Consider the following 72,089-nt stretch of genomic DNA (forward strand, 5'->3'; position numbering starts at 1 on the left):
CTAAAAACCAAGTAGCTGAGAAGAAAAAGAAAGGGAAGGAAAAGAAGAATAAGCCAGCTAAACAAGGAAACAACCATGCATCATCCAGTGAAAATCCACACACTAAACTTTCCAAAATAAATTTCCATGCATAATTTGCAAGGGAAACCATTACCATCAAGATTGCCCTTGCATTCCATGGATCTTGAGAGAATGGTCTCCCCGTTTGCACCTTTCGGTGTCATCAACCTCTAGCAGTCAGGTTGACAGCATACCATCAGCTAGTGAAAACAAAGTTAATGGACATGTCAATTTCCCTGTGGGTTATGCGAAGGTAATCATACTCTTCCCCGTTGTCCTTTTCTGGACGAAGCCAAAATCATTTTGGATAACCGTCATGCTTCACCGCAGCGACTTCCACCTGGATACAGGAAACTCTTGCCAATTCCTTCGCTAGTTGAGAACCCGATTGACATAACTCAATTGTCGATTGAATCGCCTATCATTGAAAGTAAAGCTTCTGAGTCCATACCAGACCAAAGTCAACTGGTTGAGATGGCAGTCGACTCAATCTTTCCTTAAGAAGGCCCACCTTCGGATGATACAATTTCCAAAGAGAATGAGAACGACATTGTTCAAATTCTTTTTGTCAAAACAGAATCTAATGAACTTAGGGGCAATCCACCCGTTCCTTTACAATAGGAAGAAACCCCCCCAGTTCATGAGATTTATCCGGCCGTTTATCCGGTACCTCCTCCGAGCAGTCTAGTCGTTTTCTTTGATTGGAATCAACTAGCAAAACCTCGCCTTCCATCTAGCATACCATTCCGGATCATAGTACAAGTTTACAAAATTATCGTGTTTGGCACCATCATAGATGAAGGGGCTTCAGTGAGTATCCTTTCCTCAACTACTTAGAAAGCGCTTGGTTCACCATCGCTTCTGCCTGAAACACAAAATTTGTCAGGCTTCAACAAAGGAATCAATCAACCGTTAGGGATCCTTCCAAAGTTGCTGATAACTTTGAGAAAGAAAACCGTTAATTTGAACGTGATGGTAGCTCAAGGGCCTTTAGATTACAATCTACTCCTTGGACATGACTATATATATAGCATGGAAGCTATTGTTTCCACACTCTTTCGAGTGATGTGTTTTCCACATGAAGGCAAACTAGTGCAATTTGTCGACCAGCTTTCATTTCCTGGTTCAAACACAGCTACACGTCAACCATCATCCCTAAATGGTCTCTTTGCGTCAACAATGTCTCTTCAACCTTCATTCCACCCACCTAATTACTGCGGGTAGTTCGGTGAATGTTCTGAAGTTTAGGGGGCATGCACCCTGGTCTGCTTCGGCAAGCGAACCCAGAGGAAAAGAGAGATTTTCTTGAAGGTCATATATTGGATTGAAAAATCATTTCCTTGATTGGATATGTGATCAATCTGAAGCAGATATTTCCTTATATGTTATGTGATTGGAAGCTCACACCATTCACCTTCGTCTATTTCGATGGACAAAGCTAAGGAAGAGTTTTTGTCTGCCGACAGGAACAATCCTGCCTAACCACAAGAACTTCCATTTGGTAACCTGGAAACTCTCCTTTTCTGAAAGACCTGGGGGCATGCAAACCTTTGTATGCAAGTGAAAAACAACCTTTGATTTTTTTAGTTTTTTAGGTTCTCAACCCTTTAGCCTCTTAGCTTGGTCGTTTCTAACCTACATAAAAAGGCAATGAGCACATGTTATAGTAGTGTTCAAGCTCATTAAAAAATAAATCTACCAAGAGACATCTTCAAATGACTGGTAAGAGCAATGTTCCCACAAGTTTCAATCTCATTAAAAAATAAACCTGCCGCTAAGCATAGTTTCTCCTGGTTCAAGCTCGTTAAAAAACGAAACCACCTTTGGTAAATAACCTTTGTGATCGCCTTGCTATCAGCCTTTTTGAACCTTGGTTGCGTTCCTACCGTCACCTCCATTCATTTGGTCAACCATACGCTCCCACTTGATTGTTTACCCTTTTGAGGAACAACTGCGACGAGTGATTCTAATTGCCACCCTCTTCACACTGCCATGTTTTGAGAAGTTCCAAACTTACCTGGAACCAGTTTCTACCCAAAAATACCACTCGTTCCTCAAAAACAAGTCCCTTTTAAACTCTTTTTAGACTCGTTAAATATAAAAATATTGTCAAGCCATTGGCCTTTCCAGCTCGTTAAAGTAAGGGGAACATAATACCTCCCATATATTTTAATCTTTTTGGACCTGAGGGATTATCAAACAAAAAGATCGAGCACTTGTCTTTTTCAACTCATTAAAGCGATCGAAAAATCATCCCTTTCGTATTATTTTATACTTTTTCATACTTAAGGGATTATGCCACGAAAAAGGACTGTTGGAATTTCCTTTTCGTCCGTTTTCAAACTCTCTAAATAAGAAAAGGACCAAGTTATCTTTGTCGTTAAACTCGTTAAAACAATAGTGACAAACTTTTCCACCCAGACAAGAATGAGTCTCACTGACGCTAGGCTCGCTAAAAACAGAACGATAGGTTCGCCTGAAGGGAAAATTATAGACCAAGCATATGTTATCCTCCTCAATCTTAACAAAAATAAACAGGTACTGGTCAGCAATGACTAGGGAAAAAGGGAAGAAAACTTGAAGAATTTTATTGGTAGCAGGTCGCTCTTGAACATGACACTTTCACTCCCACCGCCATGATTGAGTTAGGTTGGGTTTTTCCATTCACCATATTACCATTGGTCTTCCATACCATCCATGGGGTTAATGCTACTAGTCCATATCAGTGTCGCCAACATGTTCAAGAAAAGTCATTCAGAGAATTCACCATCCAGAAAACACCTCATCCACTGCAATACCTCCACCCTTCATTTTTCATGATCGCCATTCCTAAACCTTATATCATCAGATCGTTTTCACCTCCAGAAAAATCATTTGCTTCGTTTCACGTCGTAGATGTGGGATACATCAAGGCCCTCCTACGACAGGTCACTTCTTGTCGACATCAGCTCATTATCCAAGAAGTTGACTTAGAGACAACCCTTTCAGTACTTTGAAGCTTGCATTCCTTAATGGCAAGTTTCTCACTTTTGGCGACAGGTTTACATCAATGACCTTCGACCGAAATATTTTACGTGGTGTTCGACATCGGCTCATATATTCACACCACGTGAATTGTACTGTAGTACCTTGAGGGTCATTATCATTATCGGTGATTCCTCTCGCGCTTGTTAACAACTTACATTATTGGCTGGTAATCAGGCGATGTCCTTCCATGTTCGACTTCAAAACATCTTTTTCACATGGATCGACTTGTACAATTGAGCGAAGATTGAATGAGTTTGAAGCCCCCAGATCTAGTTTCATCCATCTAGGCTGTGATATATTCAGGAACATAAAGACATCAAATGTGCACAGAAGCTACACAGATAGTCATCTAAGCAAAAGAAGATGACTCTTCATATGAAGAATCACTCTGTCCTGTGTACATGAAAATGAATTTATGAAGCTAAGCATGGGAATGCCCGCCTCAGCTAGATCATGAAAATAATATGATGATGATGTATTGTATTGTATCTTATACAGGTCACCTTCCAGTTCAAGTACCTCGGATCCTCATGATAAAGCATTTCACCCAACATCAGAAGATTTACGACCTCATGCTTTAGGGGGTAGCTATTATAGAAATATTTATGCACTGCAACCCCATACTCATATGTCCATAAACAAAGGGCTCTTTAGTCCCTAAAAGTGTTCTTTCATACCCTAAAGGATTATGGTCAACTGATTACATCATTTCCCAGAAGTTCCACCTAAAAAACTACTCAGAACTGGCAAAACTGGACCATATTGACTGCTCCATGGTCAAGGTGCGATGCATACTGGCTACCACACTAGCCAGGTGTGATGCATATTGAAATGGCCTTCTCTAGGGTGCGATGAGCAAGAATAGACAAATGGCATAGACAATTTGCTAAGTGGAAGATCATGGAATCTTCTAGAAAACTTCTCTTGTGACACTTGCCTCTCTGAATTCGCCCAGGGATGAGTAAGAGATCAATGAAATCTCCAAGTGGAACCAAGAACTATCAGTGGAATGACACTAATCAAAAACCCAGAGCTGACTCACACCCTTGCAAGACATCTATAAATGGATCCCTCATCTGAGATATCTGAAGGCTAGAATCTTGTAGTTTGTAAGGAAGTGTTGTTGGTTTATCTGTGAGAAGAGACATTGTATTTTTGGGTGATCTTGCTTTTCATGAGGTGAAGAGGGCTTCTATGCTGGGAGGATGATGTTGGATTAGACAGCTGGGTTGTAATCCTCTCTTCTACTATTAATAAAGTTCTTTGAGTTTTCCTCTATATAATCGTGTATTTGTGAATCTTATTGTTTATGAATGCAATTTTATGGTCAATGTGTTTCTGATTCTGCATTGTTTATGATATTGTAGATAGAGATGCTTTAATGGTTTTCTGTTACTTTGACTCTACAGGTACTCTTTGAAGTGGGACAAGTAGGAGAGGAGTGGCAAATTCCATCAAAGGAAAGAGAAATCAAGCAAGGATCAAAGCGGAAGATCCAGGTCGGTCCTCTTTTCTTCTCTCTTATCTATTACACTTAAAGGAAATCTCGAATTGCTTTGATTTTTTGTTTCTAAGATAGCTACCCATCATAGTGGGACTAGCAGTTCAAATCGACACTTGTTTTCCCTGAAACAATACCCTCTTGATTTCTTTCAAGGATTCAATGATCTATGGATCCTCATATGAGAAATTAAAATCACTACAAAATTGGGCTATCAATGCATCCCAATATTCCTTCTACCTCTTCATTTCTTCCTTCAAGAACTAAGCTTGAGGATGAGTTCCCAAAGTATGTATAAATTGATGCACCCAAAGCTCAACAGGAAATCTAGTCTTTGTCCAAATAGTGTTGTAGGTTTGAACATGCTTTTGTGGGCTAGTGTAACCCTCATACATAAGGATTGCATTCATACCCTTCTCAGGTACAGTAAACTGACATAGCATAGCATATTTAACTGAGTCCCAAGTTTGGAACTAGTTGCGATGAGCTCCCAACCATCGCACAGGAGTGGGTTGTAAGGTAGCATCCATTAAAGGAATACATTGACTTCCTTCAATGTTTAATTCAACGTCTTGAACAAAATCAGCTATAGGACTAATACCATTAAAAATAGGATAATGTCTTACCTCTGTACCAATCCATCTAGCACAACAAATAGTTGTGCAACATTTGGAGTATAGCTCATGGTCTCCCTATTTCCATTCTTCCAATGCAACCTATAAACCAACTTTCATATAATGAACACTCATCCAACTAAGAGAACCATATATTATAGGATTAATTTAATCCTCCCTCTTCCTTGTAGTTAAGTGATATAGCTGATCCAAAAAATAATTCTCCTTTGAATCAATAACAGGCTCTGTAAACCTAGGACCCTAGTAAGGATCCAATCGCTGTATGAACTTGAATACATCCACCTTAAATTCTCACTTGAGATCAATGATGGCATAATTTTCAAATTCCCAATCAACTCCCAGAAAGTTTGGTTAAGGATCCTTATCGCCAATAATGTCAATGGCTTCAAATTCAGCATAGGTCTTTACTCCAACAACATCTACTTCTACATCCTATAGACGACCAATAGGGAGAATGCAGTACTAGTTGGCCATACACAACTAGATCAAAGAGAATATCAACTTGGGTCTTCCTAATTCTTCCCAGGTCTTATGCGGTAAGATATTTACATCGAAACTCAAATCTAACAGAGTATTTTTAATCTGGTACCTTGTGATCCCATAATTGATGTGAAACTCTCTTCCAATTCTATGATTGTTGCAATAGACTCGTCTGGAATGTCACTCTAACAAGTTGGTGGAAATGGGATGCTTTAAAAACTCTTCATCCTTCACAACATTTTTCATCTTCTCCCCCAACTGACCAGACAACTGCTCATTACTTAAAATATGCAAAAATAGTTTGAACCACTCCATAACGGGCTGAGACGTATCTCGAGGGGATCAAGGACTATCCACTTATATATTCCCCTATTTTCCAGCTATAGGGATATAATAGGAAATTAATTGTTTCAAAAGTTTAGTAGCTTCCTTATAATATTCCTTCTATTGAATAGGATCGTATGATTTCCTTGGAGATGCAACTTTTATAAAAGGAGGTTGTTTAGGCACATCATTATCATCTCCAGTGTGCTTACCCCCTCTGGTAATGATATTGATATTAGGTTTTGGGATTGGTTCGGACTCTCTTGGTTCTGCATTAATCAAGTTAGCACCTATCTTCCAATTTCACACTTCCCAGTGAGAAATCAACTCTATAAAATCTTCACTTGAGTGATCATTCACTCAGCAATGAGAACACCAAGGCCTCCTTGGCAATGGACAGTCCCAAGAAACATGGCCTTATTGGTTGTTGGAATTATGGCACTATGAACATATGTTGAACTTGATGGCAACCCTCTCTTAGACGGTCATTTCTCTTATATACACCATGATGGGGACAAGAAGAGCTAAGAGGAGAGAAGAAAGGCCATATATTCATGTATTAGAGAAGAAAGGCCATATACGCATGTATTAATGTTATCGGAGGTGTTTGGGTGCTTAAAACCCATATATGTATTCATTATCACTATCGGGAGCTATCGGGCTTACTAAAACCCATATATGCATGCATTTATATTATCGGGAGTTGGTTGGGTGCGTAAAACCCATATATATGCATTATATCCCCTTTCGGCGGTTACATGAATAATATAATTGCGGCATCGAAGTTTCGGCATATCACATATATATATATATATATATATATATATATATATATATATATATATATATATATATATGCTTCGGCATATCGGCGCAATGGTGTTTCGGCTGTGTGACCCGGAAGCATATCGCAATGGACCCGATGGTGGCATTAACTTTGGTTTATATTAATATCGCATCCATGCGCGTCGGGGGTCCGGCTAAGTGACTTCGTTGAAACCTCCGATTGGGAGCGGACCCGATGAAGGCATTAATCATGGTTTATAAAAATATCGCGTCCGCAGTATATCGGAATACATAAAGGGTCACCCACCCCAATCCTCCGATTGCGAGCGGACCCGATGGTGGCATCAAACATGGCTTATAATAATATCGCATCCGGCTATGTGACTTTGGTGAAATCCTCCGATTGCGAGCGGACCCGATGGTGGCATCAAACATGGCTCATAACAATATCGCATCCGGCTATGTGACTTTGGTGAAATCCTCCGATTGCGATAAGAGGGGTCGGACCCGATGAAGGAATTAAAAGCATTTCATATTAAATCGCATCCGCGGTGTTCACCCATAAGCCTCCCACTTCAAATCGCCGATAGCGATGAAAGGAGCGGACCCGATATATTAATAAAGGCTGGTTAATGGGGCATATCACATCTGATCCATCGGATCGGACGTCGGGCATGTATTGTTAGCGATGAGAGCGGACCCGATATATTAATAAAGGCTGGTTAATGGGGCATATCGCATCCGATCCATCGGATCGGACGTCGGGCATGTATTGTTAGCGATGAGGAGCGGACCCGATATATAAATAAAGGCTGGTTAATGGGGCATGTCGCATCCGATCCATCGGATCGGACATGAGATGGGCAGGCGCCGATAGCAATAAGGATTGGACCCAATATATTATTAGTTTGGATGCATTAAGTTAAAAGCCCGCCTTTTGTGGTTTTGGACCGCTATCATAGTTTTCCCGCTTAAGCCTTCTCTTAAGAGAATTGGTCAAAACAGTTGTGCCTCAGGTTTCGGATCCTCTGGTTTCGATTCATGGTATTATCAAAAGCATGGCTATATAAAGAAAAAGGGGATCCGGTGGCAAGGATGGATAATGAATTGAAGATCTTAAGGGAGAATAGATCGGCATTCTTATGATCTGTCAAGGAGCAATCTACTGAACCGAATTCAAGAAGAATGCGCGTAGGACGGCAGATCCGCATCGCTTCGGGGGTATTGCAGTTCAGTTGAGAGCAGCCAACTGCAGGGAAGTAGCAGTCATTCCTTAACTCTGATATAGCGTCTTCTGTTGATTCGCTAAAGGTCTCTGGGTCCGGATATTGGGTTTGTCTTGTGTCTAGCCTCTGGGTGCTCTATAACATGTATGACCTCTGCATTATGGTATGATTCAGGCATATACAACCTCTGATTAAAAGGTGACCAGATCAGATATTTATTTATAGCTAGTGCATGGGTTGGCGCGTGGGTGATCTTCTGTATAAAGAAAACATGTATTGATATGAGGTTTGGGTATTTCTAAAGAATCATTTATACTTTATGATCATTTGATCTTCTTGGATCGAGTTTGACAATTTATGAAAAGTGGTCCTTGAAAGAAGTAAGGGGGTTGTAGCTCCCTTCCAGGAGAGGCTGGAAAACGAGAGAGAGTTGTAGCTCTCTGCAGGTTGCAGCCTGCGTACTAGTAAAGGACTGCACCAGTACAAAATCATTGTAAAAGGAGTTTCTAATTGAAAGAAGATAGAGACTTGCAGCAGGTGGTTTTCTCCCACATTGGGTTTCCACCTTATATCATGGTGTTCATGTGTGTGACTTATGTGTGATGATCTGTTCTATTTTACTGCACCAGTTTACTGTTAATATGGTTGATAATGTTCTAATGCACTCATTAAGGATCAACTAACTGAATCATAAGAAGTTGTGGAAGTAGCATATATGAATCTGAATATTGAAATGAAAAAGTTTTATTAATGTGATAATACTGATTCACCCCCCCTCTCAGTATTATTTCCAACATTGGTCACAATCTTAACATCAAACTGGACCTCTACCTATTGTCCTTCCTCCTCTATAACCACTCACCCCTCTTCTTTGAGGGGATTCATTTACTTGAAATGTAGTATGATCCAGACGATTAGCCAGAGAATTGAAGGCTCTGCATTGGTCTGTATGATGAGTGAGAGAGCCACAAAACTCACGGAATAAATTATTGGGAACATTTGAATATTTTTGTAGTACATGAAAAAGTTAAGGATCGTGGACATATTTCACAATACTCGTTAACAGACATACCTTTTTGATTAGGGAAGGCATGGCACTGGGTATGTCCATGGAAAGGAACTCTTGTTGAAACTTGCAAGACTCCTCCAAAAGGTTCTGACTGTGGTGAAGGTGGTCCCATAGGTATAGTAGAAGGTCATGCACTTCTCAAACTCGAGAACTCTATAGTATGATGTCCTTCAGTATGATAAATGGTACACCAAACTTGCGTACAACTAGATTTAGAAGCATTCATATCATTCAACCTTTCAGTCAAATTAGTAATTTGATGTTGTAAACCAATTTTTGCTTGATTTCCAGAAGCAGAACTAGCTCTAAAATTATGAGGATACCACACCATTGCCTCAATCTTCATGACCTTCTCCAATGCATCACGTATAGTATCGATCTTCTTTTGTGTTAAGGTAATTATAATCAATGAAAACAATGCTTTTATGAATAGGATAAGTGAGTTTCCCAACAACATCCTTGAACCATTGCATACACTCCCATGTAGTTTCTCCCTCCCATTTTTTAATGTCCCACAATTTAGCTAAGCCCTACTACTCGATTTTAGGGGAATTCTTCTCCTTAATGAATTCATGTTTGACCATATCGAAAGTTGTATTTTGTGTTATCTTTGACCACTTAACGAACCACCGAAGAGCTCTATTCCTCAAGGTGGTCTGGAACTCAATCACTTTAGAATAATTTGGAGTATTTCTATCCCTCCAAATAGTTTCACACATGTACCAATGTCGTTTTGTATCCTCATCTCCTCGGCCTAAAAAATCAAGGTACCAAGTAAATGATCCTACTATGTTCCCAGCCATTGAAATATGACCAAGAAAAACTAGAATAAATCCTCTCAAAGCAAGTTGTGAACAAGTTTTTGGATGCGCCTGATTATTGCTACCAAAGCTACCAGCTGCATACACCTTATGAATTCTTTGAAACTTCAAAGTATTGACTAGCTTGGAAATAAAACTTATAGAATCTTGATAGGGTAGAAGGAGAAGGGTAGGGAGAGAGCCAACCATACAGATACCTTACGGGTTTCTACTTGCGAGGAAGAAATCATCCTCATGGAACAATCTTCTCATGACAAAGTGAATCTCCTCATCTGCAGGAGTATTTGGATCTCTCATCATAATTTTATATCCTAGTGTTTCTATCATTTGGACTTCTTTTGATTTCTTATGTGCCTCGCTATTCTTATTCTTATCTCTAATCTCATCTCTTATAGCTCCTCTTATTGTGCTAGAATTATATCCTTCTCCTATTGTCTCATTCTCCAACTTTGGATTGCTCATCTCTCCTCTCTACAACCTTTGACTTCTCAACACTTGACCTATCTACTGAAACTCTCATCATATTATCCTAATCTCAGAAAACTTGTACCCCCTCCATTCATCAACTATATGTGCCCTTCTTAGTGCTTTAAAATACCGCGCCTTCCGCAACTCCTCCTTGTCCATCGCAACTTCCTCGCATCTTCTGCAACTAGTCAGCATCTCTCCCAAGATCCCCACCCCAAGTACAAAGGTTTACGTTTCCATACTAGATTGTTGAAAAAATAGTAACCTTTCTTCCACCATTATAACTTTGATCCATAGAGATATCCTTGAGCAATTGTCCTCTTATTCCGTACTTGGACATTATTTACACCTTAGAAAATGATTGATGGTTCTATGTAGAAAACTAAATGATATATCCCTCTAATGTGGCTTGTATCCAAAAGTCAGCATCCCTTGTCAATTCGTTGTCCATCTAGTGCAAAGAAGCTAGATCAGTTGTGGTCTAGGTCCTAAAGATTCACCCAACATTTCCAGTTCCCAACGTATGCTACAACATACTCAATCAATGATAAAATTCATCAGGAAATTTTCACCCAAAGATCTTGTATTGATCACATGCAGGCTCCGCAAAGAGAATCTCATCCCTAACCCAATTTAAAAAAAAATTACTATAACTCATCATGTTGATAAATAAATGAATCAAGCTTCTCTTCCCACCATTCTCAAATACTACTTTCGATAATCCTAGTCACCATTATCTAAGAGCCCTAATTAATCTTCGTGTCCCAACAATGGAACCATTTGTTGGTGAAAATTTATATTGTAATGATCCAAGCTTCGACCACAATGTGCCTGTTATGAAACCAGCTTACAAAAAGATAGAAAAGATAGATGAATGCCTTAGAAATAAGTCTCTTCAAGGGGGCAACCTCCCTTAAATTACACAAAAGAACAATTCTTGGATGATACAAACGAAAATACCTCCTTTCTATATATAAGAGTCTAAGGGGTCATAATATAATCAAAGCCAACATAACAATAATAATGTAAGGGCACAATAATAACAATAGTGAGCTTCTATGGGGCACAATAGTAACAATATGGACACTACATGGGTACATCAATATAATAAGGGGGTTTTACTAATAACAATAAGGGGTTACACTAGTAGTATAGGGGCCTAACATGCCCCTCTCCTTCAAAAAGTGTTGTCCTCAACGCTTGAGTAGTTATTGATGCTTCTGTATAAAATTCTTGTCCTCCCATGTGGAATCTTCAGCGGGTAAGTTCTTCCACTTGATGAGATACTCTGAAATTGATCAATTCTGTTGCTATTGGGTTCTTGTTTCTGTGACTGCTCCAGGTTCCAATATGATTTTTCCTTCCTCTTCCTACTCTATGTAAAATAATTTCTTCTCAACACACTTATGACCTTTAGTGCATTTTCTATCACAATTGTAACAAAAACCTTTTTCTCTTTTTTCTTCCAATTGTTGTGGTGTAAGCCTTGTAGGTTGTGGAAGGCTAGGAGAGGAAACACTTCCATAATTATAGTCATGAGTAGTGGGATTCCTTGTTTCCATAATTTCGCTTTCAATTTTTCTTGCCAACTCGAATGCCTCCTCCAATGAATCAGGTTCCCAAAATCGAACCTCATGTTGAACGTTATCCTTTAAAGTCCCTATGAAGACATCAATCCTTTGCTTCTCTGGAATACAATTTACCCTTCTATTCAATTTTTGAAAGTCCTCAATGTGCTCTTCCATTGAACCCTTTTGTTTGAGATTTATCAATTGGCTAAAGAAGGAGTTTCTCTTTGTATCCTCATAATGTGCTATCATATCCTACGTGAAAATTGACCACGTGACAAGTGGTTTACGAGAACAAAGCCCTTTATACCATAAAAATTGATTCAGTTCTAAATAATTAGATACAATACATACCTATTGTAACAGTGGTACACCATGTAGATCAAAATATTTCTCCATCTGTAGTATCCAATTTACCGGATCCTTGCCATCAAACTTCCTCATCTCGCTTTTTCTTGATTTTAGGAGCTTGATTCTAGTAGCATAACAACCTTCTTCTAATATCTCTCTTCATATCTTGCTTTGTGCAGCTATATACATTTTTTAGCCTCTTGGACCTTGATCATGCTCGCTTGATGTGGGCCACTTTAACCAACTTAAAGAGATCTATATATGCTTGGTCCACATCTACTTGATCTCTTCAACATTAGCGACTTGATCCTTCTTGTATAAATTCTATGTAGATTTGAAACTACTCATGAAATTTATTAAATCATAAGACTCAAATCTAGTATACTCATCTGCGGAAAGAAATTTGCGATCGAGAACACATATCATAAACATGCACAAATATTCAACACACATACACAAAGATTTATCTACTAGAAATCAACTGCTCAAAACCCCTTCCTATCAATATTTCATCAATCAAAGAATAGAGAAGAAATGCATGAGAAACCTCAGCAAGTGTATATTTTATCCCTCTGCTTCATTGACTGACTCTAACCAATACTTAGCCAATTTCTTAGCCTGCCAAGCTCCTATTTCCTTGTGTTATTCCTTGATGAATTAGGCCCATTTTAATTAGGAAATTCCTTAATCTAGATTGTGCAATTCCTTTATGCCAATCTCTAACTGCATGCACCACCTGTACAACTTGGAATAGTTTACAATTGATAGTACACTGCCCTTGACTCTTCATCTCAACTGGGTAACTCGATTTCTCTGCATGCATGAGCTAATTTTGTTTGATTGATTAGTTAATTGGTTGATCACTGAAGTTACATCCCACTACTTGACCTTCCACTAGTTCATCCAATAGTTAGAATTAGTTTAACTAACAGTAACTCAATTTAACTAAATTAGATTTTTACAACTGAAATTAACTCAACCTGGGCTCCTAAAACTTAGGAATCACTGCACACAACTGAATTTCATGCCCCTAACTCGAATTAAGTAAGTTAACTAAGAGATAACAACCATGTCACCTCAGTTAACTCATCCAAGTTGTCCGTTGATGTGGAATTTCAAATTTCTCCCAATTTAATTAGGAAAAAAATAATTTAGGAATTTCTTGTTGCATTTTTCAACACTCCCTCTCAGCAAGAAATGGATTCACAACTACCCTGATCCCTCACCTTTGGAATGTACTGCATGAAACGCTTCTCTTTTTTATTTTTGCTACCGTAACATCTGCAACTAAGAAGCATCTGAAATAAAATAAATTGTCTACTGGGAAAAATGTGTTGTAGTTGACTTTTCTACTGCCCCTCTTTCTCTATTGTCAACACTCCTCTACAACTTAACAGAGAAACTCAAACTTGACATCCCTGAACTCACTAATGTTAAATTGATAGATTAGATTAGCAGCTTATTTTGTGATTTTTGTAGTTTGATAGGATAAGACATTTTTGGAATATGAAAGGTCATGAGGAAGTCCAAGAGTCACCAGGTAGCTGAAAGGTCATGAGGAAGTCCAAGAGTCAGGGGTAGGCCAAGAGTCACCCTCATTCTATAAATACACCTTCATGACACATTAGTAAGGACTCTTGAGCTAAGGAATTTTTGAGACATATTGTTTGAGAGAACTTATGCTCTTCTAATTCATGCAGGGAGTAATTGTCATGTTACAATATTGGATGCTTCAAACCATTTATGTCGTAATTCCATGAGTATTTTCGCTTGATGGATCAGACATTCCTAATATTTCTTTGATGTATGGTCTATTCATGTGCTGTCTCATACTACAAACCTTGTGTTGCTACGCGTGGATGGTATATGATTTGCTAACTCTATGCTTGTATTGGTGAACTGTTTCGTTGATATTGGCATAATCTATCATTGACCGTATGTTTACTTATGCTTATTGATGTTTGATTTCTATGAACTTCTTTACAGTTGTTAAGCACTTTATCTTATGAACATGAGTCTTATTTGAAGTCTGTTAACAGTTACTTTACGTAAGGTTTATGTTGTTTATAATATGGTTATTCATGGTATGCACGTTATAAGATATTTGTCGATTATTTCCTTGCGTTTATTGAAGTTCATGCGTTCAATTGAGCCCGCATCTCACTTTCATCCAAAGCAAGCTCAACACATCTAAACAGTAGTTGGGCCTACATACCAAACGGGATCCTTAAATCAAACGGTGCAGGGTCTAGTTAGGATCCTACACCGAGGAGATCCCCTTTGTTGTTGGTGGAGAATTCCATCTCGTCAACATACCATGAGTTATGTGTAATGGATTTCAATTTTTTCAATGTAATGGTACACTGGATGGTGCAAACTTTTTCCGTAAATTCCATAACAACCATCAACTAGAATTTATAGGTTAACTTGATCCATCCAATTTTATTGATTCACAATTATCAAGTGATGAGGGAGAAATTTTTCAAATCCCTTGATAAAATGGAGGATGTGGTCATAAGTAGTTATGACAAGGATCTTGGGAAGAAACCCTACCCAAAACTTACCATTTTCAAATGGGATTTGATCAAATGATTTGTATTCTTTCTCCTAGAGTATAAAATATGTCAGTAAGAAATCATAGAATTGAGTGCAAAAAATTAAATGTGGGACTATTCTTCATTGGAATGGCACACTTTCATTAAAACATTGTTAATGTTACTAAGAATAATGTTGAGAAAAAATCATTGACCTTTTATCTCTATTATACATCAATGAACTTTCCAATGCTTGGGTGTCAGTGTGATAAAATATGAACAATGTTTTTGTTGTTATAACATTAAGTCATATCGAGAAAATCACCATAGAAACATGTTTAAAAGTCTCTTTGTTAACCCCATTTTTGTGGCAACCGCTTTACGATGGTGTGTCATGTTTTAATGGTGAATCCATGGCTCACTAGGTGTCAGTAGATAGGTTACAAGTAGGATTCAAATGTGCCTCTAACATAATTCCTTTTCATAACTTTATTAATAAAAATATGTCAAGTGTAGAGTCTATGGAAAATGATATAGGACATTGACACAATATAATGATATTTTTTTTGGATGCTCTTCCACCCACCATGGATTTTCCCTGATCCAACAACAAAAGTATTTTGATGTCCCTAACATAATTCTCCCAGTGAATACCACTATTCATTGATCTAAATTTGATATGATGATGAACAAGATCTTTGTGCTAATCCCTTTACAACCTTAGAATAAGCATTTAATTAAAACACTCCACCAATAATGGTTGAAGGTAACATGTGTATTAAATCTTTAAAAATATGGCCAACATAACTCCTTGTTGCATTAGAAACATTTAAAGGCATATTTATACTACTAGAAAGGAACCATATTCCATTGAATGTAGTCATTAAACTATATTTCAAAAAAATTCCCTTAAATGTAGTCAATAAAGAATATTTCATCAGATGTTTCCTTGGAAGAACAGGGGTGGACTTTCACTACAACATATTCCAATAAAAATGATATAATTGAACTATGTAATGGTGAGTCATGATGAGAACATCCATATGGAAATGTGCCTATAGGAAAACATATAAGGTGTACTTCATCAATGATTACAAAATTATTAATGGCTCTCTAGTTTTCACTTCTTCAAACTTTCATTTTTGGCTAATTATTTTGTATAAAGAGTGACTAGTAACTTTTTCCATTTTCTAAAAGTAAAATAGTTAAAACTTTTATCTTACCAAATATGGTTTCTAGTTGAACATAAACCTGCATACCCATATATGCCAAACTAGAACTTCGACAAGATAAAGACATACAATTAGTTGACTTGGAGGCTAGACATCCTCTACTCTTGATGATCATGGAAATTCATTCCCTTTATTGCATATTTTTTTACATAACCTATTTTAACAGGCATTATGTTCCATGTGAAGATGTTGGAAATATAATTGCTGAAAATTTTCTTTGAGATCTTTGCCATGTTTTATGTCCCCATGATGTTAGACCGTTGATTTGTTGTTCCCTTCATCCATGATATTATGAGTTTAGAATACCTAAAATATGTTTTAAGTCTCTCCAACATATAAACCTATCATAACAAGAATTATATCGGCTTTTACTTCCAGTAAATTGTTGGTTTGATTTCCCAAACCAAATCCAAAATTGATCCAATGGAACTTACAAATAAAATTCCTCCTAAATAGAAACAGAACTCCTCTTGTTGCACATTTTTCTATTGTTTAGATGAGAAGTTCCATGAAATAAGTCATGTGGGATAGTTTTTTTTATATAAGGATCTCCTATCACATTGGATTTTATCATTTTTCACTCAGCCTAAAGGCTTTATGTGATCCATGTATGTAGTACAAAATAAATTTTGGAGTGAGTAACCGCATTTGAGAAAGAACAACATTCCTTGCCAACCAAATTACCCACAATACAAACATTCAAAGGAGATGATTCTTCTTCCTAGTGTCAATGTTCTCCAACTAATTTGGAATAACTTTCTCTAGTTTCTCCTTCCCATTGAACTATATAATTAGTGATTTTCTTAACTGCAAAAGCATAAAGAATTAATTAATTAATTAAATTATATATGAAATTAAATTATAAAAACAAATGATGAATCCCTATCTTCTTTCTCTTTGTATAGGGTGAAAAATCCTAGTCCTTGCAATCATTTTATTTTTAGATTATCCCATGTAAGAATACTATTCTATAGAATAAGCTAAAGAAAAATTTTCAATTTCAAAGATGCCTTAAGTTTCCCAATGTAACTCCAACTCCATTCATCTTCATTGTCTTGATTGTCTTGATTTTAAAAATAAACTTTATGTCCAATGCTCACCTTGTATAATCCCCATGTGTTGTTTGCTACCCAGAGTAGCACATCATGAGAATCCCCAAGCCTAATACAATTCATGGCCCTAATTATTTCTATTGTTTCCATTCCCCTACCCAATAATTCTATAGGCCTAACACCGATGTGTTCATCCATTTGACCACCATCCCATGGTATTCCCATCGTATACAGTTTCCAAGGAACATTTCTTACATGAAGATGATTCATTAAGCCCTAAGAGAGTATATGTTGTTGAAGAATCTAGGGAAGATTAAGTTAATAATATTATTCTTGCCATGATAACTATTTGTGAGGTACTTTTTAATTTTTCTTATTAGCAAATTCTTCAATTTAATATTAGAGTGCGTCTTCTTAGATCATCAAATAGTTACCAAAACAAAAGAGACAAGAACACAAGATGTTGGCTTTCTTCCAAGGCCAAAACTTCTCACTCTTTGAGAGGAAAACCTGCACAAAATTCTTCTTATAGAGATTCCAATTGATGAACACCAAGACCATGACCCTTGACCTATTAGGCCACTCCAAGACCAAGACACCAATCCTCTTCTTGTCATTGTTGAGATCATCATCATCATTACTACTTCATTGAGGTCATCATTATTGTACCTTCACTGGTATATTCATCATAACAATGAGATCATTATTGTTGCACCATAGCTACACCTTCACTGAGATCTTCATCTTGTAACTATATCTCCATCAAGATCATGACTATATCTATACCAAGATCATAATTGAATCTATGTTGAGATCATGACTGCATCTTAGAGGTATGTTGAGATAGAGTATGTCACTGTGAGATCTCCTCATCACAAATATATCGAGATCATGACTGTGTTTTCTCCCTGCACTCAGATCTTCATCATCATAGATATGCCGAGACTATCTAGTATGTCGAGACAATGATTGTGTTCTCTTCATCATCATGGATATGTCAAGACTGCAAGGAGATAGGTCCAAGCAACATAACACGAAATCTGATATTGTTACAGTAATTACCCATTGTAATTACCACCAAAGTTGCAGAGGTATCTGAGATCATGTACTCCATTGTACCCATCCGAAAATTACAGAGGAATTTGAGTTTTGTACCTCTCCTTTTGCACAGACCCTAGCTAGTTATTTATAGTAGTTGGTCCTCCATAAATCAGCTAACTTGAACCAACGACGAGATGTGTCTTTTAACTATAAGCTGACATGACTTTTTTTACATTGCTTCGAGGCCAAATTCTTCAAGAGGGATTGTGCTTATCTTTGGAGGGTTGTTAGACATTTCTATAGACTTGTATACAATGAACATAGGCTGAAGAAGAGCTTCTTCATATGAAATTGACTCTTTGACTCAATAATTTCGAGGCTGTCAATGGGAGCCACTAACAAATAAACCTGTTTCTCATGAAACCCATGTAGGAAGTCATACAAGAATAATTTCATTTATTTTATTTCATCATTTACAAAGATCATGTCATTATGAAGATCGAACCTAGTTAAACTTTCTTCAACGCTCCCTCTTGAATAGGGAGGTATTCATAATGGTGCTTGGTCATTCTCAATTTGAATAATTTCTCATAAGAAGAATCGAATTGGTAACCCATCTGTATAGCATCATAGTAACCAACATTGTTACCACAACAAGGCCTTGACTGAAAGCTCTCTCTCATTAGATCAGAGCACAATGTTGGCGATACCAATGACTAGACAACTTCATCATTGTCTCTCAAGGAACATACCCACCCAGGTGTTCATTGAGTATGACCTTATAGGACTATTCTTATCTTGGGTTCCCAACCCTCAAATAATATTGGTCCTCTTGCCTACTCTTATCTTGGATGCCCTACACATCCTAAAATATCATCATATGCCAAATGATTACCCAATCCTCCATTATTTCTTCCCAAGTGAAGACAAGAATGTTTTGTCTATATCTCCCTCTCAAATAGGGAAGATATTCCCATTCCTGTAAAGGAATGTACCCAAGTTCCCTCTGACCAGGAACTTGCCCAAGCTCCCTCTCAATTAGGGACTTTCCAGAGCTCCCTCTTAACTAGGGACTCTCCTTTTCATCAGCAACTTCTTCTCCATGGGTCCTTTAGCTACTTGATCAACTTCCTTCATTGATGTCTTGAAATTCAATTGAGCTTATTCCTTGTAGGGCATTATCCATCCATCACTTTCCTTCTTGGTTAGTTATGTAATTCCTTTCTTCATGAGAAGTTTCCTTCTTGATACATATCTGGAACCTTCGTCATATGGCTACTTATTCATCATCATGTTTCTTTTAGGAATTTCCATCCACCACGTGAATGTCAGTTGTACTTGTACTTACAACTCTTGTTCCAGTAGCCCTGCGTAAACCCATCCAGATATTATTCAAGAAGGCAAATTTCAACCTATAGATCGCAGAAGCCTCAAATCAATAATTTTCAACCCGTACAGGAGGGAGAAATTACAAGAATTTCGTACATTAGAACGATTCAGATCATTGATTGCAAAGAAGAAGTCAGATATCAACTGCACTATTGAGTTTTGACTTTTTCACTCATGGATCTATCCTGATGATGAACCACAGAGGATGGTTCGAAACATCAATTCGAAAAATATGTATGCAATGACTCCGGAAGATAACACCACACAAAATATAGATCGCAGAAGCCTCAAATAAATAATTTTCAACCTGTACGGGAGGGAGAAATTAAAAGAAGTTCATACATTAGAATGATTCAGATCATTGATTGCAAAGAAGAAGTCATATCTCACCTGCACTATTGAGTTCTGACTTTTTCACTCATGGATCTATCCTAATGATGAACCAAAGAGGATGGTTCGAAATGTCGATTCCAAAAATATGTATGCGATGACTTCAGAAGATAAACACCACACAAAATATGTATCGCAGAAGACTCAAATCAATAATTTTCAACCCGTCAAGGAGGGAGAAATTACAAGAATTTTGTACATTAGAACGATTCAGATCACTGATTGGAAAGAAGAATTTAGATCTCCCCTACACTATTGAGTTTGGACTTTTTCACTCATGGATCTATCCTGATGATGAACCATAGAGGATGGCTTGAAACGTTGATTCCAAAAATATGTATGCAATGACTCTGGAAGATAACACTACACAAAATATAGATCACAGAAGCCTCAAATCAATAATTTTCAACTTGTATGGGAGGGTGAAATTACAAGAATTTCGTACATTAGAATGATTTAGATAACTGATTGCAAAGAAGAAGTCATATCTCACCTACACTATTGAGTTCTGACTTTTTCACTCATGGATCTATCATGATGATGAACCACAAAGGATGGTTCGAAACGTCGATTCCAAAAATATGTATGCGATGACTCCGGAAGATAACACCACAAAAAATATAGATCGCAAAAGCCTCAAATCAATAATTTTCAACCTGTACGGGAGGAAGAAATTACAAGAAGTTTGTACATTAGAACGATTCATATCACTGATTGCAAAGAAGAAGTTAGATCTCACCTGCACTATTGAGTTTTGACTTTTTCACACATGGATCTATCCTGATGATGAACCACAAAGGATGGTTTGAAATGTCGATTCCAAAAATATGTATGCGATGACTTCGGAAGCTAACACCACACAAAATATAGATCTCAGGAGCCTCAAATTAATAGTTTTCAACCTGTACAAGAGGGATAAATTACAAGAAGTTCATACATTAGAATGATTCAGATCACTGATTTCAAAGAAGAAGTTAGATCTCAACTGCACTATTGAGTTCTGACTTTTTCACTCATGGATCTATCCTGATGATGAACCACAGATGGTGGTTCGAAACGGTCATCAAATATGTATGCGATGACTTCGGAAGATAACACCACACAAAATATAGATTGCAGAAGCCTCAAATCAATAATTATTCAATAAATCAAAACATAACATTGATTCAAATAGTACCTTATGAGATGGCTCTTCATCGTGAGACATCTTCTTGTGGGTATCAATATCTTGCATACATGTTGACACATCTCCCAAATATATCCATAGTCAAGGGTCTCCATCTTTTCAAACTTCCATCGGAGTTTTTATGTCTTTCCGGGAGATTTCCTAGTAAAATACTCTTAGCCATTTGGATGTTGATTGCCTTCATCATGGTTGCGTATCTCATGATATCTTCCTCTTACACATTCCATTCCCAAGATCTTCCAATCATAGTTCCTTAATTGTATTCAACCACCTCATACTTCATATGAGGACATATTATGTTGATTTCATCTAGAGTGACTTATGCCTTCCTGCATCCTTTCAAATGAGGAGATCCCTTTCCCTTGATCATGTTTCTCAAGATAGAAGTAGTGATCCATGTTACCTACAACCATACAACATGACTTTATAATATTCAATACAAGCATACATACCTCATTTTACCTGTAGGCCATCTAGGCTTCTTTCAACAGCTCCTTTGATTGAAAACATCTTCAATCCCTTGATACCATCATCCCATGAATTACATAAGTTGGATTTCCTTATAAAACACTTTCTTCCTCCCTAGATTAGTGATCCCTCCAATGAGGATTCCATCAGAGAGTCTTGATGATCTTGCATATCCCCATCTAGAAGATGTTTCCTTTTTGACTTGATGTATAATGAGCCTTGTCCTAGATGACTTCATCCTTTCCTAAAATGTCCAATGAGGTTCCCAAGAGATATATCCTTCATGTTTGACTGTCATGGATTTTTTCCTTCATTATTCCAATGGTGATGTCACAAGATCTTGTTTCCAATGCTTCCATGATGCCACAATGCATCTTATTATCATGGTCATATCTATAACAAAAGATTTAGGAGCTTTGATAGGACCCTTTTGTGAGGGATACCATATCATCATAGCAGAGATATGTTACTCCCTCTTTCCTTGGTCCTTTTCTTCAGCTTCCTCTATCTTTTCGGCGATATGAGATTTATTTTCATAATTTTTCCATAGCACTGTTTTGTCTTGCTTGAGGACCAAACTTCCCTTTCCTTCTTGCAAATGTTTGAGTCCTTTAAGCTTCAACAATTTTGCCTTGAACTTGTCTTTTTCTATCTAGAATAAAGACCATAAGTTGTTGAATCAGGTAACCTTCTTTTTTTTGGACATTTGTTACCTTTTCTATCAATTAGATCAATGATTATTATCTTCTTACCATCTCTCCCAGATCTCCCAATTGAGATCTCATGAAGATATCCCTTGATTCAATCAAGTCTAAGTGATATTACCTTCTTCATTACATTTCAGAGAGTATATCCTCTAGCATTTCGTATATCTCTTTTAGGGATGAGAGGACCTTTGATTGATTTCATAAGAATCCTATGAGTCCCTTGATCCTTTTCCATGCATTCAAACAATGCTTGACCTTTAGAGACTTTTCCATAGATGCCAATGACTTCTCTTCCAAGGACTATATCTATCCTCATTTCTTATGCAAGTAATTTTGATGACCCAACCAATGAATAAATATCCTTGCAAACACAAAGTCTTTTAATAAAACTTGATTATAGAATGAAAGATACTTACTTGGCAAGAGAAGATAGAATCTTCACCTTGATCATGTTGAAGATGCATTGATGCTTCCTCTAGGTGATCTTCGAGTTGACGTGATTTTATTATAGATCCTTGTTGTAGTTTCCTATCATGAACAACTAAAATCCCTTTTCAACAATCTCCTTTGAGACCTTATTGCATTGTCCAGCACCAAGCACCAAAACTACTCTAGACTATAATTTATTGAGATCACTGTGGTATGACAAAGATTGTAATGACACCAAATTTGTGGCTAGCACCATGGTTATTTCAAGACTAAATAGAGAGATTGAGTTAGCACTGAAAATTACCTTCTCTTCTTTTGACTGTGATCCGAGTTCTGAGCACTAGCATCGAGACTTCATTTTGATTGAGATTAAGTATAAGTTATCAAACTGTGGGAGAATGTGATCATACCCAAATTGTAGGTATGTAATCACCATCCGAAGATTTCAGAAGGGAGTCTGAATCTAAGCCTGAGGTAAACTATCTGAGAACTTTAGATAATGATCCAAATCAGTCTTACTATAGGACTAAATTGTTTTGTTGTTGTAGATTGTCTCCTTGATTACATAGAAAAAATCCCTTCAACTTGATTTGTTGCCCTTCTAGAAACTTGAGCCTTGAAAGTCTCTTTTATGCCCTTTCTTTGACTTCAGCACCTTAGCTTTGATACCGTGTTAAGAATCTAGGGAAAGTTAAGTTAATAAGATTATTCTTTCCATGATAAATATTTGTGAGGTACTTTTTAATTTTTCTTATTAGCACATTCTTTGCTTTAATATTAGAGTGTGTCTTCTTAGTTCATCAAATAGATACCAAAACAAAAGAGACAAGAACACAAGATGTTGGATTTTTTCTAGGGCCAAAACCTCTCTCTTTGAAAGGAAAACCCGCACAAAATTCTTCTTATAGAGATTCCAATTGGAAAATACTAATACCATGACCCTTGACCTATTAGGCCACTCCAAGACTAAAACACCAATCCTCTTCTTTGTCATTGCTGAGATCATCATCATCACTACTACTTCATCAAGGTAATCATTATTGTACCTTCACTGATATATTCATCATAACAACGAGATCATTATTGTTGCACCATAGCTACACCTTCACTAAGATCTTCATCTTGTAACTATATCTCCATCAATATCATGACTATATCTATACTTAGATCATAATTGAATCTATGCTAAGATCATGACTGCATCTTAGAGGTATGTTGAGAGAGAGTATGTCACTATGAGATCTCCTCATCACAAATATATCAAGATCATTATTGTGTTTTCTCCCTGCACCGAGATCTTCATCATCATAGATATATTGATACTATCTAGTATGTTGAAATAGTGATTGTGTTCTCTTCATAATCATCGATATGTCGATATTGCAAGGAGATAGTTTCAAGCAACATAACACGAAATCTTAGAGATTGTTACAGTAATTACCCACTTTAATTACCATCGAAGTTGCAGAGGTACCTGAGATCATGTGCACTGTTGTACCCATCTAAAAATTACAGAGGAATCTGAGTTTTGTACCTCTCCTTTTGCGCAGAGCCTAGCTGGGTATTTATAATAGTTGTTCCTCCATAAATTAGCTAACTTGAACCAAAGAAGAGATGTGTCTTTTAACTATAAGCCGACATGACTTCTTTTTACATTGTTTGGAGGTTGACTTCTTCAAGAGGGATTATGCTTGTCTTTGGAGGGTTGTCAAACATTTCTATAGAATTGTATACATTAAACATAGGCTCAAGAAGAGCTTTTTCATATGACATTGACTCTTTGACTCAATAATAAATCATAAGGCTCTCAATGGAATCCACTAACAAATAAACCTCTTTCTCATGAAACCCATGTAGCAAGGCATACAAAAATAATTACATTTCTTTTATTTCATCATTTACAAAGATCATGTCATTATGAAGACCGAACCTAGTTACACTTTCTTCAACATGTGTTCTCGTATTTTACCAACCCAAGGATTAGATCCTATTATTCTATGGATCCTTTGGTAGAAAGATTAATAAAAGATAAATACCAATCTTTTATAAGCAAGGGCTTTGTATATTTCCTTCTCATAATAATGGCCATAGTGCCCGAATTCATAATGATCTTCACATAATTTTATTAGCCAAAGCTTTCTCAAAGATATTAAAGTCTTGAAGCCACCATCCACTTATCCTTTTTGGTATATGTTTTATAATCTTATTAAGGAAATGAGAATAGTTATCATTCTTTCCAATTCGTGGGTGATTGAAGCTTATGTTCTTGATCGATACCAGTCAAGAAGATAAGATTAATCAAATATCGATAATTTCCTTTGGTAGCAAGCTTAATCAAAGATCGGCACCAGTCTTCTATAAGTAAGGGATCTATATATTTCCTTCTCATAATAATGTCCATAGTGCCCCAGTTCACATTAATCTTCACATAATTTTATTAGCCAAATATTTCTCAAAGATATTAAGGTCTTGAAGCCACCATCCACTTAACCTTTTTGGTATAGGTTTTGTCATCTTATTAAGGAAATGAGCATAGTTATCCTTTTTTCCAATTCATGGGTGATTGAAGCTTATCTTCTTTATCTTGTTGATGGGGGATTTAAGAAAGGAAGCTAAGATCATTGAGTAGATAATAATTTCTATTACACTTTGAAAAAAGTAACCATCATTGGAAATCCATCTATTATTCCATGAATCGTCTTCCTTGTTAACGTTATCCCCTATTCACACTCATTACCTTGTGATATTATCATTTCTCTTTAAGTGGTAACCCAAAGGACTTGACACTACCATCAAAGTGTTTTCATTATAGTAGGATGATTCCTTTCCTTTGGAATACTTAGGTATCTATTAGTTTGTGGCAAGCCACACTAGATTTTTGAAAGTTTCTCCATCCATGTAGCTTTGCAATGAAAATGTCCAAGAACTTTATCCATGGTGTTGGCTTCTCTTATATACCCATTCCTAAATAAAAAATATAGTCTACAAAGAGGTGATACGACATAGTACATAATATATTTGTTGTAACTCCCTTTACTTCTCCTCCATGCTTCAAATTGTCCATTAACATGTGCATCCCATCATTTACTAGAAGAATCAAAAATAGACATGACATGCACCCTTGCTCTAAACCCATGGAGGGTTCAAATATTTGGGTCATTGCTATGTCTACGAGAGTTATGTAAGGCATTAAGGAATAATATGATTCAATCCAATTAATGACATTTAAATTGAACCATGTATGTGTCATAAAAACTATCAGAAATGTCAAATATTCCCTGTAATATGCCTTCAACAATGATGAAATCATAGATATTCTTCCTTGTTTTATAGAGTGTAATGTTTCTTGTACCACCCCTACTACATGAAATATCAATCTTCCTTCAAGGAAACCAAATTGATTACTTAAAAATGTCTTGCAACATGAATTCCTTAATATACTTGAGATAACTTTGACTATAATCCTTTATAAGTAACTGTAAAGGGAGATTCATGTAAAAGAGTCAAAAGTAGGAGAATTTTCCACTTTGGGAATTTTTGTCACAAAAGTGAAGTTGAGGAGTTCATAATTCTTCCCCATCTTCCTAGATTATAATACCACAATAAACAAATCACTTCCTATCACCTCAATGATGTTTTAACATAACTCCATGAACCATCCATATTATCCAAAAGTATTGTCCTTTTGAAAAGAATACAAGACTTCTTTTAGTGCTTCCTCCTCTACAATGGCTACTACATCCTTACTCATTTCCTCTTAATCGAATTGTTGAGCTTAAAGACAACAAAGAGGATTCCTCTAAGATTTCCTTACACGTGGGATTATAATATTCCTTATAGTGATCTAGGTTTTCCCTAACAATACCTTCATGCCCTATGTATAGTGTCATTTTTACTTTTAATCTCACATATAGTGTCATCAGCCTTGGGTGCTTGTTCATCCTCGCTTAAAAAATGTGTTTTCTTCCCCTTCCTAAGGTCATATGGCTCTACATATTTGCACCATGTGAGCTTCCTCTTATGCCAATAGCATTCTTCTCCATCATGGCTTTTCATGTCCCTTAGGTGATCTCTAGTACGTTACCCATATTAAGGTTTCCATATAAGGGTTATAACTTAACTTTTGTGTCCTACTAATTTATCATGTTTTGATCATTTTAGTTTTTTACAAACTCTTGTCAAATATTTCTTTATTTTAAAATTATTTTGGAATGTTATCATTATGTATTCCCCTCATTATGTTCATAAATGGTTCCATTCCTTTGTGACCTTATATCTGTGTTCTTCATTATCCAAGTAGAAAGAATTGAACTAAGAGACATGGAGGTCTTCAATATTAGAATCTAATAAAAAAAGTAGATGATTTTTCATTCCCTTTAACACCACCTCTACTAAAGCCTTGACTAAAACAATGTATATGCCTAAAAATCTTAGCTAACAATTCTCTACCTAATCTCTTGTTTATTCATCAAGGGTTATATCTACAAGATCTACATATACAATTCATTTTATTGGAAAAGATGTTAGAATAAAATTGACAAAATATCAGGGCTTCCTCTTTCCCCTCTATATCAGTCGAAAAATCAGATGGGAATGCAAGCTCATTATGAATTTTTAACCAATTTTCCTCTTATTGTTATATGGCCCTTAAAAGTTTGCAAATTTTAGTTCTTTCTTTATATCCTTCACATAAAAAGTACAAATGAAAATTGAATCAAGAAAAATAATTTCTTTAACATATAAGTGTGCTTCCACCCAATGTTAGTCCTCTTAATCTACCTGTAGTGCCACTTGCTATGAATTCCCATTAAGTTAATGTAATTTTAAGTGGGCTAATAGAAACCTATTCAAAACTAAATCCTCTTTATTTTGAATATGATAGTGGACATGATGGGATTTCCTTGAAGATAACATGGTTATCGTTTTAGAGAAAGAAAATGAAGGAGAATACAACAGAGGGTATAGGGCTATGTTGAGAACTAGGGGCAAAAACATAAGATGATTTCTCTTACTTTGATAAATTATTCTGATGTATTTTTAATTTTCTTAATTAGTGTCTCCTTTGGCTTGTTACTTATTAGTGTTTTCTTCATGAAACATATACCAAACCATAAATAAAAATTAGGCAAGAACACATGATATAGGCAATCATCCAAGGCCAAAACCGCTCCAACCTAAGAGGAAAAACCACAAGAATTCTTCTTCTTATATAATCTTCAATTGAGGAATTCCAAGACCTACACCCTTTACCAAGAACCCCTCCAAGACCAAATCAATGCTTCCTCTTTAAATAGCTTCTCCTTCCAACAACTTCGACATACTCGGCAACTACAGCTGCAATTTTGACTTGCCCAGAAACTGCAACTTCGACTTGTCTGGAAACTGCAACTTCGACTTGCCCAAAACTCCAACTTCGACTTGCCCAAAAACTAAAACTTCGACTTGCCCAAAAACTAAAACTTCAACTTACCCAAAAACGGCAACTTCGACTTGCCCAAAAACTGTAACTTCTCTTCTTCGCTTGGGTATATTCTCTCTCCTAAAGAATTCAACTTCTAAAACAACTCTTATTGATGACCTAAATTCACTTCTACAACTCGAATTCACTGCAGAAATATATTCCTAATTTCGTCACACGTGCGGAGAGAAGCAGCCCAAAAACAAATCCAAAATAACTTGACTTTTCCTCCTTCCTTTGTCTTCCTCTTCTTCGCACTTATTCTTGTTCTTGTGATCAACTTATGTGTGTGAGTGAAGTGTCTCTAATGATATCAAGGTCTTATTTATATAGGCTTCTCATAGGGTCAAATTGTTCCTTTTAGGCTGACTTGAAGTTTGCAAGTTTGACATGGTCTTGGAGGGTCTTCTGACTCTAATTTGACTCAAATAATTTTTCTTACAATATGTAATATGCCAAAATGGGTCATACATACATAAAAATGTCTCAATGACTTTATGACAAACCTATAAGCACTCAATGGGTTCTTTGACCTATAAAAATAGATTATCTTGAGCTTGAAACCCATGCCTCAAGACGCACAATAATAAATTTAGTTTTATCTTTTCATTAAATACATAAATTATGATTACATTTGTCATTATGAAGACCGAACCTAGTTATATGTTTCAACACTCCCTCTTAACTAGGGAGGTATTCATACATGGTACTTGGTGTTTAGTCAATTTAGTGTCCTAAATTGCTTGCATGAATTATCAACCGAGGTTTGTAGACTAATGAAGTGTGATGCACTATATGTGCTTAGTTAACTTTTCTCTTACTTCGTTGTTTTGTATTTTTATGTTTGTTTTGGGGGTTTCTGTTCTTTGATGTCTAAGAATATACAATCTATGAGAGATTTAGATGGATCTAATGAATTTTAAAGGAAAGGGAAGGTTCCTAAGTTAGTCTAATCTCCTAAAAATGGACCAAGAACTATTGACTAGTTAGAACCTAATTAGAAAACAGAGCATCTATCTTACCTTATCATTAGTCCTAGTCCATGGATCTAATTCTTAAAACCAGAAGTGATATTGATGCAGAAGGTAACTCAGTAATTGCATTCATTTAAACATTCAACCATTCAATTTTGGAATATGATGGAATCAATCTCCTTTAAATGATTTTTTGGAATGTCAAGTGATGCAACTAAATAAGGACCTGAAAGCAGAAAAGAAAATGTAAAAGCATGTAAAACTAACAATGTAATGAGTAAATTCAATCAATGTATGAATTAGATATTTAACCATTTAAGTTAGGATCATCATCATTTTGAAATGGTTTTTGAGAACATATATTAACACAGTTAATTGAAAATTCTGTTCTAAGAAAATGAATAATAAACAGTAAGAAAACTAAGCAACTATGTATTATTATTACTTCAATCTTCATTTAGTTTTGAAACAAAGTCATTTTTCCAATAAATATCTCAGAAGAACAAGGCTGCACAGTTGTGATTTTATCCTTACACTATTGGTTAAAAATTGAAATGAAACACCATTTAAATTAAAGAAAACAGACTTGTCGAAAACAAAGTAATAGAAATTAAACTGAAAACAAGTGAAAAACCTCCTTCAGTGTACTGGCCCTCTGTAACTGATGTGGTTGGAATGCTAGCTAGTTAAAAATGCACTTGAAACTACCATTGACAAAACGAAGTTTGTATTATGAAAAAAACTAAGTTTGAATACAGAGTATCAGCAAAAATCCTGTAATTCCTTCTAGCTTCTAACTACTTCTCAGTTTCATGCAATCGATATTTATAAGAAAATAACATAACTGTTTTAAGAGAAAAACTTGCTACAAGTGGCTAATTCGAATGGTAATAGGACTATGAAGCATAAAACTTCTGGAGAGACAGAAATATATATATAGAAATATTTTATTAAAAAGATGAATTACCGATGATTATTGATTACGTTCCTGGCTTATATACCGCCATGGACACCTTTTGGGAAAGGGCATGATCTTATGATCGTGCTCTTTCATCTAACTAAACCTAAAATTAAATAATAACCTAAAATTAATTAGTTTTTTACATAACATTGCCTTCCTCTTGAAAGAATTATTTGTCCTCAAAGCATATGTAATGACGGATGTTGTTGACAAAATGCTTCCTTCTCCAAAGAAGCATTTTCTTCAGGTAAGTTCTTCCACTTGATCAGATACTCCAAGATGATCAAAGTCACACACTTTAAAAGATCTTGGGTTAATCTCTCAATTTCCGCTTTTTGGAGTTGTGGATATCGGTATGGCTTGATGTTGACGGGGTCTGACCCTGCCTTGACTTCTATTCTATGCTCAATTTCCCTATTAGGCATCATCTTCATAGGTAGGTCTTGAAATACTTCATGCTTTCGAATCAGATCTTGTATCTCTGGTGACTCTTCTCTGGTCATATTTGCAGATAACATTTCTAATTGGTGACATTGTACTACATAAGCAAGTGCTCCTTTTCGACTCAGCTTCATCATCTGAGATGATGATACAACTTGATTTTTTGGTGCTTGGAATCCTTGTAGTTTGTACTTTTGACCTCCCCATTTGAATTTTATAAATTGTACTTGATGGTTGGTGGCATAAGTACCTAAAGTTCGTAGCCATTGGATACCTAAGACTACATCTACTCCTCCTAATGGTACCATGAAGAATGGAGACTCTAAATTAAAGTCTTGAATCTGCAATTGACCTTATGGCATTTCCCCACCTTTTCAATCTTCTTACCGTTAGCTACCATCACTTTCATGTTTGGTAAGGGAAATGAAAATATATTGAGTCTCTTTGCCACGGTTGCATCTAAAAAATTGTGTGTGCTTCCAAAGTCGATGAGAACCACTACGTTGTTCTTCTTTATGTGTCCTTTTAACTTTAAGGTCTGAGGTTGTGATATACCTATCATAGCTAATAATGACACTTGCGGAATACTTCCGTCATCTAATTCTGGTGAGAATTATGGGGCATCTTCTGTTTCTTCTATGTCATAATCTTCACTGTTTGAACCATTGGTTGCTTCACAATTATATAGGTTCTTTGGTTCTTTTCCTTTAGCACATCTATGTTTGGGGTCCCACTTCTCACCACAGTGTTTACATTTACCTTCTTTTATCCTTTTCATTTCCATATTAGATTTTTCATCTTCACGACGATGTGGTGGAACATATCTTGTATTATTTGAGTCTGTATACTGGGGTATCCTTCGTCTTGAATATGCTCTTTCTGCTATTGACCAAAACATTGGTTCAGATTTCTTTTCAGCTATTTTTGCTTTTCGTCTTGCTACTTCTATTGATGTAATGTCATGCATCTCAAGTTCTGTTTGTAAATGGGATTTGAGTCCCGAGATGTATGACTGAATTAGACGAGATTCTGATAACCCAGGTACTCGTGTTACTAAGGTCTCCCATTCTTGAGTGTATTCATCCACACTTCCTTTTTGTTGTAATTTGATGAGTTTTGAAAAGAACTCTTCTTCCTTTATACCTTGGAATCTTTTAAAGCATGCATCTTTAAATTTCCTCCAGCTAATGACATGTGTTGTCTTTTTCCACCACATATACCAATTATATGCTTCTCCCTCCATTTTCATGGATGCATGCCTGAGCTTTTTGTCATCGTCATTGATGTCATATATCTCAAAGTATTCTTCTGCTTTATTTATCCATGCAACATTGTTCTTTTCGTTTCCATCGAATTTAGGCATCTCGACCTTTGCCCTTCGCTGGTATGTTGCTAATGGTTGAGCGAAAAAAGGGTTTTGATTGGTAAAGTTGTCCCAGAGTTGCTTGTTTGTAAAGGCTGTGTTACTTGCTTCTTGGTGGGGTGTTGCTGATTTTTTTGGGGATTCAACTTTTTCATGAGAGTCTGTTGACTTTGTTGAATATGACGGGATGTGTTCTTGATTCTCTTCACCTTCTTTTAGTAGTTGTTTGGGTGTACAATTCGACCTTTTACACAAAATTTTCAGCATTGTTAAGACCTCTCTGATGCCTGCTTCTGTTTGGACATGGTAATTTTCCATCTTTATTTCTATTCTATTTGTCGTATCGTGAAGATTTTTGATTTCGTCAGCTTGCTCCCCAAGCTTGATCTGGAATTCATTTAATCTTTTACTGACCTCATCGTGGTTGCTATTTATCTTATGCTCCGCGTCCAACAATTTTTTTTGGAAATCCGCCATTGTCATTGTCGACATTGAGCGGGTTTGTGGTGGCGTGTATTTATTTGCCAGCTAAAATATTTTTATTTTTTCCTCTTTTTTTTTAGCTAAAATAAATTTTATATATATAACTTTTAATTAATTAAAATAAATTTAATTAATTAATTAAAATAAATTTAATTAATTAATTAACCTATATATATATATATATATATATAACTTTTTAATTAATTAAAATAAATTTAATTAATTAAATTAACCTATATATATATATATATATATATATATATATATATATAATTTATAACTAAATTAAATTATGTATTATATATAACATATATATATAATTATATTATATATATAATATATATATATATATCCGTTATATATATTTTTGACGTTATATATAAATAAACGTTATATATTTGATGTTATAAATATATTATATTTTATTCACTGCGGACAGTCACGTCTATTGGTGGTCACCTCCCGTTGACCATTCAAAAGAAAAACCCTAAAGCGAAGGTCACCGCAGCGCTTATTCCAATTAACCGCAGGTCCACCACACAGGATAGTCCACGACGCAGATTTTCGGCGCTGGTTCAACGTGTCAACCGCAGAATTATTCCGTGGAGTTTATGCTACAGCTCGGTGTAGCCACGCCCTGACAACCAGCGACTGGCCAGAACACGCACAGCCACGAAAACGTAGCTGTTGTTTAGCCGCAAAGCACCGTAACAACACCTCCAGGCAGTACAAGAATAGTCCACATGCACCGGTTTTTTTGAAAGCCCGTAGGGCTTGATGGGCAGCAGAACTTGTGGGTGTCACCAGTTCGTGTTGGCTTTGATACCAGATGAAGCATAAAACTTCTGGAGAGACAGAAATATATATATAGAAATATTTTATTAAAAAGATGAATTACCGATGATGATTGATTACAATGGGGTTCCTGGCTTATATACCGCCATGGACACCCTTTGGGAAAGGGCATGATCTTATGATCGTGCCCTTTCGTCTAACTAAACCTAAAATTAAATAATAACCTAAAATTAACTAGTTTTTTACATAAAAGACTATTCAACTTCTGATCAATTACAGGTGGCTTAATTCAAATAAACTCTTCAATAGAACTATTAGACTCTTGATTAGCTATGAAAAAGAAAATCAAGAGTCCTACTGCTTCTAGATAACGTATTTGACTCCACCTTTGACCATGACTTTAGGCACGCTTTTCTATCAATCCGAACCGAGTGAATAGGATAGAATCCATGTGGAGATGATTCTGAAAATGCCCATGTGGCCCAGTTCTTCATTTGACACTTGTAACCTGCCAAACCATGGGAGTAGCTACGGGATCCACAGTTAGCTGCAGAATAGGCTGTGTTCTATAGCTAATTTTCAAAAATCTATTAAAATAGCAAGAACATTAAAATATAATATGGTGATCATTTTAATGCTTTCCTAAGAAAAAACCTATCATTTATCATTGATTGGATCTGTAGTCTTATGAGAAAATGAGAGAACAAATGTGAGAAGAAATGTTAAGGAGAAGGTAATTATGAGGTTCAACATACCCCCATTGTAAAATCATTGCATATCCTCATGCAATTTTCCAAAAATGTTAGTTCTTCTTCTCTAATGCATTTGCTCAGACACCTCTGCTAGTACATCCAATATTCTTATTTTGCTCTTCTTTGAAGTGACTGTCATTCTGGGTTTTCTCATAAGAAGCCTGTACTTGAGGTTAATGATTGTTCTGTTCAAAATCTTGTCCTTTCTTTTCAACTTCCGGTTTTTATTATACCACAGTCCTAGATGCAGAATGGTATTATCATGAATTGCCTTGTCCAATTTATTTGGTTCCTTCAAGGTTTCATTCTCCAGTTTGATATGTTTGTTCAATATCTCTTATTCATAAATTTCTTGTTTGAGAGAGTCAATTAAAGGTTCTTGTGGATTGAAAGAAAGTTATGGGTTCATTGAGGCACTTCTCTTCTCCATTGATTCTATATAATCATATATTTGTTGTTGCACTGGGTCTATTCCTGGAGATCTTATGCTTGGGCTACCTTCAAAATGATGATTATAAGAATTTTGAGGACTGTATGCAGAAGGGATGTTAAAAAGAGATGTTTATGGGGTTTCCTTGTCTATGTTTATAAACTCTTTCCCTTTTGACGATGTTTTTTTTACCAAACCTCGAAATCTAGAGCTTCTTCTAAGTTGTGGATGATTTACATTCTCCTCCTCTGTGACCTTTTTTTCCTTTCTTATTTTTCCTCTTGCCCTTATTTTCTTCCTGATTTTTGTCAGTTCTTCAAAGATTAATTTTTCATCATATTCCTGTAATGAAGACTCAGGTCGGTCTTTAATAGTTATATCAGTCTTCTTTCTTCTGCTTCTTCTAACATTATCTTCTTTAGGTGACTCTCATGCTTCTTGGAAATGGTTTCTAATGAGGAAATTCTCCCAAGTATCTCCTATGCCTCTTAAATGAAACTCAATCAGTACCTTTATCAACCCATGATGATACATGGTTGTATCTATGAACTCTATTTTCTTTTGCACATTTAAGGCCATCCATCTTAAACTATTTAGTAGGAAGAAAGGAAGATTGATTTCTCCGTTTTCTAGGAAATTCATCAGTAAACGGATATGGTAGACATACATGCAACTGAATCTCCCTTCACAGGTGATAAATTTCTGTAATATCAAAAGCATGTTCCTCCACTTACTTTTAAGAGCTAAAATGAGAATTCCTTTCCTAAAAACAGAGACATCCATACCTGGATTTCTGAGTATTACTTTCTATGATTCACTGTGGAATTCCTTGTTTTTGATCCATATTTCACCATGCCTTGGAAGTTCTGTAGCCTCGGTTATGAATGACTCAGTTACTGTAAACTTAATATCTCTGATTTCTACCTATGTGCCATCAAAAGATCTAGCAAAGGATTTTGTAATCTCCTTATGAAAGCCATCAACTTTCTTTATGAATTTGAGCCATCCAGCCTTCTGCAAGAGTTCCTTATGATGTGGGTATCCTTCCATATACTTTTATCCCACTAGTTCTAATCTGACAATTAGCCCCGTGCCTTCTATTACGCAGAGTTCTTTAACCTTCATAATTACCCTTCCTGGTTTATGGACTAACTACAAATATGGTGAAAGGAACTGCGGGTTTGTATGAAATAAGTAGATGGTAGGGTTTTGGAGAAACATGGACAAGTATGTCACGTCGTAGTCTTGACCGTTAAAAACAATGAAGGGGTTAATTATGAACCGTTATGTGACAGAATATGGAGAATGTGGCGGATATGCAGTCCGATGGAGATTGCAATCAAATCAAATGATGATTCGTCAAGGAAAACATATGAATACCCATATTATATATGCTTTATGTTTTAATGTTGGGTCCCTATAATACTAGTGATTACCCCATTACTATTGTAGTTATACCCCTTATTTATATTGTTGTGCCCCTATTACCCCCATATTGTTATTTCTGTGCCCCATAGAATCCCTCTATTGTTATTTTTGTGGCTTTATATTATTATTGTTAGGTCGGCTGGATTATATTGTGACTCCTTAGACTCCTATATATAGAAAGGAGGTTTTGTCATTTGTATCATCCAAGAATTGTTCATTTATGTAATGTAAAGGAGGTTTCCCCCTCGAAGAGGCTGAATTCTAAGGCGTTGATCTCTCTTTTCTATCTTTTCTTGAGCTGGTTTCATAACATTTGGTATCAGAGCTTTGGATTCTAGGGTTTCGCTGCTCCAAACAGGTCATCGTGGCATTTTCGCTATAAATTTTTTTCTGTGACGTTTCAGAAGTCACAAAAAAAACCCATTTGAGAAGAAATCGCGCTGAACCTTGGGTCCGAATTTCAGAGCTTTTCGCACGATATTTTCAGAGATATGATCTGAGGAAGTTGGTCTTTTTGCAGACTCCTGAATTACATTCAAAACAGGTGACCTGGGGAAAATCGTCATAACTTTCTTTCTGAGCATCGGATTGAAATTTCGTAAGAAGGTACAGAAAGAGGACGGACTGTAGTTTCTTTTATATATTTTTTAGAGTCAAAGGTTGAAACAGTGACACGTGGCACTTCGTACAAGTTCGCTCTACTGAACTAGTCTATAATCAGGTCACTGTGGGAGATTGTGCATAACTCTTTCTTGGAGAATCCAATTTGGATCAGACTAGTGGCATTGGAAAGAGGACATAGAAGGCTACTACAGGTCACAATTTCAGAACTGGATGATTCGAAATTACAGAGATACATCAGATTCAATATCAGGCTTCTACAAAGTGAAAAAAGGTGTGTAGTTTTTTTTTAATTTTTGCATAAGCTTGGTTTGAAGGAATTCAAAGGGCATAGTAAAGCATTATTATCGGTAACTGATGCCCCGAGGAAAGAAAATGCAAACACCTAGTAAGGAACCTGAAAGCTCTAGCATGACTCATGAAGAAGAGGAAGAAATGCTACATGATATATCAAAATTACAAGAACAAGTGCAACAAATGTCACGCTCACAAAAGCTAACAGATGCTAAGATAAATGGCGTGGAATCTAAGATAAAGGGCATGGAAGCTAAGATGAATGGAATGGAAGCTAAAATTGATGGCATGGATGATAAGATGGAAGAATTGAAGATAGATATGAATAAGTTGCTACAAGAAATGGTCACTAATGGTGAAAGAGTAGTAAAGGAAACTCATGATGAGAACAAAAGAAATGTTAATCATGATTCCATAGACTCTAATGTTGGATCGAAGACTCACCATATTCCAAAAATCGATATGAGGAAGTTTGATGGCAAGGATCCCGCCACATGGATATTACAGATGGAGCAATTCTTCGATCTCAATAATGTGCAAAACACACAAAAGGTACGTATGGCAACTTTATATTTGGAACCAAATCAGTTTGTATGGTATCAATGGCTTTGTTCTCGTAAACAATTTATCACTTGGGCAATTTTTACGGAAGAATTGATAGCACATTATGAGGATACAAAAAGCAACACTTTTTTTAGCCAATTGATAAGTCTCAAACAAAAGGGTTCAATAATGGAGCACATTGAGGAGTTCCAAAAATTGAACATAAGGGTAAAAGATATTCCAGAGGAGCATAGGATTGATGTGTTCATAGGGTCTTTAAAGGATAATATCCAACATGATGTGCGCCTTTGGGAACCTGATTCATTAGAGAAGGCATTCAGGTTAGCAAGAAAAATGGAAAGCAAAATTATGGCAACTAGGAAGCATACCATTCACAACTATAAAGACGGAAGTGTTGTTGCCCATAGTCTTCCACAACCTACAAGGTTGACACCACAACAATTGGAAGAAAAAAGAGCAAAAGGGCTTTGTTACAATTGTGATAGCAAATACACAAAGGTCATAAGTGTGCTGAGAAGAAATTATTCTACATAGATTGTGAAGAGGAAGAAGAAAAGGAGCAAGAAAGGTCAAAAGAAGAGGATATATTCCAGGAACAAAGCCTAGATGAAGAACAAATAAATCCGACCATATCTTGTAATGCATTGGCGGGAATTACCACTCCTCAAACCATCAAGATAGAAGGACAAATCAAGAAGAAAAAGGTAATAGTGTTGATTGATTCAGGAAGCACCCACAATTTTATTCATTGTAGGGTAGCAAAAGAATTGAATTGCTTCCTATATCCAGCACCAGAGTGTCAAGTGATGATTGCAAATGGAGGAACAATAAATTGTTCTGGAAAGTGCCATAATATCAAGCTATCCATGGGAGAATATGTATTGACTAGCCCAATGCTTTCCATTCCAATGGGAGGTGCTGATGTTGTACTAGGAGTCCAATGGCTACAATCCTTGGGTACAATAGCTTTTAATTTTCAAGAACTTTTCATGAAATTTTCTGTGGAAGGAAAGGAAGTTGAATTAAGGGGTATTGCAGGGAAACCAGGAAAGATAATCAGCTCTAATGGCATGACAAAGCTTCTAAAAAAGGAGCAAAGAGGTGTAATTGCACAATTATGTTCGCTAGATGTTTCCACATTGGAATCATCTATTTCTCCAGATCTCCAAAAAGTCCTGGACAATCATTCCAAGGTATTTGAGACTCCCAAAGGTCTCCCACCTATGCGTGATCATGATCATGCTATTCATCTGATTCCAGGAAGTGTTCCTCCAAACATCAGGCCGTACAGATATCCCTATGTCCAAAAAAGTGAAATTGAACGTATGGTTGCAGAAATGCTAGAGGCTGGTATAATTCAACCGAGTCAAAGTTCTTTCTCAGCTCCAGTAGTATTGGTGCACAAGAAGGATGGATCATGGCGCATGTGTCCAGATTATAGGGAGCTCAACAAGCTCACTATTAAAGATAAGTTCCCCATTCCTGTCATTGATGAATTACTGGATGAATTGCATGGATCAATTTACTTCACCAAGTTGGATCTTCGTTCGGGATATCATCAAATCAGAATGAAGATTGAAGACATTCCGAAAACGGCATTTAGAACTCATGAGGGTCATTATGAATTTTTGGTCATGCCTTTTGGCCTTACCAATGCACCTTCAACATTTCAAGGTTTGATGAATTCAATTTTCAAACCATTCCTTAGAAAATTTGTGTTAGTATTTTTTGATGATATACTAATCTACAGCAAGTCTTGGAAGGATCATGTTGAACATGTTGACAAGGTGCTACAACTATTGGAGGAGAAACAATTATATGCAAAAAGATCCAAATGTTTCTTTGGAGTCCAGGAGGTGGAATATTTGGGTCATATTGTATCTCATGAAGGAGTTAAGGTAGACCCTAGCAAAATTAAAGCCATTAAGGAATGGAAAATCCCCACATCCATAAAGCATCTGCGAGGATTTCTTGGGTTGACAGGGTATTATCGCAAGTTTGTTAAGAATTATGGGAGAATAGCAGCACCTCTAACAACATTATTGAAGAAAGATTCATTTTCATGGACTCCGGAAGCAACAAAGGCCTTTGAACATCTTAAAGAGGCAATGTGCCAAGCACCGGTCTTAGCTACACCGGACTTCACAAAAACCTTTATTGTGGAATGTGATGCTTCAGGAAATGGAATTGGTGTTGTTCTAATGCAAGATGAAAGACCCATTGCTTTTGAAAGTCGTCCAATCAAGGGAAAGTTTTTAAGCAAAGCTATTTATGAGAAGGAAATGTTGGCAATACTCCATGCACTTAAGAAATGGCGACCCTACCTAATGGGAAGACACTTCAAGGTAAAAACGGATCATGATAGCCTTAAATACTTTTTAGAACAAAGATTATCCTCTGAAGAGCAACAAAAGTGGGTCACAAAGATGTTGGGTTATGACTTTGAAATCATCTACAAAAAAGGGAAGCAAAATGTGGTGGCAGATGCACTCTCAAGAAAGGATGAGGATGTGGAAGCATTGTTGTGTGCCATTTCTATTATCCAACCAGATTGGATAAACGAAGCAAGGGAGGAATGGAAGAATGACGAAGAAGTGTGGGCACTTATTCGAAAGCTACAACAAGATTCCAGTACTTCTGATACATTTAGCTGGAAAAATGATTCGTTATGGTACAAAGATCGCTTATACCTCTGTAAGAATTCCCAGCTAAAACAAAAGATTCTTATGGAATTGCACACTTCTCCCTTAGGAGGGCACTCAGGATTTTTAAAAACTTACCACAGGGTTAAGAAGGAATTTTTTTGGGATGGCCTTAAATCAGATATTCAAAAGTTTGTGGCGGAATGTTTGGTTTGCCAACAAAATAAAGTTGAAACAATTAAGACACCGGGTCTATTACAACCTTTATCCATTCCAAGCCAACGTTGGGAGGAGGTTTCAATGGATTTTATCACAGGTTTACCCAAGTCTGAGGGAAAGAGTGTCATCATGGTGGTAGTTGACAGACTTACCAAGTATGCACACTTTTGTGCATTATCACATCCATTTAAAGCCAGTACAGTTTCTACTGCATTTATGGAAACAGTTCAAAAGCTACATGGAAACCCAAAGATTATTGTAAGTGACAGAGATCCCATTTTCACTGGAAATTTTTGGACAGAATTATTTTCTTGTCTTGGTACTCAGTTAGCTCATAGCTCATCTTATCATCCTCAATCTGATGGGCAAACTGAGATAGTAAACAAATGTTTGGAAGGATATCTTCGTTGCTTTGTATCTGATAAACAGACACAATGGGTCAAATGGTTGCCTCTGGCTGAATGGTGGTATAACACTTCCTTCCATACAGCAACAAAAATGACCCCATTTATGGCACTTTATGGGTATCAACCACCATCCATCACATCATATTTAAGAGAAAATTCTAAGGTTCAGGCAGTGGAACATCACATCGAACATCAACAACAAGTCCTCCAACTCTTAAAGGATAACCTCGTGTTGGCACAAAATAGAATGAAACAACAGGCAGATCAACATCGCAGTGAAAGAAGTTTTGATGTAGGTGATTGGGTATTCCTACGGCTACAACCATATAAGCAAATGTCCCTAAAGCAAGCTAAGAAGGATAATAAATTATCACCAAAGTATTATGGTCCGTACAAGGTGTTGCAAAAGATTGGTACTATGGCATACAAATTGGAGCTTCCTGCAGCTTCTCGATTGCACCCAGTTTTCCATGTTTCATGTTTAAAGAAGGTTATAGGCGACAAGCTCCCAGTTCAAACAATATTGCCAGAACTTGACGAGGAAGGAAAAATTATATTGGAACCGGAAGCAGTCACAGAAACAAGAACTCGACAGCTACGAAATCGATCAATTTCAGAGTATCTTATCAAGTGGAAGAACTTATCCGCTGAAGATTCCACATGGGAGGATGAGAATTTTATGCAGAAGTATCCAGAACTACTCAAGCGTTGAGGACAACACTTTTTTGAAGGAGAGGGGCATGTTGGGTCCCTATAATACTAGTGATTACCCCATTACTATTGTAGTTATACCCCTTATTTATATTGTTGTGCCCCTATTACCCCCATATTGTTATTTCTGTGCCCCATAGAATCCCTCTATTGTTATTTTTGTGGCTTTATATTATTATTGTTAGGTCGGCTGGATTATATTATGACTCCTTAGACTCTTATATATAGAAAGGAGGTTTTGTCATTTGTATCATCCAAGAATTGTTCATTTATGTAATGTAAAGGAGGTTGCCCCCTCGAAGAGGCTGAATTCTAAGGCGTTGATCTCTCTTTTCTATCTTTTCTTGAGCTGGTTTCATAACATTTAACCTTGCTATTTAAAATACATTTTTGCAATTTACCTCTTAGAAATTAACCTTTTCGTTTGTTGTTTTCTTTGATGTTGATCTGCAGATACTCTTTTTAGCATATCGGCCTTCAAAAACAAGATTCTTCAATTCCCTGCAATCATCAATTGTTTGGAACAGAGTTGCAGAATGAGATATGGTTGCAGAATCAAATTAGTTGTGGATTGGAATTAGCTGCAGAACATGATAAAGTATTGAACCAAAGTATGGTTATGGAACATGAATGTGAAATGAAATGGAAATGGAATATAACAGTGAAAGGGATTGAAAGTGAAGTGAGATGAAATGAAATGAAATGAATTTGCAGATTAAGAACTGCAAATGAATGTAGCTTTATGTCACTACTTATTACAGAAAGAAAATAGGAAATATAAGATGTCAGAAATCTCTAATTTTCACCCTATATTTCCTGTATAAGTATGCCAATGAACAATTGGTTTTCATACTTATACATTTTATATATATATATATATATATATATATATATATATATATATATACAGCAAAAACTAAATTGGTGGAAAAGAATAATTCTTCTTCACCAACTTCATTTCAGTGTTATCTTAGAAAATTCTAACAAAATCCTCTCTTGAAATTGACTTATGATATATCTTTAACCGATGACCATTCACAAGAAGAGGTACCTTTATTTCATCTATTGTCCTTATTCTCACTGCTCCATTATTAAAGACTTCTTTAATCTCATATGGCCCAAGCCAATGAGTCTGAAACTTCCCTTGAAAATCTTTGAATTTTGAATCGAACAAAAGTGCCCAATCCCCTGCTTGAAACTTCTTCTCCTTGATATACTTATCATGCCATTTAGCCCTTTTCTATTGGACTAAACTGGTTTTTTGAATTGCATCTTGCCTGATTTCATCGACCTCATTGAGTTGCTCCAATCTATGTTTTTGTGCTTCTGATAAATCCATTCCCAATTGGATTTCCATCTTGAAGGTTCTGATTTGAAAGTCTATAGGAAACAGGACTTGCTTCCCATAAACAAGCTCACAGGGAGTATGTCCTGTTATGTTCCTCCATGTAGTTTTGTAGGTCCATAAGGCTTCAAGAAGCCTTTCCTCGCAATCTCTTTTATGTAGATGTACAGTCTTAGTGAGAATTCCTTCAATCACCTTATTGGTAGATTCAACTTGACTGTTTTCTTGTGGATGGTAAGGAGTAGACTTTCTATGTTTTATCTTGTATTCTTCCACAAGTCTTTCCACCATTTTATATGTAAATTAAGATCCTTGATCTGTCACATTTTTCTTGGAACACCAAAACAAGTGAAAATGTCCTCAAAAAGAAAATTAACTATAGATTTTTCATTTGCAAAAGTTAATGCTTTAGCCTCTACCCATTTGGTGACATAATCGGTGCATACCAAAATATACTTATTTTGTTTAGATGGAGGATTGATTGGTCCAACAAAATCCAAGGCCCATTTTTCAAAAGGTTCAATGAGTACCTAAGTTTGTAGTGGCATTTCATCTGAAGGAGCGGGTTTCCCTACCCTTTGGCAGCTGTCACACCTTTTGACATATTCTTTGGCATTTCTAAAGATGGAGGGCCAATAATATCCTAAATGAAAGATTTTATAGGTTTTCCTCTTGTCAACAAAGTGTCCACCACAAGGTTCATCATGAAATGCCTTAAGAATTTCAAGCATTTCATCTTCTCGAACACATCTTCTAATCATGAGATCTAGACCTGTTTTATACAATTCATTAGTAATCCATGAGTAATTTGCACTTGTTTGAATGATTTTTCTTCCTTAGGAAACAAATGTGAAGGTAATTTTCCTGTGACTAAGCAATTAGGAATATATGCAAACCAAGGGGTTTGAGTAGTTACTGCAAAAATATATTCATCAAGAAATTTATCTTCAACTAGAGTGTCATCTTTGATATTTTGAATTCTAGACAAGAAATCAGCAACTATGTTTTGTTTTCCAAGTCTATCTAGAACAGTGATGTTGAATTCTTGCAAGAGTAATAACCATCTTGTAACTCTGCCATTAGTAATAGGTTTATTCATTAAGTACCTAATTGCAGAGTGATCTATATGAACAAAGGTTTCATAGCCTATTATGTAATGTCTGAACTTGTTGATGGCATGAACAACAACTAAGAATTCCTTTTCAGTTACGATGTAATTTAACTCAATGGGAGTCAAATTCTTGCTTGTGTAATAGATGGCATAAAGGATCAACTCTTTTTGTCCTAATACAGCTCCCAGAGTTGTATCTGAAGCATCTGTTGAAATGTGAAAAGGTAGTTTCCAATTTGGACCTCTTAAGATGGGTGCCTCAGAAATTTTTTGCTTTGAAGGTCTCAAATGCCAACTGGCAATCAAGATTCCAATTGAATTCACAATCTTTGGTGAGTAATTTGAAGAGTGGGGATGCTAGTTTAGTGAAAATTTCTATAAACCTTCTATAGTATCTTGTGAATCCTAGAAAACTTCTAACATCCTTTTGATAACTTGGAATTGATAATTTCGAGATGAATTCAACTTTAGATTTATCAACCTTAATTCCATCTCCTGAAATGTGATGTCCTAAAACAATCCCTTTTGTAAACATGATAAAACATTTTTCATGGCTTAGTGAAAGGTTTGCTTCCTTACATATTTTAATAACTTTTTCCAAATTTTCTAAAGCTTCTTCAAATGTATTCTCATAAACTGTAAAGTCATCCATATACACCTCCACACAATCATGTATTAGATCAGAAAAAATTCCTAGTACTACTTTTTAGAATGTTACAGGTGAATTGCACAATCCAAAAGGGAGTAATTGGTAGGCATAAGTTCCCCATTGGTAGGTGAATGTGGTTTTATCTTGATCTTCAGGTGCTACCTTAATCTGATTATAACCACTAAAACCATCCAAAAATGAGAAATACTTCTTAACTGCTAATGTGTCTAACACTTGATCTATAAAGGGCAAAGGAAAATTATCTTTCAGGGTAGCTTTATTCAATTCTTGATAATCAATAGATACCCTCCATTTACCATTCTTTTTAGGCACAATCACTAGAGGAGAAACCCACTGGCTGTCTGAAATTAAGTAAATGAAGTTTACATCCAGCAATTTTTGCAACTCCTTTTTCCCAATTTCCCTAAGATTTGGATTCATCTTTCTTTGAGGTTGTCAGATAGGTTTACAATTTTCCTCAATGTATATGTGATGTATACAAGTCTTAGGACTAATTCATTTCATGTCAGTGTATTCCCATGCATATGCAGAAGAATGTTGTTGTAAAGTTTTGATTAGCTTTTCCTGTTGTAATTTTTCCAAGTTATTGTTTATGTTCAATGTTTTCCCTGGAAAGATTTCAACTATAGAGCTACCAAATTCTTCCATAGAATAAAGAGACATTTGCCTAGATGACAAATATTCAATATTGGATTTTTCTTGAAATTGATCATGTTCATATTCTGGAGATGATTCAAAATTTTCCATTATATTTAAGATTTGACTATCTTCACTAATGGTTGAAATAGTAAAGAGAGGTTGAATATCATTTTCATCATCAATCCATTCTTTGTCATCTATCTCTGTGATTGTTCTTGCTGGAGGATATAGAGTGAATTTCTTAGTTGAATTACCATCAGAGATATACATATCACCAGATCTACAGCTAATGAAAGCATCAGCTGTAGCCAGCCAAGGTCTTCCTAATATAAGTGGATGTCCTCCTAGATTGTTCTTTGGGGTTAGGATCATAAAATCAACAGGGTACTCCCAAGAGTCTAAGGACACTGAAATATCTTCTAACACACCATCTGGTTTGATTATAGATCTATCTACCAATTGCAGTAATGTAGGTGTATAAATAAGATTGGGAAGTTTGAGTTGTTCCATGGTTTGTTTACTCATGATGTTTATTGCTGCTCCTAAATCAATCAGAGTATTCGGAATTTCAACTCCATTTATATTTGTTTCTACAATTGGACTTCTTGGATCTCCATATTTTTGTATGGCAATTTTTCTCATCATTATGTCTGCTATTTTTCCTGCTAGTTGAATTCTTTTTATTTCTTTTATTTTTCTTCCTGGTTTCTTCATGCTCAACTCCTTTATTGTTTTACCTAAAATTGGGATCTCCTTAATGGCTTGTAACAAAGGGATTTTGATACAGACATTTTTCAATTCATCTAGAAAATCATAATTAGGCAACATAATATGCTTTTCTACCCCTCTATCAACTTGTAACCTTTCTAGAAAAAGAGGTGTAGAAGTGGATACTAGTGGTTGTCTGTGATAGGAGTTGAGTTTATTGGTTCTTTCTATTTTTCATTTTTAGTATTCTCGTTTTGAGGAGATGTTCCTTCAAAACTTTAATTTTTTTGTAGAGAATCTTCCTCAGCATTGTCTTGTTCTTGAATAACTACAGAAGGCTTTTTCTTTTCTAATATCCTACCAAATCTCAATTGCACATCATTGAGATCTAATGGGGTGATCATATAAGTTGGAAATTGTTGTCCTTCCACCATATAGGTATTGTGAGGATTTTTATTGTTGGGGTTTGGTAATGGTTGTTCAAGTAACTGATTTGGTCTCTGTGGAAATAGTAGTGAAAGTTGAGGGTTTTGGTTTTGAAGTTGGGGTTATTGATTTTGTTGAGGAATTTGTTGGAGAGGATAGTTTGGATATGATGGAGGATATTGATAGTATGGAGAGAATCTTCCATAAGGATTTTGCATTCCTTGAGCCCAAGGTTGAGTTTGAGATTGAGATTAAGGCCAAGGTTGTTGCCAAGAATTCCAATTTGGAGGGGGTTGCATATACATTTGGTTGTTAAAACCTGGTTTTGTTGCCCTTACCAAGGTCTTCTAGAGACAAAGCAAAGAGATTTTGTTCGATTTGAAATTGTTTCCTCTTGAAAAACAGCCTTAAGGCCACGAATTGAAGGACAACTTTTGGTCTCATGGTTTTCTAAACAAATCACACAAGTCTCTTTGATTTACGCATCCAAAGGGAATTCTCTTAAAGCGTGCTTCTTTCTGCATTTTGGACATAAAATAGCTAAAGCATCAGTCTCGGCTTTCTGCTTGTTTTGTAACTTAAGGGTGTCTATCTGTTCACTAAGGCTCCCTAGAATATTTGTTTTAAATTCATCAAGCATGTTTCCAATCTCTGCCCTACTCACTAATCCAGTTGTAGATTTATTCACTCTAACAAGAGAAGGATCTCTTGGACCTTTCCCAGTTTTGGACTTTCCTCTTGAGAGATGAACACATAATTATCCAATGTCACTTAATGGGAGTTGAGAGATATCTCCCTTCCCCGTCATGTTAAGGATATATATCCACTCATCTCTAATAGCTTTTAATAAAAGAGCTTTTAAAGTATCTTGATCTAAGTTATCCATTTTTGCTCTTTTTAAGTTATAGTTGAATCTTTCAATTAAATCCTCCAAATTTTCATCCTCTCTTTGCATCATTTTGAACACTTCATCTTTGTGATTGATAGGCATGCAATAATCCAAATACCTGTCCAAAAACACTTTCTTCATGTCATTCCATGTTCTAATAGACTGAGTGACTAATCTCATCAACCATTTTAAAGTAGCTCCTTTCAATGTTGAAGGAAACAATTTGAGTTTTTGAGAGTCATGTAAATAATCATAAGTTCTACACAAGACTTCAAATTCAAATAAGAAGGTTTTAGGATCTTCGCTTTTTAATCCATGAAAATTTGGGAGGACAGAAGGTGAGGTATTTTTCATTATGGCATCTGTTTCTTCATCAACTATAGGGAATCCAAAATAATTATCAACTTCCCTATTTCCTCTACCTCTTCCATTATTTCCTCTACCTTCTCCATTATTTCCTCTACCTCCTCCTCCTCCAAATAGTGAAAATTCTCCATCCTCTCCTTCTTCTGCCATTATAGTTTCTTCAAAGTTAATATAAGATTCAACCTGCAAGGTTAATTTCTCTTCCTCTGGTTCCTCTATCAATGATATGTGGAAGAAAGGTTCTACTTCTTCTTCTCCACTAGGTATTCTTAATTATTCAACTAAAATATGTTCTCCTGTAGAGGTGAAAAAGGCTACTCCTTCTGTTGGAGATCCAATATTTTCTTCCTCTAGGACTGCCTCAGTAGATGAAGTAGGAGATCCTCTTGATTGAATTTCTAACCTTAGAACTTCAAGAGGTCTATGGCTATGAATATGAGTTTGAGATGGAGGTGTATCTCTTCTTAGTCTTGGTAGAGTAGGTGGTGTTGTAGGAATTGAACTCCTACCTCTAGCTATGAATCTACCCCTAGAGTCTCTTTCTCTACGCATATCATTTTTTTGATGTAAGAGATGAAGTTACCTAATTACACTTCCCCGACAACATCACCAAAATTTTAGTCAATTTAGTGTCCTAAATTGCTTGCATGAATTATCAACCGAGGTTTGTAGACTGATGAATGTGATGCACTATATGTGCTTAGTTAACTTTTCTCTTACTTCGTTGTTTTGTATTTTTATGTTTGTTTTAGGGGTTTATGTTCTTTGGTGTCTAAGAACATAAAATCTATGAGAGATTTAGATGGATCTAATGAATTTTAAAGGAAAGGGAAGGTTCCTAAGTTAGTCTAATCTCCTAAAAATGGACCAAGAACTATTGACTAGTTAGAACCTAATAAGAAAACAGAGTATCTATCTTACCTTATCATTAGTCCTAATCCATGGATCTAATTCTTAAAACCAGAAGTGATATTGATGTAGAAGGTAACTCAGTAATTGCATTCATTTAAACATTCAACCATTCAATTTTGGAATATGATGGAATCAATGTCCTTGAAATGATTTTTTGGAATGTCAAGTGATGCAACTAAGTAACGCCCTGAAAGCAAAAAAGAAAAAGTAAAAGCATGTAAAACTAGCAATGTACTGAATAAATTCAATCACTGTATGAATTAGATATGTAACCATTTAAGTTAAGATCATCATCATTTTGAAATGGTTTTTGAGAACATCTATTAACACAATTAATTGACAGTTCTGTTCTAAGAAAATGAATAACAAAACAATAAGAAAACTAAGCAACTGTGTATTCTTATTACTTCAATCTTTATTTAGTTTTGAAACAAAGTCATTTTTCCATAAAATATTTCAGAAGAACAAGGCTGCACAATTGTGATTTTATCCTTACACTATTGGTTAAAAATTGAAATGAAACATCATTCTAAATTAAATAAAACAGACTTGTTGAAAACAGAGTAATAGAAATTAAACTGAAAACAACAAGTGAAAAACCTCCTTCAATGCAGGGGCCCTCTGCAACTGATGTGGCTGGAATGCTAGCTAGTTAAAGATGCACTTTAAACCATCATTGACAAAACGAAGTTTGTATTATGAAAAAAACGAAGTCTGAATACAGAGTATCAGCAAAAAACCTGTAATTCCTTCTAGCTTCTAACTACTTCTCAGTTTCATGCAACCGATATTTATAGGAAAATAACATAATTGTTTTAAGAGAAAAACTTGCTACAGGTGGCTAATTCGAATGGTAATAGGGCTATTCAACTTCTAATCAGCTACAGGTGGCTTAATTCGAATTGTAATAGGACTGTCCAACTTTTGATCAGTTATAGGGCTTAATTCGAATTAACTCTTCAACGGAACTGTTAGACTCTTGATTAGCTACGAAAAATAAAATCAAGAGTCCTACTGCTTCTATATAATGTATTTGACTCCACCTTTGACCATGACTTTAGGCATGCTTTTATGTCGATCTGGACCGAGTGAATAGGATAGAATCCATGTGGAGATAATTCTGGAAATGCCCATGTGGCCCAGTTCTTCATTTGACACCTTTAACCTACCAAACCATGAGAGTAGCTACGGAATCCACAATTAGCTGCAGAATAGGGTGCGTTCTATAGCTAATTTGCAAAAATATATTAAAATAGCAAGAACATGAAAATATAATATGGTGATCATTTAATGATTTCCTAAGACAAAACCTATCATTTATCATTGATTGAATCTATAGTCTTATGAGAAAATGAGAGAAAAAGGTGAGAACAAATGTCAAGGAGAAGGTAATTTTGAGGTTCAACACTTGGACATTCTCAATCTGAAGAATTCTCATAAGAAGAGTCAGATTCGTAACCCATTTGTATATCATCATATCAACCATCATTGTCACAAAGCAAGGCCTTGACTAATAGCTCTATATCTCAACAAGGTTATAGCACAATGCTGGTGAGACCAATGATTTATAGACACCCTCGTCATTATCTCTCTTAGAACATAACTCACCCAGGTTCTTCTTAGAGTATGTTCCATCAGGACTATTCTTATCTTGGATTCTCAGTCCTCAAATAATATTGGTCCTCTATGACTACTCTTATCTTGGATTCCCTAACACATCCTTAAAGCGTATTGGATGCTAGATGCTTACCCAATCCTCCATTTTTTCTTCCCAAGTTAAGGAAAGAATTATGTGTCTATATCTCCCTCTTAACTGGGGAGGATATACCCATTCCTATAAAAGGAATGTACCCAAGCTCCCTCTTAACCAGCGACTTGACCAAGCTTCCCCTTAACCAGGGACTTGCTTTCAGTAGCTTTTTAGGTGGATATCATGGTATAACCAGTTGCTTGGAGGACTCCCTCTTTCAATGTCATGAATTTCTTCTTTGTTATGGAGCCTACATCTATTGGGACTTCTTCTTAGGGCATCAACCATCCATCACTTTCATTTATGAATCACGTCAATCCTGTCATCCTTTCTTTCATCGAAAAATGATCCATTAGTTCATATATGGCCTTCCTTCATACCTTTCTACCTTTTTCACATCATGTTTCCTTCATGATTTTCATCCTACCAAATGAGTATTAGTCGTATATGACATCTACAGCTCTTCCTTTGGTAGCCTTGCATTATCCCATCCAAATATTGTTCAAAAATCAATAATGAACATTAAATCAAACTTACCTTTGTGATGGTATTTTCATCATGACATCTTCTTGTTGTAACATCAACATCCTGCATACATATTGATACATCTCCAAGATATACAATGTCAAGGGTCTCCTTTTTCAGACTTCATCAAAGTCTTCCTACCATTTTCATGGAAATGAAACAGTCAATCCTTCTAGTCATCAGATGTTGATTTCATTTTCTATGTGACCAAAGTTGCATCTTTCATGATCTCTCCTTACTTTCTTCACATATTGCATCCCAGGAACTTCCATCCATAGTTCCTTTATTTTTGTCAACCACCTCATATTCCATATCAGTACTTATTATGTTGATTTCATCTTAGTCAATATGTGAACCATGCCTTCATGCATCCTTTCAAAGGAGGTGATCCCTTTTTCTTGATCATGCTCATTTATCCATGTTATCTGCAACTATATGACATGACTCAGTTTTACCAAATACAAGCATACATACCTCATCTCTTACTTTTAGTCATCTAGACTTCCTTTGGTAGCTTTATTTTCCATGATTGAAAGTACTTCAATCATCTTGAACTGCTTCACTTCATTTGGCATCATACCATCATCCCATTAATTCCATACAGTTGGAATTCCTAGCGAGACACTTTCTTCTTCCAGTATGTGAACCTTCCAATAAAGAGTCCAAAAGAGGATATTGATCATCCTCGTCCTACAAATTCTCCTTTTGAAATATGTATGATGAGCTCCATTATTGGTGACTTTATTCTATCCATAAGAACTACTTATGCTTCCAATGAGGTTACTAAGAGTTACTTCCTTCTATTGTCATAGATTTCTAATTCAGCTATCTTTCAAGCTTCTTATGATGATTCTCTTGCTTCATTCATATGATTTCTTGATGCCATCTCCTAACATTATGCATCTTATCATTCTTTTAATGTTTCCTACCATGATAGCTTATACTTTACAAAAGATAAATTTAAATATAAACTTGAAAAGAACTAAGTGAGGAAGACTATCTCAATCATTGTAGAGATATTTTACTTCGTCCTTCTTGGATTTCTTCTTTTCAGCTTCTTCCACTTCTTTAGTGATCTGAGCTTCTTCCCTTCCTCTTTTTTTGTTGTCCTTCTTGAGATTTGGAGAATCTCTCTTGTAGTGCCCATATTCATGTCAGCCATAGCATTGAACCTTCGACATGTTTTTCTTCTTTTTCTGAGGACCAAGCTTCCCGAACTTCCCTTTTCTTCTAGCCATGGCAGAAAATGCTTGAGCTTGCTCGAGTGATGTCTTGCCTTCAACCTAGTTTTTTCTATCTTGCATAGTCAACACAGTTAATTGAATGGAGTAGCTTCCTTCTTCCCATAGATGTTGGATGTGAATTTTCCCCATTCCTGTGGTAGTGCATTTAGCACTATGGTATTCATTTCCTTGTCATACATTATTTCTCCTAGCTCTTGCAGTTGGTCCCTTATTTCAGAAACCCTCATAAAGTATGAGTTTATTCCTTTTTATTTCGATATATTTATCTTGTAGAGCTCTTGTCTTAATGAGACCACTTCTCCTGTAGTGCTTATAGAGAACAATTCTACAAGTTTTTCATACATTTCTTTTGAAGTTTCTAATTTTGATACATAGTGAATGAGGGGATCCTTAATAGATTCTAGGAGAATCCTTTGAGCCCTTACTTCCCCTTTCATGAATTTTGTAAGTTCTTAAGCTTATTCCTTTGCAGGTTTAGTGATTGAGCCCTTAAAATGTTCCATGACCTTATTTTCTATGAGGTTCAGATCTGTCCTTTTCTTCCATGCAAGAAAGTTTGAAGCCCCAACCAACTTGTTGCTTTCTTTGCAAAAATACATTTACACAGATTCAGGTTTAGACATAAATATACTTACTTTTGAATATTCTCCTTCAACCTGCTTCCTTCTTGAATTTGATGATGACATAGGTAATCGAAAACTCCTCCTTGATGAAGATGGTTTTCTTCAAAAGAGATCCTTGACCAAAGCAAGGGGAGATCACCTCAATATTTTGATGATGATGACAACGCATTTTATCTTTATTTCCCTTGGATGAAAATACTCCAAGATGCTTCGCATAGGGTATTTGAGTTCTTCTTCCTTGAGATGATGATTTGAGTGAGATTCCCAAGAATTCTTCAAGTGTAGACTCTTTCCTTGAGTGAGTTAAGGTTTTGATACTTCCTTCAAGATGATGATGTAGTCCTTGTTTTTAAAAATGCCTTGGAGATAAGAGGATATTCTTGATGCTTTGATTCCTTTGATGATCTATTAGTACTTTGGTCCTTGATTGTCCTTCAATGAGCTTCCCTTCCTTGACTTGTCACCTTAGCTCTCATACCATGTTGAGAAATCTAGGGGAAGCAACGTAAGATGATTTCTCTTGCTTTGATAATTGCTTGTGATGTATTCTTAATTTTCTTAATTAGCTTCTTCTTTCGCTTGTTACTTATTAGTGTTTTTTTCATCAAACAACTACCAAATCATAAAGAACAGTTAGACAAGGACACATGATAGAGGTTATCAGCCAATGCCAAAACCTATCTAACCTAAGAAGAAAACCCACAAGAATTCTTGTTCTTATATAATCTTCAATTGATGAATTCCAAGACCTAGACCCTTGACCAAGAAACCCTCCAATACCAAGTCAATACTTCCTCTTTCAATAGATTCTTCTTCTAGAAAAATCAACCTACTCAGCAACTGCAACTTCGACTTGTCCAAAAACTGTAACTTCGACTTGCCCAGAAACTACAACTTTGACTTGCCCAAAAACTGCAACTTTGACTTGCCCAGAAACTACAACTTCAACTTGCTCAGACACTGCAACTTCGACTTGCCCAGAAACTGTGACTTCTCTTCTTCTCTTGGGTAGATTCTCTCTCTTAGATAATTTGTCTTCCAAAACATCTCTTCTTGATGACCTAACTTCACTTTTGCAACTCCGCATCATTGCAGCAATATGTTCTCTAATTCCTTCACACGTGCGGAAAGAAGTAGCCCAAAAAGAAATCCAAAATAAATCGACTTTTCCTCCTTCCTTTGTCTTCCTCTTCTTCACACTTCTTCTTGTCCTTATGATTGAACTTGTGTGTGAGAGTGAAGTGTCTCAAGATGATGTCAAGTTCTTCTTTATATAGGATTCTCATAGGGTCGAATTGTTCCTTTTAGGTCTACTTGAAGTGTCCTTAGGCCGACTTGAAGTTTGCATGTTTGACATGGTCTTGGAGGGTCTTTTGACTCTAATTTGACTTTAAAAAAAAATCTCACAATATGTAACATGCCCAAATGGGTCATACATATATGACAATGACCCAATGACTTTATGACAAACCTAGAAGCATGCAATGGGTGCTTTGACCAACAAAAATAAATTCTCTTGAGCATGAAACCCATGCCTCAAGACTCACAATAATAAATTTATTTTTTTTTATTTTCATTAAATACATAAAATTATGATTACATCTGTCATTATGAAGACCAAACCTAGTTACATATTTCAACAAGCTCGAACTCCCACCTATCCCCATGACCATAGTACAAAGGAAATACCATGTGCTCCTACATCAAGGAAATGTTTTATTTTACTTGGTGATTTATGCCCATGGGAACTTTTTGGAAACTCTACCTCCACTCAAGACTTCGCCACTCCCTAGGCACTCATGGGTTCTTAGTCAACATATTTTCTCTTACTTGATAACTAGAGATCTACTTGGAATTCATGGAGTCACTTAAGAGGCTTTTCTTAAATAAGGTGGCAAAGATCCCTTATTAGATGATGAATTTTTATAGTGTTTCATAGGTGTTAGTTTGGTGTACCCTATTCAACATTTTATGTTCGTAGTGGTTTTTTTTCAACGACTTAGCATACAGACAAACATTTGAAGGATGGTGTTTATGCTTTGAGTGGCATTTGTCTCAAACCCTAGCAATATCCATCCCTAATATATGGTATCCTATAGCTCTAGTAAGGCGATTCTAGCCAATTTGGGGCTAAGTTCGCTTTATTTTGACCTAGTCACAAGTACTGGATGGGTTTGAGCAAAACCGCCTTTGTTTTGTCATAATGTGGCACTCTTATTTTCACTAATTTTCTAATTATGGGACACCATCTATGTTGCTAGTGATGCACAAAATGGTAAGCCCATTATTCAAGGAAGGTTGTTCAATATTGACCCTTTGGTTACAAAGGAATCAAGGCTACATATAACTTTCTTCTAAATAGTGAAGTCCCACAAGTGTACTATTTCACTATGAAGTGGCCTCACTAGGATTTTCTATGACATATTGTAGTATTTCTTCCAACAATGCTCTAGAACCTTTTGCTTTTGTGTCTAACATTGCATGTCCAACGTTGCTAAGATATGTATGAGTAATCATTTTTATAAATACAAGACAGTGATGAAATAAATCATACTCTTCATTTAACATAATTCACTGAATAAAAATGACATCCAAGTTATACTTACGAGCCTGTTGATTTTCTAATGCAATCAAGACTAGTACAATTTTTCAAACTAATAACTACTTCCAATGATACAATTTGACTTCTTTAGATCATTCCAATCATCAAGTAGCTATACATGAAAAGTTTCAACCATTAACAATAGAGAAGAAATAGAGATCACATAAGCAATAAGACAAAAGACACCAAAATTTAGGTCAGTGGCCAGGGAAAAACTAACAAAGGGAAAACCCAACAAATATTTCCTTATGAGAGAGAGTTTGGTTCATCAAAATGTACATCAAAATATTCCAAAAAAAAATACAATCCTCTAACCTCAATAAATTCCAATTCAAACCAATCAAATGAGAGAGAAATAGTCAACGGTGATCGAAGCCAAAGTCTACAACGAAGGGGTTGAATTTCAGCATGAGGAAGTTGGTCAAAGGGTCAAAACTCATATTGTAATACAATAGTCAAAGATAAATAAAAATTCTAGAATAGGAGAAAATTTTCGGTCAAACAGAGTCAATGAACCAGTGAAAATTTTGGCTCCAAAAACACACAAAAATATCGAGCAAACAGAAGTAAGAATACTCAAGTAAACACTAGTCAAAGGCAGAAACAAGAAAGTTGGTCATTGCAAAAAAAAATGTTCTTCTCCTTCGCATTTGTGGATTGTTCTTCTATTTCAGATCAAATGATATGATGTGTGCTGGATGGAACCAAATGAGGTTAAACGAACTCCAATTTATACGTGGTAGGAGATTGGTTTCGACCTTGGGGTCAAACCCTTTAATTGAGTGGATTTGACTTGTGCAAATGAGGTTGACTTGGTAAATATATAAATTCATAATTTCTACTTTGTTTTTCCAATGAAAATACCAACCGCAACTACCAATTTTCAACACTCCCTCTTAACTAGGGAGGTACTTTTCATTCTCTCGCTTTCTCAAGATCAATCTCTTGACCAATCTGTTGGTCTCTTAGTAACAACCCAAGGGAGAGATCATATGTACAAGTCCCATCATAAGGAAATATACATAGCATCAAACTCATCCCATACGACAAAACCCAATTGTATCAATGTTGTATCTGTAATACTTTCTTGCATTTCTGTCAAATGATTATTTTTTCCATCCATGATACAGCAAGGAAGAGATGGAGTCTAGGTCGTTCAAAGGGAAATCAAAAGAAAAAGGAAACACATCGAATGACCATTTCAGATAAGGCTCATCATATTGGGGACAATGTTCAAAATTGAGCACGTCAAATCCCTTCAAAAGGCCTCTGACGCGTCATAAAAGTAGTCAACAAAATTTACTAGTCAAAAAAAAAAATTAAAATTTGATTTTTGCAGGTTTTAAAAAAATTGAATAATATTATGAAATTTCCTAGGAAGGGTTGTCAGTCTGCAAAACATTTTTAAAAATTATGGTTTTACGATTTACCACTACCAATCTACCTGACCTTAGGTAACGTTACAATTACAAACTTACAAATTGCGGACTCAGAATGTAGTGCAGTTGCGTAACGTGTTGTTCTCTGACTGAAGTTTGAATTGTCACGAGTCACCATGTTACACGTATAGACTCTGCCTAGGGTACACTGTAACACCAGTGCATCACTGGATTCTGGGTTGTTTTCAAAATTTAGTGGTTGTTGCAGCATTGAAGAAGATTAATGGTAAGGGAGTTTGACAGTGCATCACTGGACTTTGGGTTTTTTTCAAAATTCATAGGTTGTTGTAATATTGAAGAAGCTTAATGGTAAGGGATCTGGACTCTGGAGGTTGTTGAGCTGCAATTTTCCACTTCCATCTCCAAGCCAACAATCATAATGGAAGGCTCAGCAGTGACTGATATTTTTCCCTGCCAGTGCGAAGGATTTTCTTTTTTCATCCTATCTAACCAGAGAATAATTGAAGTCTGCCAAAGAGCCATTTTTGTAGTGAAAGAGCCATTCCTGAATCCTCTGCTTCACATTCATACTCAAGAGTAAGCGTCTTCTTCAATCGAACGCTGACAAACAAAAACTAGGTATGTTGCAGCCTCAACCTCAATCTCAACCTATGTTTGAAAGATGTTCGACCCAATATTTGTCCATAAGTTATATTTTAAAAAGACTGCATATCGACAGAGGGACTTTAATCAATTTTCCATATTAGAAAACATGATAACAAAATTGGAGCAAAGAGCCTTATTTGGGGATCATCATACATATGTTGGACTTCTGTAGACTATCCCTTTCTATGATTCTACAGAACAACATCCAATAGCCTTAACATGTCGTGTATTGAGTGTTTGAATGATTATCCATGGGTTCCTTTGTGTGCTTGAATTCAACTATGATTGTCTCTCGTAGAATTCCATCAACTAACGAATCAAACCAGATTTGTTCTTGCCAATTTATTAATTAGACTCGCATTTATTAATTTAGCAAGGCTCTAGTTAGGCAACATGTTCACTATTTTAGACAATATTTTCTGAGGGATCTCTTTTTGATCTTGAAAAATGTGTGCCCTCACATTGTCAAATGGTAGCCTACGACTTTAATACCCCCATCTTCCATCACCATCACCGAGACCCCTTTCTCGATTTGCCCCTCTGCCTCCTCCAAGCCATGGCTTACCTTCAACGCTAGCATTCCCTCCACTACTCTATATATTTATACTCTCTCCGCTTATGTCTCTATCTATTTATACTTCTATAGGAATTAATGCTTGGATAGATATGGCAAAAGAATTCTCTCGCACCCTGAAAATTGGAAGCTCTGCTACGCTGGCAAAGACAACATGATGATGGTTGCTAGTGCATCAATCCCACTCCTCAACCCTCTTCCACTATCACTTATAATATGTATCAGTATGAACTAATGGCATATATTCTAGGAAAATGAGGGATTTATAATACCAGGGAGATATACGGGGGAAAAAGGTTGTGTGGTATCTATATCATTATAAATTCATGGTGTATATACTAGGAAAATGAAGGATTTAGGGCAAGGGTAGCAATAAGCAATGTTGATGATCTCTTGTTATATATTCCAATGACTTATATTGTATATACTAATCAATCGCGAAGGGAATGGAATCAACAAACATTGGTGGTGATAGTAGAGGACTAGACATAGCAGACAACAATGGTGCGTTGGGGATGCATATCTGGATTCAAGTCCTGTGAGAACAGCAAGAGGCAGTGGTGAAGAATATCTAGCATCAGGTACTTGAAGAGGAGGTGAAGTTGATGGTGGTGGTGATATAATGGGAGGTGGTAGAGTACATTGCAGATGAGAAATAGACATATCAGTACAAGTCTTGGGTTGGGCACGAAATGCAACACATTCTTGTTGTGATCTTTGAAGAGGATGACCTGGAATGAAATTTTATGAATCATCAAATGGCACTCCCCTACTTGGAAGTGAGGGGCATCTTGCACCCTTTGCTATGAAATAATTGTAGGAAACAGTAAATTTCAAGAGGATCCTTATGTTGCAAAGCACATCAGGAATGGATCCACATAATTCATTGCGAGCCAGAATGAGTTGCTCAATGTTACCAAGACAACCAAGAGATAATGGAACTTGACCTCATATGTGATTAAAGCTCACATACAATACATTGGGTTGATCCACCATACCTGTTTCATGTAGCAAGAATCCAGACAGTGCATTGTTGAGAAACAACGCCTCGTTAAACCTTTGGGCCATGTTGCCAACATTGCTAAGAATGCTTCCAGAAAGCTTGTTATTGGCAAAGCTCACCACAGAGACTGGAGAGTTCCCCATGTTGTCTGGAACCTTATCTTCAAAATGGTTGTTGTTCACAAAGATAGAATCCATCTCCTTCTTGTTGAAGATATTTGCATGAATATGATCTATAAAGAAATTGAATCTCAAATCCAAATACACCAGACTCTGCACTTCAAGAACCACAATAGGGATATTCCCTGAGAGTTAGTTGTTACTCACATCCAACTCTGCTAAAAGTGTGAGACTCTTGAAGCTAAGAGGAATGACCCAATGAAACGATTGGTATTGAGATGGAAGAGAGAAATATCAGTGAGTATGTCCAGTTCCTCAACCAAGAATCCTTTAAGAAATCCATGATCCAAGTCAATCCCAGCGACAAATCTATCACATAATTTGTCTAAGGTGATGAGCCCCAATTTTTGGTACAATTTGGGCTCATTTGGCCTACTTGCTTTGCTCAAACCATTCATCTTTTATTGCTTATGCATTCATTTCTTGGTTTATTCATGTTGTTTGTAGGAAGAATGGTAGGCATTCTATCTACGTGACTAATACATGATGATTTCAGGTTTTTGGCATTAAAAGGGAGCAAAGACCACGAAAAAGGAGACAAGGAGACAGTAAGGTGGCACTGCTGGTTTTTAGGAGAGGATATCCACAGCCTTGGGGACCTTCCTCGGGATTCCCACCATAGCTCTGAGCTCCAACCAATCTCCCCACCGAGCTTAGAGGCAGCCAACCGTTCTACAGGAACAGCAGTTACAACTGTTCTACAGGATCAGCAGTTTAACCTTCAGTTGGACAGCCGAGCTCCACAAATCAAGGAAACCTGTTGGATTATCATTTTGCATAAATACTGAGGCCGTAGCCTTTGATAGGAGCTTTTTTGAACTTTTGCATTACTATTGTAATTTCGAAGGACGAGCTACAACTCGGTGTTGGTTCTTTTTGTAAGCCAGTTTTGGCATGACATCAGATTTTTGGTTATGAATAAAGGCAGGCAGATTTGGATCTAATTCTGAGTTTTTAAGGGAGCTATAGCTCTCAGGTTAGGGCCCAACCTGAGAGCAATAGACCTCCTCTGTGTTGTAATGTTATTTTCCTTTCGTTCCAGCACTTTGTTTCTTTACTTTGACATGCAATTCGAATTTACAGTCTGCTGATTTAGTTTTTGTGTGATTGAGTAGGATTAGCTTATGGTTACTTTGCTTTCAATTGCTTAGATTCGATAGGAGGTTTGTAATACACAGGAGCTCCAAGAAAAAGGTTGTTAGAGATCACTGCCATCTCTGTTTAGGGATTGGGGTGCAGTCCATATCAACCACCAAAAAGAAACGCAGTCTTTTACTTCCATGCAAGATGCAACATAGTCATTGAAGATCCATCCATGCACTGTTGATATTGAACCATACTTCTACATTTTCCGTTCCATGCACGGTTTCTTTTCTCGGTTTTACATTGTTGTTCATAGGTTTAATGGCACAGGTATCATAGGTTAATAAATTCTCGTTTTTGGTGCAAGACATAAGTCATTTGTTTCATTTGCACTGCTCCATATCATTCCACTTCCTTCCTCTTTTTCTTGACCTCTCCTCAAGCCCTACTCGGCCTCTGTCCAGCTCGTTTACCCTCCAACTCATCCATTGCCACGTAGCTTCATCTTTTTGACCTTTCGTTGTTTCCATCCTTCTATCCACCAACCAACTTCGTGCACTCATTCCCTATCCTATTCCTCTGCCCCTGAGCCGTCACAAGTTCCATCTCCACCTCACCTATCCACCCAAAACCATTCCATCCCTTCACCATCACCAAACTTCCACTTACAGCACATCCTGTAGAAGTTAGCAGACTTCCTGTAGAATTCCTTAGTTTCCTGTAGGATCCCCTGCAAACATCCTGTAGAAGCCTGCAAACTTGGTTGCCGAGCATCCGAATGTTGTAGACCTCTGTGGACTAATGCTAGGGACCCTCTGGGACCTCTCCTAGCCATCCTGACCTTTCCCAAGCTTTCTCTCCCTTCGCACCACCTCTGCACAGCCAAACCCTAATAAGAGACAAATTCATAATCACTCCATCACTTAAGCAAAAATACAAAAACAATGTTCTCCTTCATAGAAGTAGTTTGAATTCATGCATTTCACATCATTAGAAGTAATGGCATCCTTTTTAGACAGTTGCACTCTCACTATTGCATCATAGAGGTTAAACTAGTCAGATTAGGGTTTACTAGGGTTTCCATGCTTTGGTTGGCTTTCAGTTCATTTTTGCAAAGTAGATCAATTTCCCTTGAGATAGCCTTCGTCCATAATTTAACAAGCTTCTTCTGAGAGCATATAGAAGTTGGCTTGAGCCCTAGCGGACTTGTGCCAACTGACCAAGTGACAGCTGCGACAAGAGCTAGTACTTGTGCATACAGCACCGTCGCTTCCAAGTTTGTACGAACTACCGGGTTGATAAAATTAGAGATAGGGAGCCCCAGGAGTTGTAGCATTATTGCTACAATACTGGAGCCCACCATCTTTTTGGCGCCGTTGCCGGGGAAGCGTCAGAGTATTAGTAATTGTTGCTTTTCTTCTACTTTCTTACTCTTGCCTTCTGCTAAGTAGTTTATTTCATTTCCATTCTGCAAAAGTAGCATAGACATTTCCTGCTTTCATAGATTAGCATTTCCTGCTTTCATAGATTAGCATTTCCTTTTTGCAAGCGTAGACTAGCATTTCCATTCTTGCAATTTCATTTGAGCAAAGTAGATTAGTTCTTTCCTGCTTTCAGTTTAATTCTGCATCTTTCATAGTTAGTTGTAGATCAATATGTTTCAGTTTTGCAGGTACCAAAGAAAAAAAAAAAGCAAAAACAATCAAAAGAAAAAGAAAGTCTTTTCCATTTCATGCCTCGTAGGAACCGAGATAGATCAGGCAAATTCCTACCAAACACCCCCACCACATTACTGAGTCACCCTTCTCTCTTCTTTGGTGACAGTGACCCAGAAGAACCTATAAGTGAACATCCAGAGATATACAAAGATCCTATAGTAGAAGAAGAGTTAGAGACCACTCCATCTGAAGCTATGGCTGACAATAGAAGAGAAGATGAGAGAATAGAAGGTGCCTTCCCCATCCGAGAGACCAATGGAGAAATGAAAATGAAGAACATTAGCCCCTCCGCCTTACCTCACTTCCATGGACTGACTACTGAAGATCCTGATACCTTCCTGTTTGAGTTTGTTGTCCTTTGTAGAACCTATGACTATACTGAAGATGAGCAAAAGCTGAAACTCTTCCCTTCAACTCTTAAGGATGCAGCATTACGCTAGTTCATGGGCTTACCTGGGAATAGTATCACCACTTGGGCTCAGATGCAGCAAGCTTTCAATACCAAGTACAGGGATTATTGTAGGTCTAAGGAAACCAAGGGAGAAATCTTTAGGATGACCATGGGAAATGATGAGTCCTTAGAGGATTATGAGGAAAGGTTCCAACTAAGCTATAAGCGGGCCAGGTGCACACTTGACCCTGAATCCCTCAAGTTGGTCCTGCTCCGAGGAGTCCCTGAAGACCTCTTAGATACCCTTCACATGTTAGCTGGGGGGGGAATTTACCAACTGCCTTATGAGGACATCAAGACTGTGTTTAGAAACCACTCCAGGGCAGCTAGGAAACAAGGTAGGGGAAACCTCCTCTCAACTAGTGTCCCTTTCTCCAAACATGAGCTTGCAAATCAGCTAGAAGATCTCAAGAGTGAGGTGAGACAGACCATTGCCATGCAACTGGACACATTCAGAATCCAGCAGAAGAAAGAAGAAGCTGAGAGAGTCTTGGCTGTCTTCTGCCCTAGGTGCACAAGGAGACACCCTAAGAACGAATGCTCATCCTTCATGGTCCATGCCTCCTCCATGGTCTTATCCACCTCAGTACCCCACTCAACCTACTTCTCATTCATATCATTCGCATGCCCAGCCACAGCCTCAATGGAATGCACCTCAGTCGGGGTGGAGGCCCCAATACAACACTCCTCCTGCCATCTTGCCTCCACCACTAGTTCAACCTCAGCCATTACCTCCTGCTCCTCCAAGGCAACCTCAAATGCCTGTTCAACCGAACCCAAACCCCAACAATAGACAGGCCCAGCAGGTATACACTGGGGAAACCTCATGCCCTACCTATGCTGTGGAGATCTAGGAGATCAATCTTCGATCTGGAAAGACTCTACCAGATCGCCAACCTCCTCCCCCAGAGGATGAGGAAGATAAACAGGAAAGTGAACCAAAGGCTATTCCACCCTTTCCTGAGAGACTAACAGCCACCACACAACCCAACCCAGAGGAGGATGAGCTTCTGGGTGAGCTCAAGCAGTTGTGTGTAAAAATACCCCTTCTCCAAGCCATCAAGGATGTGCCAATATACAACAAACTGGTTAAGGAGAAGTGTTTCAAACACCCAGGCAGGCGAAAGAAAGATGCTTCAACCATTAATGTCATAGGACAACTGTCTGACCTGATGCTAGGACAAGTCATCTGCCCAAAGTACCTAGATCCTGGAAGTCCTGTAGTAGATGTCCACATCAATGGCACCATCATACCTCACACCTTGATTGATCTGGGGGCTGCCATTAATGTGATGACCAGGGATACCATGCTCAAACTCAATCTTCAGGGTTCCTTGAGGAAGACCTCGACAGTACTGCAATTAGCAGATCGCTCCACCGTGACTCCCGAAGGGATTGTGGAGGATGTCTTGGTCTCTATTGACTCTTGGGAATACCCTGCAGACTTCCTGGTTCTGCAACCAAAGGCAAAGCTTACTGGATATCCTCTCATTTTGGGAAGGCCTTGGTTAGCTACTGCAGATGCTTACATAAGTTGTCGTGCAGGAAACATGACCATCAAAAATGGTCCCATGTCCAAGCAGCTAGTCCTATACCCTCCTGCCCAACCCTCCTTGGAGCATGACTTACCACTCTGGTTGGAAGAAGGAGAGGAAGACGAGGTGTACTCAGCACCTCTGTGCACCTTAGAGACCACTAGAAGAGACCCCCCAACCGAGGATGACTTGATCGAGACCTTGATCCAGAATCCACCTTCCAGTGCACTACCCTTAGAGAAATTGGTGGAGAATGCCCAAGCTAGCACTTTAGTGGATCTTTGTACAACCAACCCTGTCACTCCCAGAGTCAAGAATGTGGAGTTCGGCCCTAAGAGAACGGTCAAGATCAGCTCCTCTCTATCTCCTTCCCAGGAAAAGGAGCTGTGTAGCCTGTTGGCCAACCACCTAGATGCTTTTGCTTGGAGCTATAAGGAAATGAAAGGAGTCCATCCTTCGGTCTGTACCCATCATATATACATCAAAGAGGATTGTAAACCAGTTAGGCAACCCCAGAGGAGAATGAATCCAGCTCTTAAGGACATTGTCAAGGAAGAATTGCAAAAACTGTTGGATGCAGGATTCATCTACCCCATCTCATATAGTGAATGGGTGTCCCCTCTGGTGTTGGTTCCCAAGAAAAATGGGAAATGGAGAATCTGTGTGGACTACCGAGAACTGAACAAAGCTACCAAGAAAGACCATTTCCCTCTACCTTTCATAGACCAAGTGTTGAATGGACTGGCAGGAAAGAAATTCTTCTCTTTCCTGGATGGGTTTAGCGGGTACAACCAAATCCAAATCAGCCCGGAAGACCAAGATAAGACCACCTTCACTTGTCCTTGGGGTACCTTTCCCTACCGAGTTCTTCCCTTTGGGCTGTGCAATGCTCCTGCTACCTTCCAGAGAGCTGTTTTGAGCATCTTCTCGGAGCTGGTCCATGATGCAGTGGAAATCTATATGGATGACTTTACTCCTTATGGGGCCAACTTCCAGGAACCATTGTCCAATCTGGGAAAAGTCCTAACCAAATGCATCGAGATGAACTTGTCCCTTAGTCCTGAAAAATGTGAATTCCTAATGACTGAAGGGACCGTGCTAGGCCATACCATTTCTTGCCAAGGGTTGCAGGTGGATCCTAACAAAATTGCTCTCATCAAGAGGGTTCCACCTCCTCAAAAGGTAAGGGATGTCCGGAGTTTCTTGGGATTAGCAGGATATTACCGGAGATTCATTAAAGATTTCAACAAGCTAGCCTCGCCATTGTTTGGCCTGTTGGCAAAAGATGTGGAGTTTAAATGGACTGACGATTGTCAGAGGGCTTTAAATGAATTGAAGGACAAGTTGGTGTCAGCCCCAATCCTGAGAGGTCCAAACTGGGCCCTACCTTTCCACATCCACACTGATGCCTCGAACAAAGCCATAGGTGCAGCTTTAGGACAGGTTGAGCAAAAACTTCCATATGCTATTTACTTTGTTAGCAAAAACTTGTCCAAAGCTGAGCTGAATTACACTGTAACCGAGAAAGAATTCTTGGCTGTGGTCCATGCACTGAACAAGTTCCGACATTATATTACTGGTTACCAGACCTTTGTACATACAGACCATGCTGCAATTAGATATTTAATGAATAAACCAGATGTGAATGCTCGTATTATTAGATGGTTACTTTTATTGCAACAGTTTGATTTGACCATTGTTGACAAACCAGGTAGAGAAAATGTTGTTGCTGACTTTTTATCTAGATTGGATTTATCTGCAGATGAGGATGGAACAGTGGATGACCAGATGCCCGATGAACATCTGTTTTCTATTTCAGTACTCTCTCCATGGTTTGCTGATATAGCAAACTACCTTGTTTCAGCACAGTTCCCTCCGCACCTATCTTTCAAAGAGAAGAGCAGAATCATCAGAAAAAGTGCCTCATTTACTTGGATCGGGGGCAATCTGTTCAAGCTTGGCCCCGATCAGATCTTAAGGCGTTGTGTAAGGGAGGAGGAAGTCTTTGATATCCTCCTCACTTGTCATGATGGGCCTTGTGGAGGACATTTTGCAGCAAAGAGAACTGCCTTCAAGATCCTGCAGGCAGGCTACTATTGGCCCACACTTCATCAAGATGTCAGAAGATATGTCAGCCAGTGTGACCAATGCCAGAGAATGGGGAAACCAACCCAAAGGGATGAGATGCCTCTCCAACCTCAAGTGACTCTTGAGCCATTTGAGAAGTGGGGCATTGGCTTTGTGGGCCCAATCAACCCTTCTTCGAGGCAAAGGTCTTACATCATTGTGTGTACTGACTATTTGACAAAGTGGGCAGAGACTAAAGCAATCAAAGCAGCAACAGAAGAAAAGGTGGCCGAGTTCCTAAGAGAAAACATCTTCTATAAGTTTGGCTATCCAAGAGAGCTGGTCACCGATCAAGGGAGCCAGTTCACCTCCAACCTGGTTGAAGATCTACTAGCTCATCACAAGATCAAGCATAGGACTTCCAACCCTTATCACCCTCAAGCAAATGGGCAGGTGGAAGTCACCAATAGAGCATTGGAAGGGATCTTGACTAAGGTGGTGAGCAGCAGCAGAAAGGACTGGGCAGATCACCTGGTTGAAGCCACATGGGCTTACAACACCACTTGGAAGACCACCACCGGCTTCACACCTTATGAGCTGGTCTATGGGAAGAAAGCTTTGTTGTCCATTGAGTTTGAATACAACACTTTGAGGATGGCAGCTCAGCTGGACCTAGATCTCAGCCATGCACAACAAGAAAGGCTATTGCAGCTGAATGGCCTGGATGAGCACCGAATGCAGGCCCTCCTTCACTCAGAAGTGGTTCAACTTCAGAGAAAGGTGTGGCATGACCAACATCTCCATGACAAGAAATTTCAGCCGGGAGATTGGGCTTTGTTGTATGACTCCAGATACAAGGATTTCAAGGGGAAGCTGAGAACCAGATGGCTAGGGCCATATTCAGTGGAAAAATGTCATGACAATGGATCTGTGCTTATTAGGACCATTGATGAGGAAGCCATCCCCATGCTTGTCAATGGGCATCGATTGAAGATCTACAGGAAGCCTCCCTCAAGACAAGAGTTCATCAAAACTATGGAGAAGGCAGTGTTGGTCATGGAGAAGGGTTCTGCCTCTGCTTTGGGCACACCCTGAAGAATCTAAAAAAAAAAAAAAAGAGAAAAAGAGAAAAATAATAATAAAAGATCCTTGGGTGAAAACCTTTCTGAGGCGCCCAAGGCAGGTGGTAGGGGTGAAAACCTTTCTGAGGCGCCCAAGGCAGGTGGTAGGGGTGAAAACCTTTCTGAGGCGCCCAAGGCAGGTGGTAGGGGTGAAAACCTCATTGAGGCGCCCCTATTGTCTTTCAAAAAAAAAAAAAGGAAAAAGGTTTGAAAAAGATCCTTGAGTGAAAACCTCTCTGAGGCGCTCAGGGCAGATGGTACGGGTGAAAACCTCTTTGAAGCGCCCCTGTTATCTTTCAAAAAAAAGGAGAAAAAAGAAAAAAAAAAAGAAAAAAAACAATAAGCAAAATATGGTAAAATTGCATGCAGGTTGCAGATGTTCTATGGAGGAGAGGAAGCCTCTCAACTCAAAGCCAAGGGTCCTTATCATGCTGTCAAGGGACCTCACTAGCACCTCCTCCAAGGATACCCATGTTTTTTCAAGGTATGTGCAATTTTATCATGGTTTGAATCTTCTACAGGAAGATGCAGTATTTCTACAAGAAGACGCGGATTTTCTACAGGAAAGTGCAGACTTTCTACAGGAAACCCGAACTTTCTACAGGAAGCTCTATGTTCTACAGGAAACTTCCTGTAGAAGTTTGGGATGGCCCAGAATTCATGTTAAAAGGAGATCTAGCGACCACGGATCGGTTTGGACGCATGCAAGCCTCTGTTGGCACCCTTGCACATTGTTGTTACCTTGCTCCACCATCCTTATCGACATGCAACCAAGTTCCCTGCACCAGCAAAGCAGATCGATGAGTTCTCGCGGGAAAAGCCATTTTCAAAGATAAACAAGTGCTGAGATCTCATACCACAGGCATCAAAAGCTCCTGGAGCGTGATCGAAAGGCCAGATCCTCCGTCGTGCAGCATGCACCCAAGGAGGAAGAACTGTTACGAGACACCCCGCGGGAATCCTGTAACAGTTGAACCTGCTAGAGTGGATACCATTCACAGCACCGCCATCTGCAATGAAACGCGGGCGCATGCAACCAAAACATCCACTCCATCGTCGGCAACCTGTAACCATGAGCCTCCGGGTCTGTGTAAGTTCGCATGCAGCAGGTAGATCCACTCACCATCGTCCAAAAACTGGAAAAATCGTGTGCAGCCACGCAGGTAAGTGTCTCGACCCTTCCTTCCATCAAATCGCATGAATTTTACTTTGAGTTGTTTGCACAGCGTAAAAGTGAATGGTTGAGCGGTCGTATGGCCAGTCGACTGGCTACGTCGGCTAGTTATGGTATAGTTGGATGTTTGGGTGGCGGCCACGACAAAGAGAATGAGCAGCGCGCACGTGAGAACACTCCCGTCGGAAGCAATGAGTAACAGAAAGAGGTGGCGGCAGATCTGTGGGAATGGATGCGGCAGCAAATGAATACGTAGGCGAATGATGGATGACGTCACCCAACGGTCCGGCAGGGACAGCTCACCCCCCGCGCCACGGATTGTGTCGATTCAAAATCTAATCAGCTAGATTGTGCGCATACATTTATCAACCACCACTTCAAACTCGAGTGGCTATTCTGATCTCTTCTGCACTTTGATATGCCGAGCTTTTGGCTACCAGAACGCCGGTGAAGCACACCTCGAGCGCAAGCCAACTACAGTCCTCCCCGAAATTTGCGCACTGCTCCTACAGGAACACAGTTTCTACAGGAACGCAGTCTCTACAGGGACGCAGTTCTACAGGAAGGCGGGTTCCCCACGAAAAAAAGGTGACAGAAAAAGGTAACCCTGAAACTCTTCATGCAATTGGTTTTCAAAGGTGGCAGGATCATCGTCCACAGTCTGGTCATAAAGATATCGGTGAGATTGTTGTTTGTTGTGCCCTATACTGTCGTTCTACAGGATGTCAGTGTAATTAGACTGTGTTGAGATCCGCAGGGATAAATTTTGTGGATTATGTGCATGCTCTGTCTCAATAGACCAAATCTCTTTCACATTTGCCACCTTTAGTTAAAACAACCGTGTTCATCATGCCGGGTGGGTTTATTAGACGAGAACCCATTTATTCAGCCAAATTAAGGGAAAACCAGGAAGTGGTAGAGCTCTTCACAAGAGCACAATGGATGTCTTTTTGTGATAAGCTGCAGGGTTACGATGATGAAGTGGCCAAAGAATTCTTGCAGGCTCTGAGGCCAAAATCCCAGACACTGGCCACAGTGAACTTCAAAGGTCTAAGCCTCAAGCTCACCCCGCAACATATCAGTCGGATCACTGAACTTCCGATGGGTTTGCCATGGGATAAGGAAGAAAGAAAGTTGAGCCAGCAAGCCAAGAAGGAATTCTTTCCACCTGAGGAGGAATTCTCAGAGGACAAAAATGGGGTGCGAAGAAAGAGTCTGTTGCCACCATGGAATGAAGTCAGTTTGCAAATCATGAAATATATAACTTGTGAAGGCCGTTTTAGCATCGTGTATGCATATCACTTTCGGTTGCTCACTGAATTGAGGCACCGGATTGATCTTCCTGTAGAACAAAAACTGAGCATCCCTTATTTCCTATTGCAGTCTCTAATGGAGTGTGCCACAAAGCTGAAAGAGGGCATACCGGATCAGATAGCCCACCATGGGCTGATAAAGCTTCTTGTGGAAGATGCGCTGCATTCATATAAGGTTCCCCTCTCATGGGAATCCTTCCGGAATTTGACAAGAGATGGAGACATTAAAATGTTGATCGAAGAAATGGGTTCTTCCAGCAGTGAGGAACAAGAAGCAGTGGCCGAGGAAAAGAGAGGAAAAGGCCAGAAGACCCCGACCACAATGCAGAAGAAAGAACAAAAGAAGAAGCATGAGGAAAAGGATGACAAAGAAAAAGGTGGCACACCTATCTTGTCAGCAAGAGAAAAGAGGCTGAAGAGCAGAATGGATAAATCTGAGGTGGTCCACGTCAGCCCAAGTACCTCATCAGCACCTGCAACCAAAGCAAAAAGCAAAACTCAGGCAGCTAAGCAAGCAAAGGCGGAGACACTTGTGTCTACAGGAAAGCAGAAACAGGCTTCTACAGGAAGCCCGAAAACAGAGACAAAGGCTTCTACAGGAAGCCCGAAAATCATTAAGAAACAGGCTTCTACAGGAAGCCCGAAGACAGAGAAAGGGTCTTCTACAGGAAGCCCCGAAAAGGTGAAACCCAAAGAGAAGAAGGTGGATATTCTGGCACGGGAGGCAGCAGCTATATTAGCTGGCCTCAGCACGCCACCTAAGCCAAAAGAAAAGAGGAAGAGGGAGACCCCTCTATACTTTAAAGCTCGAAGAAGTGTTAGGATAAAAACGGGCAAGCCACAGCCTAAGTCCAGCAGCCCGATTGTCATCGAAGATACACCTGCTTCTCCCAAGGAAAAGTCACCCTCCAGGATCACAGTCACCTACGAGAAGGGGAGTCCAAAGAAAAATACGTGGCAAGAAAGGTTAGACCTGTTGACTGAAAAAACTCGGCTACAGGAAGCTGAAAATGTTCTACAGGACACTCTGGCCCGGCTACAGGAAACGGAAAAGAGGGAAGGAGAAGGACCCTCATCACCACCAAGGGAGGGGGAGGTAGAACCGCCTGAAGTGATAGAAAGGGAGCATATACCAGAACCTAGCCCTTCGCCTAATCTGAGTTCATACTACACCTTTTTAGAGGCGAGCAAAATCATATCGCAGAAATTTACTGTGCCTCTATTTTTTGCACTAGAGGAAGAAAGAGTCTGTTCCCACACATGGATGCAAATTGCCAAATCAAAGGGTGTGGCGGACATAGGCCCTTTACAAGAGCAACTCAAGGAGGTTAGGAGTGAATTCACCATGGCTAAACATGTGGCTAATTGCCAACGTGCGCTTCTACAGGAAGAAAATCAGAAGCTGAGATTGCAGCTACATGAACTAAGGGCAGGGGTAAGAACATCCTCCAAGGACATCACAAAAGAACAACAAGGTGAAAAGGAGCTGACCACCGGTCTTGAAGAGCCAATGACACTTCTACAGGAAGCAGAACAGCAAACAAAAATCGAAGTGCAAGCTCTAAGAGAACAGCTGCAACAAAAGGAAGCACAATTGACCTGCATGGCCAGTTGGGCCATGGAGGCAATACAGTGCAGACCACCTGCAAAATCCTATGGATTGTATTTGAAAGATCAATGGCTGCAATTCCAAATAAACACCTTGGCACAAAGAGGTATTTCACATATCCAAAACCCACAACAATTTTCTGAATTGTGCAGTACTAGTTCGTCAGAATACAAAGCCAAATTAGCAGAGTTTTACCTCCACAATTTGGCTTTGCCTAATGAAGTCTCCTAGGATCCCAATATTGCCTTGGGTGATATGCAATTGATGGCGTTCGCCTCATGGTTAAACCATGAGGATCAAAGAGCAGTTGAAGCAAAATCGGTCATGAACCGAGAAGTGAGCGAGCCACTGTTCATTCGACCAGAACTAGAGGATCCGGTGGCACTCATCTCAGCCCACCAACAGTTGGCTACGGATCCCACAGCTTCCTTGAGATTTATGGACCAATAGGCCCAAGCCATAGCTCACTTTGAAGACATGGAAAGGTTGTTGGGAGAAAGTGCTGTCCAAGCATGTGCACGCAGATGGAATACCCTGGCACACAGCTTGAAAATCCGAGAGTACCATACCCCCATTCGGATGAGGGAAGCTTTGGCAAGGGTTGACCTTTACAAGAAATCCATGCAAAGCCTCCAGGCCAGCTGGATTGGCCTTAAACTCAGCCCACCACTACTGCTAGGATTGACTGAAGGCAATACAGAGGAGGATGACAGTCAACAATGGGAAGAGGTGAACAGGAAAGTAGGGTTTCATATCCACAGAGAGGACACTACCACAGAGCCTTGGGATGCAAGGGAAGCAGTGAAAGCAATGAAGGATGAAGATTTGGACTAAGTTGCTCAAGGATGAGCAAATAGTTTAGCTGGGGGGTGATGATGAGCCCCAATTTTTGGTACAATTTGGGCTCATTTGGCCTACTTGCTTTGCTCAAACCATTCATCTTTTATTGCTTATGCATTCATTTCTTGGTTTATTCGTGTTGTTTGTAGGAATAAGGGTAGGCATTCTATCTACGTGACTAATACATGATGATTTCAGGTTTTTGGCATTAAAAGGGAGCAAAGACCACGAAAAAGGAGACAAGGAGACAGTAAGGTGGCACTGCTGGTTTTTAGGAGAG

Source organism: Pinus tabuliformis, chromosome 2_1, assembly GCF_031772625.1.
Source record: "Pinus tabuliformis cultivar Carrire ecotype Pingquan chromosome 2_1, CPIR1, whole genome shotgun sequence".
Lineage (NCBI taxonomy): Eukaryota > Viridiplantae > Streptophyta > Pinopsida > Pinales > Pinaceae > Pinus > Pinus tabuliformis.